Source organism: Mercurialis annua, linkage group LG5 (genome assembly GCF_937616625.2).
Source record: "Mercurialis annua linkage group LG5, ddMerAnnu1.2, whole genome shotgun sequence".
NCBI classification, from domain to species: Eukaryota; Viridiplantae; Streptophyta; class Magnoliopsida; order Malpighiales; family Euphorbiaceae; genus Mercurialis; species Mercurialis annua.
In genome coordinates, this window is record NC_065574.1 from 17958136 (window position 1) to 18019576 (window position 61441).

The 61441-nt window shown below is 33.4% G+C and overlaps 1 protein-coding gene across 1 annotated transcript; it reads left to right on the forward strand.

Moving 5' to 3' along the window:
• Window positions 1–17310: 17310 nt before the first annotated feature.
• LOC126682216 (nuclear-pore anchor) lies at window positions 17311–56343 on the forward strand. Its single transcript, XM_050377813.2, has 48 exons — window positions 17311–17751; window positions 18108–18254; window positions 18364–18462; window positions 19228–19356; window positions 19467–19559; window positions 19653–19718; window positions 22349–22438; window positions 22554–22631; window positions 24537–24646; window positions 25762–25882; window positions 25964–26056; window positions 26336–26384; window positions 27596–27699; window positions 27795–27863; window positions 28351–28494; window positions 29796–29900; window positions 30019–30132; window positions 30283–30361; window positions 32414–32457; window positions 32546–32619; window positions 34179–34281; window positions 38748–38882; window positions 38960–39058; window positions 39128–39169; window positions 39249–39302; window positions 39980–40159; window positions 40269–40316; window positions 41554–41601; window positions 42067–42150; window positions 43051–43125; window positions 43230–43414; window positions 43489–43591; window positions 44006–44122; window positions 45718–45810; window positions 47559–47720; window positions 47802–47855; window positions 48493–48603; window positions 49247–49324; window positions 49470–49619; window positions 49690–49761; window positions 51056–51211; window positions 51325–51378; window positions 51495–51582; window positions 51663–51730; window positions 51845–51976; window positions 52176–52280; window positions 54377–54551; window positions 54711–56343. The coding sequence occupies exons 1-48, from the start codon at window positions 17446–17448 to the stop codon at window positions 56048–56050; spliced, it is 6225 nt and encodes a 2074-aa protein (XP_050233770.1). The 5' UTR covers window positions 17311–17445; the 3' UTR covers window positions 56051–56343.
• The last annotated feature ends 5098 nt before the right edge of the window (window positions 56344–61441 follow it).

Below are 61441 nucleotides of genomic sequence, written 5' to 3' on the forward strand. Positions count from 1 at the left end.
AAACCCGGTTTGCCATACCCCGTAGGAAATTACAGTATTGAGTAGGATAATTACCAGAGGTTCAAGCTATTAAACCCCCCATCAAGACAGCTAAGGGGTATAGCTCCATTCCATGGGGTAATCAACGAGCAGTTTGGATCCAGCATTCGACCTTCAGGCCAGCTGAAAAATACTACTCTCGAACAGACGCTGTGTAATACCCCGTAAGTTCAGGTGCCGTTTAGTGCAACGTGTCCGGCAGAGAAGGACCGGAGTTGCAAAGATAAAGATATGGGATATTAAAGAAAAGGATAATATGGAGTAAGACGTATATGTTTGAGGATTGGAATAAGAAAATAAGGAAAAATGTCAAGAAAAGTCACAAACTAGAGTTCAGGGACTAAAGTGGTAATTTAACCAGTTAAGTCCGAAAATGGAATTATTTCGCCAAGGTCCGCGAAATGTTTTATAGTATTGGTGGTAAAAGTTTCAGGTCAATCGGAGACCTTTTAAAATTTGGACGCGGATTCATTTTGGGCTAAATTGTCAATTTTGAAGAGTTCAAGGACCAAAGTGCAAATTAGCCAATTTAGCCTCGAGAATAGAAATTGGAAGATTATCGACGGAAATAATTATTTTTGGAGTAGTATTATTTATTGGGATATAAATAATACGTAGATATTCGAGTTTAAATGAATAAATAACCGTTTAGTTAAAATTGAAAGTTTAAAAGAGAAATGGTTTGAGTAAAAGAAATGAGGGATCAAAGTGAACCTTTAGCCAATACATATATTAAGAAGAAGAAGAAGAAGATCAGAGAAGAAAGGAAATGAGCGAAGGAAAAATCGGCGATAACTTCGATCCGTCGCCGTTTCGCCGTTTCTCGTCCGAATCGAGTGATTCTCGCGCCGTTGGATTAAGAATTCAATTCTCTATCTACCACGAGCATCAAATCGAGGTAATTTGGTGATTTTTGAGATTGAAATGATTGAATTAGGGTTATATCGTTTTAACGAATTAAACGAATTGTAATCGCGTTTCTATAGTCGTATTTGGTGAGATTCGAATTGGGTTATATGTTAAAATGAAGCGGAAGCATGTCGGGAGTGCCGGAAAGCGGCGCAGCGCCCGGAAAATGACTTTTCCGGGGGCTGTCAAGGGTGTGCGTTCGCACACATTGAGTGTGCGATCGCACACTCCTTGAATTTTGGGGTGTGCGTTCGCACACTCATTGTGTGCGTTCGCACACTACCTAAATGTTGCCAGATTGAGAAATCCTACGGTCAGTTTATAGATTTGCCTCTTAGGAACGCGTCTGTCAAATTTCAGCTCGATCCAACGGTTCAATTGGGAGAGATCGTCGTTTTACTAAACAGTGTCAGTGCGCAGGCAGCACCTGTGCATTGTCCTGAAAACTACGATTATATTAACCTAAGTTTATAACTTAGAGTTTTGATATTAAGCCTACGTTTATGAATTAAACGTACGTATGATTTGAATAGGAAGTGGATACATCGACGAGGTACGAGATCGACGAGCTGGAATAGTTAAAAGAGTGAATGACGTGTGGAGCTTACGTTTGGATATAAGGAATAGCGATCGTTGTGAGTTAAACTTTACTTTGAGTATTATTACGCAATAGATAGTTTTTATATTATAAATATAATATTAAACTACATCGCATGCTATAGTATTTTATCGATATAAATGAATTTGTGCATCGTATTATCGAATATATATATAGATTGTGAAAACTAGTATATGATCCGGGGGAAACAAGCTACCTATTGGGTGTCAATAGGCTGTGTGATCACCAGCGTCCGGGTAAGTCATAGATAGAGATTTCATGGGTCGTCTATCATACTTGTTTGTGCATGCGATACAGAGCCTATCTGGTTGAACTATCCCGGGGCCTGTATCTGCGAGTCGGCTGGTTGAACTATCCCGGACTCATATCGATCGATCGTTAGATGTTGTGATAATGTTCATTATGCATACTAAGATATTAGGGTTTCGATCGGATCAAATGCTTGAAGTATAATATGTTTGTATATATGTGTTTTGTTTTAAATGCGATGTTATTTTCTATAATACCCTAGTAATGTGTTTTCTCACTCAGTATTTCCCCAAATACTGACCCCTCACATTGATGTTTTTCAGGTGTTTAGAGTCGGATCAGACAGACCGTCTTTGGTGTGCTGGGTACAAGACCCCTTGGTGCTGCAGTAGTATACGTGTGACGAGTCTTAGCCTAGTATAGTTAGGTCTTATAGGTTGTGTACGTGTTTAATGTTTGTTTGATGTGACGTCTTTTGGTTGTCAGTTTTGTATTGATCGATAGACGGGCTAGTACGTACAAGTTACGGAAGTGAGATGCCCACTATGGTTGTATCGATGATGTGATATATATGATGTACGTTATGATTGTAAACGTGTCTTCTTATTACATGTTTATAGGATAGTTGTGTTTGCGTTTCCGCGAAAAAGTTAGAGTGGTTTTAGGCTTGCTACGGGTTTCGGAGCTACCACTCCCATTCCCTAGCGCCGGTCTCGGCTCAATAATTTGGGTCGTGACAAAGTTGGTATCAGAGCAGTTGGTCCAGTTACCTCTGCTAATATATGATTTGAGTGCAGTTAGTCCATGATACCACTACGAGTCTGTGATTGATGTTTGTTTGTTCCTAGGTATTAGGTCATTAGACTAAGCTAGGAACTACTGCAGCTATAGAATTGAGCCATGTCTGATCCAAGTCGTTTGTATTATTTGTTTTAAGATCGAGCTGATTGATTGTGAATTTTTGATTGATTGAGAATTCTTGTTTGTTTCATTATGATAAGTATGATCGATGGATTGTGAAATTCTTGTTTGTTTCACTATGATAAGTATGATCGATGGATTGTGAAATTCTTGTTTGTTTCATTATGACAAGTATGATCGATGGATTGTGAAACCTTTGTTTGTTTCTTTGCGAAATACGTATATGACGTATAGATGGTATCGAAATCGAATTATTGAAATGTCGAGATGTGCATGAAGAAGAAGTATGAAGTTACAGAAGTGGAAGAACCTACCGTGTACAGAGTTTAAAGGTCTAGAGAACTTACAAAACTCGAAGTTTAAAACTTTTTGAAAGTTGTTTGTGTAAACGATTTTGAAAACATAGTTGTGCCTAGACCCGCGATAGTCATCGATAAGTGCCACGACATTGATAGAAGTGCATCACTACATATATCTGTACATACATCAATAGGACATGCATCATATGCATTATGTTCGGACGAAAAGGTGAGATGTGGCAACTCTTTGGGGATGAGAGACGTCATCACCCTAGTGCACAATTTTGTTAAAATGAAAATGAAATTTGATTTAAAGTTCAAGATGAATCGTTTTATCGAAAGAGTTTTGAAAGAGTTTTGTTTTCATGTAAGTATACCTAGACCAGAACTCTGTGACGGAAGTGAAGTGCTCGCGAGCAAGCTGCGATCAAGACCAAGAGGCGAATGAATACGTATAGTTGCGAAAAAATAGACGTTATGCTTCTAGGATATGAACTTAGTTTCGAAACAACGCGCTAGAATATAGCTAAGATCGTGAATACGTTGGACAGTGATATGTATCCGATTAGTGGTAAGTTAGAAAGTAAGTATCTCTTTGACGGGATGTCAAAGATATTAAATGGCGATATAAGAGAAGAAGTGAATATGATAAGATGAGGTGGATATTGTGTGATATTAGAAAAACGTTGGGTTTAATAAGAATATTGACGATAGACGTACAGGGATAGGAGCGATGAGTCAAGAAAGTGTGTGATGGAATACAAAGTATGTATTAAATATTAAGCAAGGAACAAATGAAAAGGTCAAGGGCTTAAGATAAGTAAAAAGGTTGTATGAAAATTCGAGGACGAATTTTTATAAGGGGGGAAGAATGTAATACCCCGTAAGTTCAGGTGCCGTTTAGTGCAACGTGTCCGGCAGAGAAGGACCGGAGTTGCAAAGATAAAGATATGGGATATTAAAGAAAAGGATAATATGGAGTAAGACGTATATGTTTGAGGATTGGAATAAGAAAATAAGGAAAAATGTCAAGAAAAGTCACAAACTAGAGTTCAGGGACTAAAGTGGTAATTTAACCAGTTAAGTCCGAAAATGGAATTATTTCGCCAAGGTCCGCGAAATGTTTTATAGTATTGGTGGTAAAAGTTTCAGGTCAATCGGAGACCTTTTAAAATTTGGACGCGGATTCATTTTGGGCTAAATTGTCAATTTTGAAGAGTTCAAGGACCAAAGTGCAAATTAGCCAATTTAGCCTCGAGAATAGAAATTGGAAGATTATCGACGGAAATAATTATTTTTGGAGTAGTATTATTTATTGGGATATAAATAATACGTAGATATTCGAGTTTAAATGAATAAATAACCGTTTAGTTAAAATTGAAAGTTTAAAAGAGAAATGGTTTGAGTAAAAGAAATGAGGGATCAAAGTGAACCTTTAGCCAATACATATATTAAGAAGAAGAAGAAGAAGATCAGAGAAGAAAGGAAATGAGCGAAGGAAAAATCGGCGATAACTTCGATCCGTCGCCGTTTCGCCGTTTCTCGTCCGAATCGAGTGATTCTCGCGCCGTTGGATTAAGAATTCAATTCTCTATCTACCACGAGCATCAAATCGAGGTAATTTGGTGATTTTTGAGATTGAAATGATTGAATTAGGGTTATATCGTTTTAACGAATTAAACGAATTGTAATCGCGTTTCTATAGTCGTATTTGGTGAGATTCGAATTGGGTTATATGTTAAAATGAAGCGGAAGCATGTCGGGAGTGCCGGAAAGCGGCGCAGCGCCCGGAAAATGACTTTTCCGGGGGCTGTCAAGGGTGTGCGTTCGCACACATTGAGTGTGCGATCGCACACTCCTTGAATTTTGGGGTGTGCGTTCGCACACTCATTGTGTGCGTTCGCACACTACCTAAATGTTGCCAGATTGAGAAATCCTACGGTCAGTTTATAGATTTGCCTCTTAGGAACGCGTCTGTCAAATTTCAGCTCGATCCAACGGTTCAATTGGGAGAGATCGTCGTTTTACTAAACAGTGTCAGTGCGCAGGCAGCACCTGTGCATTGTCCTGAAAACTACGATTATATTAACCTAAGTTTATAACTTAGAGTTTTGATATTAAGCCTACGTTTATGAATTAAACGTACGTATGATTTGAATAGGAAGTGGATACATCGACGAGGTACGAGATCGACGAGCTGGAATAGTTAAAAGAGTGAATGACGTGTGGAGCTTACGTTTGGATATAAGGAATAGCGATCGTTGTGAGTTAAACTTTACTTTGAGTATTATTACGCAATAGATAGTTTTTATATTATAAATATAATATTAAACTACATCGCATGCTATAGTATTTTATCGATATAAATGAATTTGTGCATCGTATTATCGAATATATATATAGATTGTGAAAACTAGTATATGATCCGGGGGAAACAAGCTACCTATTGGGTGTCAATAGGCTGTGTGATCACCAGCGTCCGGGTAAGTCATAGATAGAGATTTCATGGGTCGTCTATCATACTTGTTTGTGCATGCGATACAGAGCCTATCTGGTTGAACTATCCCGGGGCCTGTATCTGCGAGTCGGCTGGTTGAACTATCCCGGACTCATATCGATCGATCGTTAGATGTTGTGATAATGTTCATTATGCATACTAAGATATTAGGGTTTCGATCGGATCAAATGCTTGAAGTATAATATGTTTGTATATATGTGTTTTGTTTTAAATGCGATGTTATTTTCTATAATACCCTAGTAATGTGTTTTCTCACTCAGTATTTCCCCAAATACTGACCCCTCACATTGATGTTTTTCAGGTGTTTAGAGTCGGATCAGACAGACCGTCTTTGGTGTGCTGGGTACAAGACCCCTTGGTGCTGCAGTAGTATACGTGTGACGAGTCTTAGCCTAGTATAGTTAGGTCTTATAGGTTGTGTACGTGTTTAATGTTTGTTTGATGTGACGTCTTTTGGTTGTCAGTTTTGTATTGATCGATAGACGGGCTAGTACGTACAAGTTACGGAAGTGAGATGCCCACTATGGTTGTATCGATGATGTGATATATATGATGTACGTTATGATTGTAAACGTGTCTTCTTATTACATGTTTATAGGATAGTTGTGTTTGCGTTTCCGCGAAAAAGTTAGAGTGGTTTTAGGCTTGCTACGGGTTTCGGAGCTACCACTCCCATTCCCTAGCGCCGGTCTCGGCTCAATAATTTGGGTCGTGACACGCTGGGTAGACCCGAAGTCGGGGCATGGAATCATAATCGTGCACTTCAATCGTAATGTTCAGGCTAAGAAATTACTAAAATACCCACGAGCGAACACCTCTTATAGTGGACATTATCCTTGTCACTTGTTGAACGGAGAGTCTCATTCTTTAGTAAGAATTGACATACTTTGTCAATTCCTATGAAAGGGGGGGGGGAGTAACCTCTTTTCTGGACATGTAGAAAAATAATGAGGGACTGAAGTGACCAATTATGATTTCCAGAGACACCCATCAAAGTGACGAGCTAGCGATACGCATGTTATAATTCAAGCGGGCTAGATTAGTATGCAAAGGCAAACTTGAAGGATTGACACGTAATTTGCCGCAAATAACCCATAAAAATCCAAAGTGGTTATGATAAAAGTCTAAGAAATTGGAAGAGTTACAATTTCTTAGAATTTTATGGGCCAATTTATAGATTTGATAGACTAAATTGACCAAAACCAAGCCTTAGTGGCCCTAGAGGCCCTTTTTGACACTTTCAGGGACCAAAATAGCCTTTTTGCTGCCTTTTTCATGGCGCATACCACTAATTCCGAAATTATGATTAAATTACCTAAGATATAATTTTATTTAATCTAAACACCTAACCACATAGTTCTAAGCAGTATTTTAAAAACTTGACCAACCGGTCGAATCGGTCGAATCGAGATCCGGCCAGTTGTCTAGTTCAAATAAAACACAAAAACCCGAAAAATCTAGTTGAACTTGTTTGAACTGGTTTGGATCAGATTGAACCGGTTGGACCACTATCAAACCAAATGAGGAGAATTACCGATAGAAATATTCGTCGCTAATAATCTAAAATTTGTCGTTAAATTTTTATTTTTATTTTATTTTTCAAAATTTTCATTGAACCAATTGAACATGCAGTAAAATCGGGAACCGATGGCTTCACCAGTTCAGCCACCAGTTTGATTTTTAGAACACTAGTTTCAGGCTAACCTAGATTTTGGGATACCCTAACTCTAACCATGGTCACTATAAATATAACCTTAGAAACCCTAAAAATGAATGGTACGTATAATCAAATACTAGCCCTAAGTTGCACAAGAACCCTAATTCTACACCACTTTGGCTGAACCCTAGCACACACACAAAATTTCAGTCAATCACTCTGACCAAATCAAGCTTAAACGCTTCTAACAATCAAGAACAATATTACACTTCGATCAAAAGATGGATTCTACATCCGAATCGCCAAAAAATGACCACAGGACTCAAAACGGCACTTGTGAGGACCCAATTTTAATTCTTATCGCTTTACTGTCATTATTTATGCACGTTAATTCAATTCTGGTTGTTTAGATGCATGTTAGTGATTTTTATCATTTTTTCCATGATATTGCCATACCTGTATAAACTATAATATAAACTGACATGATTGCCATGCTTTTTCACTCCATGTCCATATTATGGGTATTTTTAACTGTTTTTACATGTTTATTTTAATTATTTTCAAATTCCAAACCTTTAATTTTGCATTTTGACTGTCTTGCACGTTTTTGAGCGAAATCCAAAATTCGGTTAGGTCTTGAGTTTGGTGGAGCCGCCGCCAATTCTTGTGGCGCCATTATTTTTCTCTGCCAAACCCGTCTAGATATTTCGATGTAATTCTAAATACTATATTTTGTGATTATGGACTCGTTTGAGCTCAGAATTAGGCCTCGTTGAAACCAATAGATTTGTAATTAGATGTGGGCCTTATATCTATAATTTCCCGGAACCATCCCAGTCAATATATTCTTATCGCGTGAGAAATAGTGAATCTGACATGTCGTCATGGGCTTCGAGGCCGAAATCGTTGGACCAACAACTTCCAAACCCTCTTCCCGCTTTTGTCTGACACAAAATCGACTCCGGTTTGGACCAATAGATTTATATTGACTAGAGGGACAACTTCTATGTTCTGAACGGATCTTGAATCCAGCTGTATCGATAGAAAATTGATAGATAATCGCCTGACACTCTACATTGAGGTTTTTTCACGACCCATTTTCAGAGATCGCGACCGGAACTAGGGTATGGGCATGGTAGTATTAAAACCCGTAGCAAGTCTTGCAGATAACAAACAATAATTATTTAAAACAATGTACCTGCATAAAACCACATGCTCGGGGCAACCGAGACTCCAGCCTAGTCTAGCAATATATAGAAATATCATATAAACAAAGTATACTTGTCTCAAAATATGATCTCCAAAAGTATGGCAATATATAAAGTACCATAAACAAGTAAACATGCCAATAACAACAAATAAACAGTTGGACCACTCCAACAAATATAAGTCTAGATCATAAACATAAGTCTGAAACATAAGACATCTAGTATTACTACTACTACTACTACTACTACTACTACTACTACTACTACTACTACTGCGATGTAAGAGTTTAAAACAGTTTAACCATTTATTCTGAAAAATAAAAGAACCTCCGAAAAAGAAGAAATGGAGATCAACCAAACGCTCAAATCATCAACCTGGAAAATTTGGGAAAACAACGGGGTCATATATACTGAGATGAGCTCATATAACCATTTACATTCATTAAGTTGAAAAACCTTTAAAACTTTTATTCATTATGAATAATCAACAAAATTCTAAGCCACAATTCTAAATTCATTTGTCGTGTCGGTGAGACGTATCTTCAAAACCGATCCCCGACTGTCACTTAAATAAATACGTAAATCCCAGGAGACGTATCTTCCACCGGCGCCCTCACTAAGGCGAGACGTATCTCTAACCTACCTCAATACTATAAGATCATTACCGGTGCGCACGCAGTCCCGATGATGCCCATCGAGTAGCCCGTTCCAAATCAAATCCATAACGTTGAAAAACAGTTCGAAAGCTGTTTATACAATATACATACAAAATATATAGTTTACTTAATAAAGCGGTAAATAGAGATATAAACTCATTGCTTTCTAATCCACATGATAACCTGGCAAGCAATATAATCTTGGTTCATCTCTAAAGCACGAACAGTCGACGAGCTTAGACATGGTATAAACAATAATTAAAAAAACTAACCTTAACTCTAAAGAGTACTAGACACCACATAGGACTAGCACGAACGACAAATCAATGTAAAACAAAATCAGAGTGATCACAAAACTAAAATAATATTAAAGCCATAAACAATCACGTCTATTGAGTTCCCGTTTTAAAATCCATTCGAAAAAATATTATTTAAATGAATATTAAATAACAAATCAATTTAAATTCCAAATAGTGGGTTAGCCGAGTTATCGATAATTAACAAGCTAACCTCACATGTTGGGCAACCCAAGTCTAACCCAACTCACATAATTAAACGAATTATAAACCATAGTTTATAATTAAAACAGTTTGATAAAATAATTATCAAAATTTAAAATGGAACCTAATAGCTTCAATTTCAAGTGACCCAAGTTACAACCAAATACTTAAATAAATTAGTTAAGAAAACATTTTAAAAGTTAAAACATAACTTTAGCCAAAATGGCACGTAAAACCAACATTTAAAATCAACTATAATTGCCCATGTAATTATATGAATCTAGGTTATACAATATCTATTGTTTTTCGATTAAAACGATTCAGATTATAATCAAAACAAATATCAAATTTCAATAATCAAAGTAGTTATCATTCTTAAAAAATAACCCGTTGTTAATTAAAATTAATTTGACATTCAAAAATTTGGTTTTAAAATTTATCCTAGCCAAAACACTAATCTCAACATAATTCCACCCACCCATAATCAAACATTGCCATTAAATTAATTTTCATAACCAAACAATATGAGATTACAAGTAAAGGATACGAACACTCACAACACAAGATGAATAACAAGCAATACAACCAACGAAGTGACTTTCAAGGCCAACAGTGACCATCCTCAACATTTAGACCTTAGATAATACAACAATCATTAACAACCTGTCACGACCCAATCTCATGGGCCGCGACCGATGCTAGGGAATGAGAGTGGTTGCTCCGAAACCCGTAGGAAGCCTAAAAACGTAAAGCAATTTTTTCGCAAATAATAAATATCATGCATGACATACTTAGACACGTGTCATGCTAAAAATATGCTAGGTATACATATCCTCTGGCAATCACAAACATTCAAAACGCAGCAAGCATAAAACATATATGTACTTTAAAAACATAAAGTTATATATACAGAAACTGTTTGGTATAAAATACATAACACCTATCTACTGCAGCTCTATGAGTAAAGTACTGTTTCTTTACATACTTTCAAAAATACAGACTTCTGGAAGTAGGATAGGAGTCCGTTTCTTCAAAAACGTCTTTCACCTGAAAGGAAATCTGTGAGGGGTCAATATATGAGAATATACTGAGTGAGTTCATACATTTACTAATAAGTATTCAAATAAAACATAAAACAATGCAATAACATTCGAAACATATGCAGCCAAGTACACGATCTAATTGAAACCCTAATCCTCAAACGTATCAATCGTATACACATAATCAAATCAAATTATCCAAATGGTCCGACCCGGAAGTGTTCACACTCTACCACGTCGATCGCGACCAAACTCTTAATCCCACAGTGTGAGTCCAACTCACTAGATACGGGGACTCCAGGTTACACCGTAATCGAGTGATCTCTCTTATCGAATTCGTTATCCAACTTCGAAATTCATATTCATAATCAAATTCATATTCATGATCAAAGTTACAGCTGTATCAAATCAAAACAGGTGATCACACAGTCCTATTGTCGCTCAATAGGTAGCACGTTCCATCGGATCGATACCAGTTTCAAATCAAACACATATGCAATTCAAATAAAGAATTCGCATTGCAATATTCAAATCAAACGTAAAGCAACATAAAATATTTTCTTGTGAAAATACTTTAAAAGTAAATCGTATAAACTCACAGAAAACGCTTATCAAAAATACGTCGGGGCTTAGAAACGTTAAGCTTTCCGAGCTCCTGGTCCAGCTACTTCTTGCCTCGCCGGATCTAAAACAAATTTTAAAACAGTTGACTTACATCAGAATCCTATTCTAAGATTAACTCTAGACTCGAGACAAGACATACTACTCTTATTAACAGTCGTGCCTCTCACGCGCATACTCCGATAAATGGTATCTAACTCGTTTACGGATCAAATATCATTTCGCGTTTAACCTCGTTAGGTTAACTATTCAAATTAATCGATAATCAATCGATTTCCAATCCCGATACGCGAATACAAAGCGGGTATTAAAACAACACGATCGGGGATACAAGGGTCCGGGTGCACGTTCGTGCCTTGGGGTGCATGATCGGGCACCTTTGGTGGTGCACGTTCGCGCACCTCGTGTGCACGATCCCCAGAATCGTTTTTCGGGGCATTCCGACGTGCTATTAGCGTAAAAATGCTCTAAACACGCTAATAACGCTTAATCTAAGCTCAAATCATCCAATTTCAATCCTATAATCGATAAAACGATAAAATCGTTTCATGGCCTAAAACTTTAACTCGATATATAATGAAATTAATCGATCCAAATGATAAAATGCCAAGCTTACCGTAATTCGCCATTGAATTACGATGAGTTATAGAACGTCGAAAACGGACGAGAAACGGAAACCGCGCGACGAATTGTAAGTTAGTGTCGTTGAGAATGAAAGAAAAAGAATCTGATGATAATGAAGGTCTGGATGATTCCTTCCTCCTTTAGGTTTATGTATATAATGGCTAAATTGCACTTTTGTCCTTGAAACTTTTCAAAAGTTTCAATTTAATCCAAAACCTATCTGCGTCCAAATTTTAAACAGTTTCCGATTGACTCGAGACTTTTATCACTAATATTATAAATTCGCACACTTTGGCGAAATAAATTCCGTCACGGGATTTATATTTTATTTTATATTAATTTTCGAAGTTATTTCCTTTAATCCCGCAAATACACTTAATAATTTTTTTCTAAATTCCCAATATAATTAAATTAAATTCTTCTTAATTTAATTTATCGGAATTCACGACACGTGGCACGACTTAATTATCTTAAAATATTTTGGGGTATTACACAATCACTAGTGAAAGAAGAATCAAAACCATGGCGGCAACAAAGGACAGTGTGGCAGCCAAGCATTCAATCTGAAAACTCAAGAAATCAACGTACCATTTGACACAACTGTTAGTGATATGCACTAGGTCAATCATGTTTGACCATGTTTTGACTTTATCATTTTATTATTTATTGATTGGCAGTTTTTATCATTTTATATTAATGATTAAAATACTTGAATGGTTAATTCTTTCTAAGGTCATCGAGTATGTGACTTGATAGTAGAACCCTTAGGTTTAATAAAAGAATTATATACCATCTATCCATAGTCTTAATAGAACATTGAGACTAGTATGATGTTGACTGATGATTATGTTTAACTAATCATGTATATGAGATATTAAGTCAAATCATAGGTGCTATTTGAGAAATAAGGCACTGGATGACCCACTGCGAGAATACTACATAGATCACTGTCATAAGTAATTCTCATTACAGTTCTATTAGTATAATCCTTTGACCTTGAAATCATCATGGATTTCTACATAGCTATTTCATATTTTGATACAGTCTTACATTATCTTTAACAGGATAATGGAATAGATTGTCATTGGATATGAAAGTAGCTATGTGAGAAATGTGAGTGACTGAGAAGGAATTTGTCCCTCATTTATTTGAGTAAGATATCTATGGGCCCCTTGAAGAAGATAGACTGAAGAAAATGCATGGCCATGCTAATTGATAAGAAGTTATCATTTTCAGTCTACTTAGAGTCAAGAAACTAATGATTGAATGTTATAAGGATGACATAACTATGCCTTATATTCAATCTGGATATCGAGAGACAAAGGGATTCAAATATTATTGTAAATGGTTAAATCAGATTATCGATATTCATATAACTTGGGTAGTCATAATGTCTTGCTAGAGGCCACTTATGACTTGTGGGCTGAAATAGGGATTTCGAGCCTACTGCCAACGTTATATGAACCTACAGGGTCGCACACTAAGAACAGGCCCAAAACAGTTATGGGTTGTACAAGCCCAATGTGATTAAGTAATTAATTATATATATATATATATATATATAATTCGTAATATATATATATATTAATAAATATATATATTAATTCAAAATTTAAGGATAAGTGTTTTCCTTAATTTATTATTTTTGGAAGATAATAAATATAGTAATTAATATATATGGATAATTATCAAAAAGGAGTTTTTGATAAACATAAACTTGTAGAATTGCAATGAGATTGAAATTCGAATTTGTCTCAAACCCTAGTGTTATTTATCACTATAAATACTCATTAAGCAATTGGTTTGAGAATCACGAAATTCATTATTCACTAAATCACTAAAATTCGAAATTGCTTGTGAAGCAATAGTGCTAGCACACAAGCACTAGTTTTGGCTAAGGTCTGTTCGTGTGGATACTCGTAGAGGACGCGTTCTTTTGGAGGCGTTTCTGATCCGAGGCCAGGTATCACCAAAGTGAACCACCTCCTTCCTTCCTACATTGCTGTTGAATTCGACATACAAGTAAGTAATTATTCTGTTAATTCGAATTACATGGATCTTGGTTTGGGTTTTTAGATAAATTTTTGAAATTCCGCTGCGTTATGAACCTATAAAACCCAACAACAACAAGGCTAGACGATTCAGCGATGGTGTGAACAAATTTAGACATAAGCTTAGGGCCTAAACACAAGAGTAATCACATTTGAAACGAATCAGAATTCGGCAGCCACAACACAACAACGGCGATAAACTGTGGCGACGTTAAAACGAATAAGATCCATGTACCGTTTTCAATTCCCAAGCATAGGGATGATCGAGAATGATAAAGGCAGATGAAATGAAGAGAATAACTTCAGCTTGATGCTAGCATAAAGAATAACACAAGTTACAAACGGCGAGAACGATATCGAATAAAGGAAACTAGGAAAGGTGACGTGAAGTAACTTACCAAGGTCAACGGGGATGGGAGGGATGAATGTTGTGTTGTTTCAGAGCGTCATAGAAGTCGGCGAGGGTTTGTTTCAGATTAAGAAAAGAAAATTACGTGTTGTAACATGTCTATTTATATACCTGACTGCCGGAAGGACCAAGTGTGGGGGCGCACACTTGGTGTGTACGGGCGCGCACATCAAATTTGATGTGTGTGGGCGCACACGTGATGCACAATGCGCGAAAAAGAGGAAAATTCAGAAAGTTGTGACAAGCTATAAATGCACTACCTCACAACACTATAAATACAAGAGAAAGAAAGAAGAAAACCACACGTAAAAGAGGAAGGCCAAAGATTGGAGTCTCCCTGAGCCTTTTCGTAGCTTGCTTAGTTGGGGTTAAACAAAACCAGTCAACCAAAATCAAGCTACGAAAAGCGTAGGAAGAACCCAAGAGTGAAAAGATAAGAAACAGACAAAGGCTGTTTCGGCCTACACAAAGCATGGAATCTCCCTGAGTTTTTTTGTAGCCTATTTTGATTAGGTTAAATGAAACCAAACAACCAAAACATACTACAAAAAGCACAGGCAGAATCCATAAGAAAAGAAGAGCCAAAAAACAAAAGTAGTACCGGTCGCCTCAGATGACCGGAAGAAAAACGAAAGCAGTACCGATACACGATAATCTCATCCATAAGTGCGTGAAGTTATCTAGATGATATATAAGTTATTTTCTAACTGAGCTAGATGGCGACTCCAATATTTCAAAACTAACTAAATCGAGGTCAACCATAAAACTTGGCGAGCGCCCTCAAAACCCGTTCCGCTCACAATATTAAATGAAGAAGATGACTATTATTAATGTGAATACAAGGGTTTATTCCTGGTGAACATCATTTGATCCACATTGATAAAAACAAACGGCTTCAATAATTTTTGGAAACAACGTTATGTTTGATGGGGTAAATGAGCGTTTTAAAAACCGTTAATGGTAATTACACATCTTTCCAAAATATTAATGAGTTAGTTAATCTTTGGGACAAATATTAGACAACATATATGAATCTTTTCTCTTTGTGAAATTTCGGGTTAAATATTTTGTAGGTTACCGAACTATCAATTTATTTCAAAAAGGATACTGAATTTTAATTTATTACAAAAAGGTTATTGAACTTTCAATTTATTACAAAAAGGATACCGAATTTTGATTTATGTTGAAAAGGTTATCAAACTATCAATTTATTACAAAAAAATACCCAACATTTTTTACTTTTAAAAAATCACCAAAAATTAATTTTTTTTAATCATCCGAATCACACGAGACAATTTTAAAGTAATTATTTGCCATATAAACAAGGCTTAATCACCAAAAAATGCCAAACCTATACGTTTTGTGTCAATTATAGCCAAACCTTTGAAAATCACCAGATTTAGCCAAACCTTATATGTTTTGTTTCTTTTTTAGCCATTTTTGAATCGAACCGGTTTTTTTGACACCGTGTCGTCCACGTCACCGCCAACTAATCAATTGGGTGGCATGGCAGCTGAAATATTTAAATAAGGTTTGGCTATAACTGACACAAAATGCACAGGTTTGGTATTTTTTGGTGAATAAAACTAATTTTAAAATTAAATAATTAAATGATTAATTATATTATAATAAAATTTATATATATTTAAAAAATAATATTTATATTTAACGCTGATTAAAATTAATTTTTTTTTTACTAAATTTAAATAATTCTAATAATTTTTTTTACATATTTGATGGATATATAATTAATTTAAATTCTATTAAAAACAAAAAATATCATATTCATCTGATTTTTTTTTTAAATTCTAGTCGTCGGTTCTTTGACGCCGCCGCCATTTGAGACCCAATTGTTCGTCTTCCGACGAACAATCTGAGAGTAATATACACAACAAACATACGACAATGTTCATAATTCAACTATACACACATAAACATAAAAATAATCACTGAATAGACTGCTTATTTAAAGGACGAATGTAATTATTTTCTCATTTTTTTCTTTATTGTGGTGTAATCAATATATGTCATGATGTTTATATGCATAAACGCATATCTCATTTTACTCGGAATAGTCAAAAACTTACCTTAATTTACACATAACTATTCTATTTATTACATAAACCCAGTCATAATAAGATTTCAACAACATTAAAAATAATAAATCAAGTTCAAAATCATCATGAACATTAAACCCTTTCACCAAATTTAATTCAACATTAATTTAAAAGTAATAAATTAATTTATTTTTTAATTATATATTCATTAAAATATATGATAATATAAATTTATTAGATTTAATTAGGTTTAATAAAAAAATAAAATTAATTTTAATTAGTATTAAATAGGAAATATTAATTATTTTTAAATATATATAAATTTCATAAATGATACAATTAATTTACTAATTATTAAATTTAAAAATTGTCTTGAATTTAAAATTAGGTTTATTCACCCAAAAAATACCAAACCTATTTTTTTTATCAGTTATAGTCAAACCTTATTTAAATATTTCAGCTGACATGCCAGCCAATTTCTTAGTTGGCGGTGACGTGGACGACACGGTGTCAGAAAAACCGGTTCGATTCAAAAATGGCTAAAAAAGAAATAGAACATATAAGGTTTGGCTAAATCTGGTGATTTTTAAAGATTTGGCTATAATTGACACAAAACGTATATGTTTGATATTTTTTGGTGATTAAACCTATAAACTATACTTGTATAAATCTTCAATTTAATTAAAAAATATTTTATTGATCAAAAAAATTAATATTTAATAACATTTTAGAAATAAACAAAAGTTCGGAATCCTTTTTGAAATAAATTAAAAATTCAGTAATTTTTTTTAAAATAAATCAAAGTTGATATCCTTTTTGAAATAAATTAAAAGTTCAGTAGTTGTTTTGAAATAAATCAAAGTTTAATAATCGTTTTGAAATAAATTGATTGTTCGGTGACCTATCAAGCATTTAACCCGTGAAATTTCCATATAATTATTGGCCGTGCTACTCGGTTACAATTTCAATACAAAGAACAAAACAGGGTTCTACACCATAGGAAATCCCTTTGAATTCCCTCACATTTCCCACCATAGTAGTGTTCCGTTTCTCAGTTAGGGCAGTACGATGCCCCTTTTTATCTCCGACGATGAGCTCTCGCGTCATTCGAACGACGCGTCCTTCATCGCCGCTAAAGCCGACGATTTCATTAAATCTTTACAAGCGGAGCTTGAGTCGGTTAAGGCAGCCGCTGATGCAGCGGCGATCACGGCGGAGCAGACTTGCTCGCTTCTAGAGCAGAAGTTCTTGTCTCTCTCGAGCGAATTCTCAAACCTAGAATCTCAAAACGCACAGCTTCAGTCTTCCCTCGATGATCGTCTTTCTGAGCTTGCTGAGGTTCAGGCTCAGAAGCATCAGCTTCATCTCCAATCTGTACTCACTTTTTCCTTATCTTCTTAACTATTCTTATTGTTATTTTTCGCTTTTGAAATGAATTTCTGTAGCTTTTTAGAAGTATTTTTGTTATGTCCTTTTAGAAATTGTTACTCAATTAGGGTTTCCGGTTTTAATGTACTAATGCTGTTGTTGTAATTGTCTGTTGTGTTTTTTTTTGCAACTGGTAAAGGACAAGTTTATATTTGTTTAGCAAAATGATTCTTACCATTTGCAGAAGTGGGCTGCTTCCATTTGTGAAAAATCTGTGTACCTGAAGCTTTTTTGTTTATGGTTTTTTGATTTAGTTTTCCAGCAATGATGCTGTTTCTTTCTGGTGGTGAATGGTTTTGCAGATTGGGAAGGATGGGGAGGTAGAGAGACTGACAATAGAGGTGTCAGAGGTTCAAAAGTCAAAAAGGCAGCTGATAGAGTTGGTTGGACAGAAGGATTCAGAAATTAGAGAAAAGAACATCACAATTAGTGGCTACCTTGATAAGATAGTAAGTTAATTGATGCGTGTTACTCTCATTTTCTTTGTGGCTGTGTTGGTTGGTTGCTAAAGCTATTAAGGCGTTAAATTCATACCATTTTTATGATATGGTTGTGAAGGTGGCTTTGACGGATAAAGCAGCACAGAAGGAAGCCAGATTTAGTGAAATTGAGGCAGAGTCGGCTCGACAACGTGCTGACTCTGCTCGCTTTTTACAGGTTTGTTTTCTGTCATTATCATATTCTGTTTTTGGATACATCATTAATTGGATAATCCACATGCTCACTCTCCTTTCTTTTATCGCTGCTGTAAATTTTATTTCTGTTATTATGTTTTTTTAACAACACAATGTCCTTTGTTTTTCCTTCAAAAAAGAAGTTCATTGTATTAGTTCTTGTAATTTCCTAAATAGAGTCTTTACAGTTTGTTTCAAGCAGTTCTTTTCCCTCTTTTATGTGGCAAGTGTTTCTATAGCTATATTAGTGCTCGAATCCTCTTAGTGCCTTTTCCGTTTCAGAGACGGTTTAAAATAAAATAAATAGAACCTGCATGCTAACTTAAACAAAGTTGTTTCAAGAATTAAAGTTTTGAATATGTTTCTCATTTTCTGTTGATCGGTATTTTATTGGTTGATTAAAAGTGCCATATATTTCTTTAAGGAAAGAGCATTCATAACGAAGTACGGAAGTAGGTAGATCACGATATCTTTGCATTAACAATTTGAGATGTAGAATAAACTATCACATTAAGTTATTGCCCTAAGGCCATGGCATTTCTCTATACAGTAATTGCTAACTGGAATTTCTTTTCTAGAAATAACACATTTACAGGGGCAAAAGGCCTTCTTCTTAAACTTTCTCCACTTCAAATATTGCCTTTAAGAGGACTTTTCAATGTCCTTTGTTACATTTTCTTTTTCCCTCCAATATCGTTCCTTGTGTCCATGTAGAGCTGTTTAATGTGTTGAATCTGAATGTGAGCAGGAGAAGGAACTCATTGAAAGGCACAATGCTTGGCTAAATGAGGAATTGACTATAAAAGTTGACAGTCTAATCAAGTTGCGTAGAAAACATGCTGATCTTGATGAAGAAATGTCTTCTAAGCTTGCAGATGTAAGTTTGTTCTGTAAATAATTTTCCATCCCTGCTCTTTTTGTTGTACGGAAAGTACAGGTAATTTGTAGTTCCATTTGGCATTGCTCAGTATTTTTCCTTTATTGCAGGTTGAAAGGCAATTCGATGAATGCTCTAGTTCTCTTAAGTGGAATAAAGAAAGAGTGAAGGAGCTAGAATTGAAGTTAACAACCATGCAGGAGGTGTGACAGATAATGTCAATTTTTTCTTTTGTTTGCTACCACTTCTTTGCTATTGGCTAACTTACGAGTACTTTTCTTTTATCACCTATGAAGGAACTACACTCACATCAAGATACCTCCGCTGCCAATGAAGAACAGTTTTCTGCTGAAATCTCAACGGTATGTCCTTTAAATATCTCCATTACCCTGTTGAGCTATTTAATTATGTGGGTTGGGGCGGGGAGGGAGGATAGGATCAATTGCAATTGAAGCGTATGAGAAGTGAGAACCTAGGAAGCACGGAAACGTTGATGTACCAACGTTTCCGCGTTTCCTAACGTTTCCGAAACGGGAACGTTAGGGAAACTCACCCAAAACGTTTCGGACCAATCTGCAATTAAGCAAAAAAAGAAATGGAAAAATCTCACATATTAAAAATCACCCCTCTGTTTCAGAAACTCAAATTAATTCTCTTGTCAATTATTTCTGATTGAATCTTCATCTGCTCGTCTGAAAATGTCCGCCGCACCGCTCATCGAAGGTTAGCTTGAAGGAATTGTAAATTCATAATTTTTTTTGGATCTGATTTTAGAATGGGTGGGATAAGATGAATGTAAATTTTTTATATTTTTGAGGAATTTTAATTTCAAAACAAGGAGCTGTGCATGTACAGAAAAGATACAGAGGTTTCAAGAAGAAGCAGCATATGGCGACGATGACCAAATTTTGTTGTTTGCTTGTGTTTATTATAGGCTAAACCCATGTAGAGGCCCTTGTACTATATCATTTTTGTTTAAAAAGCCCTTGTACTATTTTTTTGTTTTTCAGGTCCCTGTACTTGACAAAATTCCGATTTTCAGGTCCTTTTGATGGACTGAAGGAACAAAAAAATTGTAAGTAGAGGGACTGGAAAAAACTAAAAAAGGACTTGAAAATCAAAAATTATGTAAGTAGAGGGACTTGAAGAACAAAAAAATAGTACAGGGGCTTTTTGAACAAAAATGATATAGTATAAGGGCCTCTAAATGGGTTTATCCATTATTATAATTAGGTTTAGTTGACTATGGGCTTGGACTATCTATTTTAACAAACTAATTTATGTATAATTAGGGCTTGAATTTTGGTTATTTATTTTATTAACTTTTTTACAGTGAATACTAATAGTTTTAAAAATGAATATTAATAATTTTATTTATAATTATTTATTTATATGAAATATCACAAATTTTTTTTTTATATATAATTTTTATATAAATTATCTTGTATAATATTTATATATGTATATATGTGAAGTTTTAAAAATTGTAAAATACCCCTATATTTTTAATATTTACACGTTTCCCCCACGTTTCGTCTCCTTCATTTTTAAAAAATGCCGTTTCCCCGTGTCCGTTTCGTGTCGTGTCCGTTTCCCGTTTCCGTTTCCGTGCTACTTAGGTGAGAACAGTCACAAACATATGCTGTTGAGAGATTTGGATAATGGAATATTTTTCAAAGATCTGGATTGTGACTTTTTATCTCACCTTTTCAACTGTATGTGTGCTGTGCGCTTTCTGGAAGATGCAGGATGATCTGATTAGTAATGGTGAATTGATATCTGTTGAGTGTGCTGGTAGTTTTGAATTACTTATGTTATATACTTATGTCAGTTTAGGTGGCAAGTGCAAGCTGAATATGCTTGTCATCTTATTTTGTCATTGGAGATAATCATAGTTATCTGTATTAAATGCAGGAATAAAACATTTGACAATTTAATTTCAATATGGAATTTAATCTTGAAAACCAATTTTGTGAGCACAAATGCCTTTATGTTTCTCTCTCTCTCTCTCTCTCTGTCTTTTGGGGCTTCTGGGAGCCACTAGTTCTTTTTATAGCCTTTGATTGAGGTAGATGTTAATATCAAGTTCTCTTTGAATAAACCACTTTTCACAAACATGGACTGATCAGGTTAATTTGCACGCTCAAAAGGTTTGAGCTTCATATTACTATCAGATATGTGGGATTTGGTTAGTGATATGAGTTTTTTTATATAATAAAGGTTTAAGCTTCATCTTTTTCACTTATTTCTGTAATGCCCCTGCTATGAGGTATGCAACATGTTATTGTTGATTTTGGTGTTATGGGAGACTGGTGGTTAGTTCTCACTACCCATAAAGTTCCTTTTCATGCTTTCTCATAAATTGATACTTGTTCTTGGTTGGTATTTGTATTACTTTTTGATTCTGGGGTTGGATTGTCGATTTAACAGTATGATGAAGTGGACTTCTTTAGGTATTTGAAAAGTTCAGACTTTGTGGTTTTGCTGAAGAATGTGGTTTCAGTGTGATACTTTTTCCCCTCTATGGAAATCCATCATGTTCTCTTGGGCTGTGTCTTAAAGCTTCTTTGATTAGTCTCAATAGCTTGAAATATAGGTAATCCATGTATAAAGGCATAGACCATACTAGGATTTACTCAATTGTAGCCTTGGAATTTATATATGTAGCCTTGGAATTTATATATATCTAGACAACTCATTTGTGATGTCATACGGTTGGATATGTATTTTGGTAATCACGTTAGATGTTTCCATGAGTTATTTATTACGAGACTTACTTGCGAGTTGGTTGGGAGGAGAGTGGCTTTATGGAAAAAGCAGAAATGGTTCTAACTTCTAAGCTATCAGTTTTAGTTATTGCTGCCTTTTTGTTTTGAATCACAACTGCTTCAATGTTTCCGCATTGCTTTATGCTTCACTGACAAATGTGGTTATTTTTCTCGCAATTGGTGATAATTAAATATGTTTTTTGTATTAATTTTTTATTATGTAGACAAGTAAGCTTGTCGAACTATATAAAGAAAGCTCTGAGGAATGGTCAAAGAAGGCAGGGGAACTTGAGGGTGTAATCAAAGCTTTGGAAGTGAGTTTTATTTGTTTGTTCATCCCTTCTCTCTGTCTATCTACACACACCAATACGCTGGGTGTATTTTTTTTTTATTTTTTATGTTTGATATATTTTTGCCTATTACAAGCAGACTCATTTGAATCAAGTTGAAAATGATTATAAAGAGAGACTTGATAAGGAATTATCTGCAAGAAATCAGTTGGAGAAGGTGTTGTATTCTCTATTACTTTGTTCTCTATCTCTAAATTGACCTGTGCATTGTTTATCTTGCCTAGCATTAGTATATTGAGTAAATCACTTACTATGTTTGCTTTTAAATTTCCAGCATTTTGTTTAGTGCTTGGTGTTTCATCAAACTGTTCTTTTATTGTAAACCAGGAATTTGTGTTTTTTTTTCTTCTAAATTTTTCTGGAGAATAGCAGGAAAAGGTGTAAAAATGACAGCCTGAAAGTCACATATGAGTCTATAACCTTTATGTGTTCTTTTTCTAGAAGAAAATAGCCCTAAACTGTCTAAAACTGTGGTACTAGATCTTCAACTGAAATAATGATTAAGACGGTCATCCTATAAAAGCTTATGCTGCAGTGAATAGAGGCTCATCTAGCCCTCAATGCGGGATATGTTGATTTGGAAATATATGAGCCTGTGAATGCGACTAATTAGCATGTTTTCCATGTTATCACAAAAAAGATTTTTGGATTTGTCCTACACATAAAATTTGAACCTAGGGATGCAAAGAGCAGTCAACTTGCTTATCACTCAACCACTTAGTGACATATGGTGCTTTATATAAAATTTACATGTTAAATTTTAAGTTTATATACGTAATAGTTCACTGTGGCAAGTAGTTGAATAGAGTTATTAGCAACAACACTATTCCTCCCAACTTAAAAAAAATAGAGTGATTGATAATTTTGATAACCTTAAAAAATGCACAAGTGGTGACTAGAGGCTAATGAAATTCATGATTGTTGAATCAGTTTGCTCTTTCGATTGAGATTGCTCTTGTGAAGCTCTGAGGTGAAGTTTTTTTCTTTAGGAGTATTTAATCATATAAAGTCTACTATATAGTAACCTGGAGCACAAGATGGACTTGGTCGACAGCTAACAACTTTATGTTCAATGATCCAACAAGTATAAAGTACACCAATCAATGTAACTATGTAAGCTTAGGAAATTAATCAGAAATTCTATTTGGCATGTGGAATAATCTTTCTACCTCTTTATATATATTCACCATTTTCTCTCGAAGAACACTCTGGAAATCTTTATTTTTCCGTCCACTTGCAAATACAAATTTCTTTCTAATTGCATTTACAATTTTTTCAATTGCATCTATAAGTCCCAAACTGGTTTGAGTTCTTGAATTTTTCCCTCTCTTAAAAGTCTTATCTTATCTTTCTAGAAACTGAAGAAAATAACAACATACTATAACTCTCCGAAATTGCAATGAGGAGATGATGCAAAAGAGGACTTCAAAACTAAAAAGACCACAAACTGGAGAATATTAGCTGTACTGAACTTATACCTCCACATATGTGAAGTCAATTAATCACGTAATGATGTGATAGTTGCATGGTACTTATAAAAAGAGAATATAAATTAACAGTTCTGTTTCCATTGAGTTCAGTTTGGGAGGAACTCCACACATAGGTTAATTTCCATCTCATCGCAGCTTAATCTTGCTGAAGCTAAGCTATACATTGCTTCCTGCTTAAATAAGTGCTTGAGACCACCATTTTAGAAAGTTTGATTCCTCAAAATAAAAATAAAAAAATAAAAATCTAATGAACATTAGAATCACTTTCGTATTTTCCGAAGACTATCTCAGTGCTGCTTACTGCTGTTGTCCTTCAAGCATTTTCCTGAAGTTTCACGACTTGATTTACACTTAATCAAAGTCAAATTCTATAGCGTGCCAGAAGTGTTCATATATTTTGTAATTAAAATCTGCTCCAGTAATAAAATATTCATGATGTGAAGGAGACTCTTATTATTTTACATGTTGAACTGATAATGACAGCTAATGTTTGTAAGATTGTTTTTATGGCTTATCGGGTTATGAATGATGTTCTTACCTATATCATGTGGTTCTGTGTCTTATGGTTATAGGAGGCAGCGGATTTGAAAAGTAAACTTGCAAAGTGTGAAGCTGAGGTTGAAAGTTGTAGAAAAGAAAATGAACTGAACCTTCTTCCAGTTGGAAGTTTGCCTATAGAAAGGTATTCCTTTGACTCTTTCTAGTCTGTTTGTGGTCCCTTCACAAAAAGCAATAAAATAATTTCTCTGTGTTACATTAATGCATATTGATTAATGATACATGTATTTATTTGTTTACATATCCATTGTTGATTAGAGAATTTTATTTTGGTGAAGGGGAATAATGTATTCCTAGAAATCCTTGGAACTGAAATTATATAGAAAGGTATTCCTTTGGCTCTTGTAGTCATGTTTGTGATCCCTTCACAAAAAGCAATAAATTAATTCCTAGAAATCCTTGGAACTGAAATCTTATAGAAAGGTTTTCCTTTGCCTCTTCTAGTCATGTTTGTGGTCCCTTCACAAATAGCAATATAATAAGTTCTATGTGTTATATTTAATGCAAATATGATTAATGATACATGTCTCTATTTGTTTACATATCCATTGTTAATTAGAGGATTTTATTTTGGTAAAGGGGAATAATTTATTCTTAATTTTTTTTGGAACTGAATTAAAATCGTTTACAAATGTTAATTCCTGTTAAATTTTGAGTTTATTTCGAGACTCCCACTCTTAAGTTTGCTTACTCTGCTGCCATATCTATAGCTGGACTGCAGTTTTCTTAGCAACAGTGCTAAATGCTTGTGTAAATTGATAAATGAGATATTCTACGGAAATTGAAACAACAAAGTTGAGAAATTTTGTGTGCCTTTTGATACAACTTGTTTTGGATAGTCTGTATGTCCTTTGAGTAAGTTTGCAAGTTCTCTTCTAATTGATGTGCTTGCTGAAGTTTCTTAAGGCTGACGAGAGGAAAAACTTGAGAAGTTTTGAAGGAAGATTCAATGGTTATGAGGGGACTTGTGTGGCTTTTTTTTCCCGCACACTTTCCCATGCAGATAATTAGACCTAAACCTGACTGTTTTAACAATTTATGTGCTTGTTATGTTGTCGCAAACTATTTTATTTGTTTTAGCTCGTGCTATTTGAGCATTTTATCAGTCTTCTAGATTAGGCAATTCAGTTTGGTGATGTTTATAGTTTAATGATGAAAGACTTATGTGCTTGTTGATTTTATGGTTATTTTGCATTTGCACTTGGATAAGCCATTGTATTATTGTTACTGGTATTGCAGATGGAGGGTTTCACTTGATTCTAGTGAGATTGTGGAAGATGACAACATACTTGTGCCTAAGATACCGGTGGGTGTTTCAGGAACAGCACTAGCAGCTTCTCTGCTTCGTGATGGTTGGAGTGTAAGTTACTGAACTGTACTTATTACTGATCCATATTTCTCTCTGTGCTCTTTATAATTTCCTTTCTATTTTTGGTCCTAGCTGGCTAAAATGTATGCAAAATACCAAGAAGCAGTTGATGCTTTTCGCCATGAGCAGTTGGGCAGGAAAGAATCTGAAGCGATATTACAGCGGGTATTGCTGCATAATCTTTAGGCAGTAATTAGGCTTTTTTATTTTGCATGTACTCTAATATTGAAATTGTTTTGCTATTATCTCTCTTTTCTTGTAATCCATATCCATTTTTATAGTTTGGAAACACAATTGTACATGTTTTACCCCCTAACTTAACTTTTTCTTTTTGTTGTACATGGTTTAAGAACCATTGTTCTTACTGTTAGCTCTTAGTGACTAGTTGGTTATGAGTAATTGTTGAATTTAAGATCTTAAACAGGTTGGCTTCTATTGTTATAGGTTTTATATGAGTTAGAGGAGAAAGCTGGTATTATTCTGGATGAAAGAGGTATGTTTCAATTTAAATAAAGGACTGCATTTTTTTTTGGGTGTTGAAATTGGTTGATTATCTGCAGTTTTTATTTTGAATGTTAATCATATACAACAATTTACTTTAAAAAAGTGTTTTTTTTTGGGTTATACATGGATTGATGGAAAGTCACTTGGAATTTGTTTTCTGATGTTTGATGTATTGTAGAAAAATGTTATTTCATAATTAAAATGTATGATACCTTTGTATGTTTACTGTCCGTCTATATAAATGGAAATTACAATTTATTTTGTGACTGACATTTACCAGTTACTAGTAGCTACAAAACATTGGAAGCCATTAGTGAAAGTTATTTATACAAGCATTTTGTGTCAAAGTTTGTACATGTCAAAAAACTATTTTCTCTTTTTAAATTGGGAACTCATTGTTGGCTAAGCTTTTCTTCTATCATAATTTTGTTTTGTCGTATTTCTGTTAAATATACCAGGGGTAAGCATTCGGTCGCTTCAGTTTCATTACTAAACCAAATAAACTGACTCAATTCTTATAAAAACCAAACAAAATTAAAAATAAGCTTTAAACTAAACTGAACAAACCAAATATCTAAGCTTAAAAAAAACTGAAACTACAGAAATGTTCGGTTAATATGGTCAGTGCTGTTAAGTAAACCTAATTGGTATATTATTTAAACTAAGTTGGGTTCTATATATTATAAATTGATCTATTTGGTTAACCAAATTTTTTAGTACAAAATTGAATCGAACCAAACCAGAATTTTTTACTGATTAATCAACCTGAATACCATAGAAGTCAAATTTTCAACCCGAATTGAACTGGAATTGATTCAGCTGTTTTTATTAGCGTTGCCCTATATTTGCTCACGCTACCGAACACTATTAGTTGCAGAATATTTTTTATGTAGGATATTTTTTGGAAAGAAAAAAAGCTTCAGTCCACAATTCCACGTGAAGGATATTGTATAGATTATTAGAGAAAACTATTCAAGTTTTTTTCCCAATAAAGGAAGAATGAAAAAGTATCAGGATATACTGTTTACATACACTGTTTTTTTATTATTTAAATTGTATTTTTTTCTTTTTCTGTTCCCATCATGTAGTTATATCTCATGTGCAAGTTTGCATTTTGAAAATCTATTTTTACATTGAATGTTTGCTTTTCTTTTAACACTCGTGGGACATGTTAATGCTTACAAATCGTTGATTATATAGCTGAGTATGATAGAATAACAGAATCACACTCTGTTATCAACCAAAAGTTGCAGCTCTCAATCTCTGAACAAGAAAATCTTGAGAAAACAATCCGAGAACTAAAGGTTCATGCTTATTTCAATCTCTTTTTACATATCTCAATTTCTATAGTTACTACAGGCTGATGAGTACTCAAGTGCCTTGTTTTTTTGTTTCTTAGGTTGACTTGAGGAGATGTGAACGTGAGAACAGTATGGCTCAAAAGGAGATTGTGGATCTTCAGAAACAGGCAGGGATATTATTGGCCTTAATTGTTATGTTTAATTAATTAAGGTGTCTTATGTTGCTTAAAAACCTCTTTTTCTCTTCAATAAAATTATGGATATATATCACTGTATTTATGCCATCTTTTTTTCCTTTTATGGAAAGCAGCAAAAGACTCTTAACTTGATGTGTTATTATATCTCGGAATAGACAATGAGCTCGGTAATCGAATTTGAAGTAATACCTGGCATATGTCTTATGTGTACATTATGCATATTATTTATACAAGCTCTAGAATCACCTTGTATGTTGGCTGTTTGTCAAGGGATGTGTCTATGTGAGTATGTTTGGTTTGGATAAATTATTGTTATATTGTACGGGCTCTAGAATCACCTTGTATGTTGGGTGTTTGTTGAGGCATGAATCTATGTCCGGTTTCGAATTGTTGATGTAAATTATTCTCTGTGTTTCTTACTGGTGCTATTCTCTTAGTGCTGACAATGATATTGCAGGTAACCATTCTTCTCAAGGAGTGTCGTGATATACAGCTTCGTTGTGGAACTACTGGGCACGATGAGGCTGATGACTGCACAGCAATTGTTGCCGTTCAGATGGATGTGGAGCCTGACACTGAAAAAGTAATTTCAGAACGACTTGTAAGTCCACGTCCTCAAAGTTAATTATTTACTTTTTGGAAGATGCCATTTACACAGCCAGTATGACTCTCCCATAGCCTAATTGTTAGGCTAGATTATTTTTGACAAAAATACTCATTTCTCTTTCTTTATTCTACCCTATATATGTGGGCCTTTCTAAGTAATTAATTTTTTCATTTTCATTTTTTTTGTTTGCTCAAGAAAAGGGAACCCTATAATTTCTTTCTACATGTTTGATTTTGTTTTTTTTTTTAAAGTCAAAATAAGTATTGAATCCTTAGTTACTGGACTCAACATTAAATATACTATTCCTGGTATATTATTTTATCATGTCAAAAAAATCATTTACAGTTTATTTTAGAGAATATTGCAGCTGATTTGTGTAACCAAAATCTTGAGATAAAATGAACGATTTTAAAATTTTAAAGATTTTTAATTAATTTGTTTTAATTTGATGGACCTATACTTTCTTTTCTCGTTCATTTTATATGTGCATCTAATCTACATAAGATCTACAAAAAATCTTTATGAAGTTTCCATGTTAATTTAAATACTATTAGTTATATATTTTGTATCTGTAAAAGCTAGAAACATGCATTTCAATACTACAATGATTTCAACGGAAGAAATCCAATTTAATCTGTGCATAAAATTTAGATTAACTATAGGTATCTTTCTGTTTGGTGGTCGTTATATTATATATCACTCGATATAAATTTCAAAAAAGAAAGTAAAAGAAATTAGAAAGATATGGAAAGTAATTTTAATCTCTAATACTAAGAACTAATGTAGTTTGAAATTAATTAAAATGTACAGTATGTTCTGCTTTCTCTGATAATCTAGGTGTTTTTGGACTTTTAAAAAATCTAAATTTTATCTTGAATTGTTTGTAAATTTTTTAAATAAAAAGAAATAAAAAATAGTTAAAATATACAAATAGTGAATCAATGGTAAAATGACTGAATAAGTGTTATTGGTAAGATAAAAAGTACATGCCTAAAATATTGTATGCATGTCCCAGATGAAATGAAGAATAAAAGGTAGGGAGAGTACGAAGGTATGAAAAGTCAAATTAAGGAAACTAACAGGTCTATTAATAATTTGAACGAGCAGGGTCATGTTTGTGAAAACAAGTCATATTAAGGAAACTGATAGGTCTCCTAATAATTTAAATGCGCAGGAATATTTTTGTGAAAACAATAATTTACTGTTAAATAGGCTATGGGAAAAGCCCCTTAAGCTATGCATATAAGCTGACTGATAGAGTACTAATGTGCAATTTGGCTGGAACATTGTCACAGTTGACCTTCAAGGACATAAATGGATTAGTTGAGCAAAATGTTCAGCTCCGAAGCCTTGTGCGCAATCTGTCTGATCAGATTGAAAAGAAAGAGATGGAGTTCAAGGTATTTATAGAGAAGTACATAAGCTGTATCTGTTTACTTAGGCTATGCTTGAAGAGTATGCAACTTGAAGTTTAGCAGGTTTATTTTGATGGCAAGTTTTGATGACATGAAATTGTAGGAAAATCATGAAATGGAGATCAAACAACACATGGATGAAGCAGCTTGCAAAGTGGCTGCTGTGATGCAACGTGCGGAAGAGCAGGGACGTATGATTGAATCACTTCATACTTCTGTAAGTTTTGATGCTGTGTCTCTCTTAGTATCTGTTTCAGCTTTTTGTGGTGTATATACGTAGATTATCATGTAGAATAATGTAGGTTGATCTTCATGCTTTGTAATTTACATTTGATGAGTTATTATATTTTTTTCTTCCTGTGGACAGGTTTCTATGTACAAAAGATTATATGAAGAGGAGCATAAACTTCATTCATCATATTCACATTCTTCAGATGCACCGTCAGGTAGTATATCTTATCTACCAACTTTGTGCATGATCGACTCATCTTTATTGGAATTAATGTTTGGGTGTTGGAAAAATAGGGCTGTGCTGTGTCTTTGTTGAACTTGGCTCATTCAAATTTTTATGTTTATGGTTCAACATGAGATAGTATATTGGTGTAGAATCTAGTGCTCAAAATTACCTTATGTACTTATTACTAAAATACTAGTAATAACGTTGTTGCACTTAAAATAATAACTTGAGAAATCATGAATTTTGCCTCTAGCCGGCACTTTATAATGAATTTTTCGGGTACTAATGTATAATTAAATCATATTGATATTTCTTTGAAAACAACATTTGGCTTAGGAGCTACTTGAAGTATATTATTGTACTGGAACTTGGCTTGACTTTTTACTCATGCTTGTCAAGTTTGAGTTTTAGTTGCACTGAGTTGGAATACTTTTCCAGATGATTTTGGGATTTTTCGTAGATTATCATTTAATTTTCTGGCTGAATACATGTATGACCTAAAAATTTAGTTTTAGTTGAACAATTTTGCAAGATAAAAAGATTGAAAGCAATGCTTGGAAGTTGTTGATATCTCTGTCTTTATGAAGAATGAAAAAGATTTAGTTTTCTGGATTTGCTGTATATACCTCTAGTATTCTGGAATTTAATGGTTAATTTGTTTTAATTTTTCTGCTGTTAAAGTGTCTCATTATAATTTTTAGTCCAAATACCCAGCAAGATCTATTGTATGCTTCTGTTTGCAACCAAAATATTTTGTTTGTGCGGCGGTAAAAAAAATGCTTTTTAGGAAAGAGATGCTATTTCATGGTCTTGATTTTATTTTTTATTGAAAAAGCAGTCAGTTTATCTACTTTTTAATAATCATGGGAAATATTTTCTCGCTTCCTTTTGGGAATTTTATCCGCCAAAGTAACAAAGTAGATTCTATGAGTATGACTGATATGATAACTTTTAGAACACTGGGCACAATAATGCCCCCTCGTAAGATGTAACCAGTGGCGGAGCCACTAGGGCCCTGCCGTCATCGTAGATGCAAGTTTTTTAAGAAAAAAGTCTCGATTCTGAGCTCCGCCCTGGTTGGTATGAAAAATTTGTCGATTAGTGTTCCCCCTTTACAGTTTTCCCTGACTAAATTTTCTGGCTACACCACTAGATGTAACAGTTTCAAATGGCCGGTTTGCTTAAGAACCAGTCAATTTAACCAAAATTGAATTAGTTAAATTACTTTGTAACCGAATTGACCGAATTAATCATTGTAACCAAAACCGATTTAACTTAATTAACCAATATTTGAAAAATACAAAATCAAACTGACCAAATAAGTAAGTTAATTTGGCTAATATGGTTAAAAACCGATAAATAAATAAAGAATCATTTAGCCAAAATTTTAAAATTATTAACCATAATTTAAACCGGATTTTTTATTAACCGAACCAAACAGACTGGAGTAACCAAAATTGTAGCTGAACTTAATTGGTTAGTTTGATTTAACCGAGCGTTTGTGTAAACCTAGTTTCAGTTATAGGTAAAAGGCGTTTTCAATTGCAAGAGATTGCACCTTGAGCTGCAAAAGCTGCAGAGTGTTCATTTGGGCACATTTTAATGCCAATGCCTCAATAGTTTTTTCTGTTATTCTGTTCTTACGTTCGTAGAAACGTTATCGCACCAACAGATTTCTGCCACCAATTTCTCATGCTGTCAGCTTACATGCATTTCTTTCTTTCTTGTCTCTTTTTGTTAACTTAAATTTATTTATCTAAAACTTTTGAATCCTGATGTAATTGCATAGGATGCCGCTTTCTTCATTTGATACAGTTTCTAATGTAATTACATCATGAATGTTTGGAGTGAAACTTTATTCTTTATAGAATTACCTCGCAAGAATGATGTTTGCATTTATTCACTAGCTTCCATTAGAGATTCATTTATTATTGTTAATGCTGTTCAAAAGGAGGCAAAAAAATGCTATGCTGCTGGTCATATTCGAGTTGGATATATGGAATCTTTTAATAATGATTGTGCATAACAATGTTTGTTACAGATGACGGGAGAAAAAACCTCTTGCTTCTTCTTGAAGGCTCTAAGGTATGATTTAGTTTCGCAATTTTTGGAGTAGACATCGTAATTATGGTTTTTGCTCTTACAAACTTTGTTAATGCTACTTTCATCATAGGAATCTGTTAAGGCTGCCCAGGAAAAGGCTGCTGAGCGAATAAGGTCTCTTGAAGAGGAATTGACAAAATCTAGGTGACAAATATGCTCTTCTATTTTCAGTCATTTCTTTCTATCAGATGAAAGTTATTCTCTAGTTTTACTTTCTTTGTAGACACTTACATTGTTTGAATGTTTATGTGCTTCATTCAGAATTGCTATGGCCCTAGTAGTGGTTGTCTAACTGTATCTTTTCTGTTAGTTGATAGTCATTACCTATCCACCTCGTGTCATTTTTCCGTAACCGAGTCTATTGCGGAGTCTCGATTGCAAGTCATGAATGTTTCTATGCATGAGTGTTTTTTTTTGTTATTTTTTCCTAGTATTTGGAGGATTACTCCGAGCTACAAATTTTTGATTGGAATTCTTCGATTCTGCCTTGACGGGCTTTCTAATGAAATACAGAAATAGGCTAAATATTTGGTGATATTTTGTTATTTTTATTTTATATTACCATAGTTATTAATGGTGCACTGAGGTGAGAATGCTAGAGGCACTAGCCTTGGTGCCTCACCTGCTGAAAGGCGGGCGTCTTCCCAAAGGTGCTCGCCTCTAGCGCCGCCTCTCCCCTGGTGAAAGTGCCCATTTGTGAATCTTTTGGGGCATTTTGACTTTTTTTGAAAATTTATGTATTTTTCTATTATTGTTTTTAACTATTTACTCCATTTGTATTCTATTCCCACTCTTTTTTAAATTTTAATTTCTTCTATTGTTATTTTTTTAAATTTTCACTCTTTTGATGCTTTATTCGTATTGTTTGCTGGGCTGATTATTTTTTTTCGGGTTTGAGATTGATTTACTGTATTTATTTTTTATTTTATTGAGTTTGTTTTTACCATTATTTTTCGGCCTATCTTTTGTCGACAAAGGGAGTATATTCTTTTATAATAATACAACAATAAGCTTATCTTAATGTATAGGTGTGAGTTAGATTTAAAATTTTAGTAATAGGTATTTTACATTGATGATTGAATTGCTTATCTATTTATTTTCAGATGATTTTGCTGGTCTTAAGATTGATGAGTAGTTTTCTAGATTAGATTATATGTTGATACTCTTTAGTTTTTAAGTTAGGTTTAGAAAAGTTTCTAAACTATTCAAGTTCTTTGGGTTGTACATTTTTTTAATTTAAAATATACGTATGCATGGTTTATTATTTATTTTAATACTTCTATAAATTTTATCGTATGGAACATTTTTTATTTCGGCGCCTTTCGGTGCGCCTCACCTTTGGCCTTGCGCCTCGGGAACTAGGACCCCTTTGTGCCTTGGAGCTCGTTTCACCTTTATTAACTCTGATTCTGACTTTATGTTCTGCTCTTTCATTTCCAATATAATCTTTACTTCTAACTCTTTACAGCAATATATTGTGCTCTTTCATTTCCAATATAATATCTACTAACACTTTATAACAATTATTTGCTCTTTATCTCTCTTTCTCTAAGTGCTACTGGTTCTGAATTGGCCAACTTTAAATTTTTCTTGTCAGAACTTAAGATGTCATTCATGCTGTGTTTGTGTGTGTACTTTGCTATCTATTTTTCATATTTTCAATTTTCTCATCTCATAATGCTATTGTTCTTTCTTGAGATCAGGGGAGATATATTTTTACTACGATCAGAACGTGACAAGCTGGCTCTGGATGCAAAATATACAAGAGAGCGGCTTGACAGTTATATGAAAAACAATGAGCAACTGGTTAGTTTCCTGTCAGAACATGTCTACAATCTTTTCATCATATCTCCACCATTATATGTTTTCTCAGTTTACAATTTGTTTCTCAAGTTTTAGCAGATTGTGCAAATATTTGAATGTCAGAATGTCTTATGCATGTCTGAGGGATGTAATAGATTAAAAACGGGCTAGGCGAGAGATTTAGAACTTGAATTGATATTTAAAAAAAAACTAGAACTTTCTTTTGAATAGTTTTAAATTGGTAATAGCAATGTGAGTAATTGAAAAAATTACATTAACGATGTCTATTTAGAATTAAATCTTCTGATGTTCTTATAACTCCTGCATTAATTTAGTTACTTGCTCTAAATAGGTCTTAAACTGAGTAGAAAATATAAAAAAGAAAGATCACCAATGAGAAGTAAATAGTAAGTAAGAGTGCTGAAAACCTTTTACATAGGGGCAATGATATATCACTATCCTTTAAATCATTCTTTTAATCTCTGATCAGTCTAGGATCAGTATATAAGAGCTGACTGCCACCAGATGAAAACTGTATAAAATAATTCCCTCATTTCTCACCTATAAAGTAACACAACTATTTTTAACTTTCAATCTAAGGAAAATAAGTTTCAAGTGAAATGCTAATCTAACTTGGATTTGGATCTGGTTCACCTTTACCTTGACTTGTCTCTACAAACTGTGGAAATGAGATTGCGCAAGGTTTTCTTCAATGAACTGAATGGTTGTTAGTTAGTATGAGAATGTGATTTGCTACTCCAGCTTGATAAGCATGTTGTGTTCATTTTGGAAGTTTTAGACTTTTCTCCTCCATACAACTGAATAATCATCTTAACAATAACTTGGTGATGCTGTATGCATTAGAAGCGAAATTTGCCTTTCTTTTAACAACAAAACGAAAAGATAAATCCCTTTGTACCTTTGTTTTAAGGAAACTAAGGATGAGGTTCATACAGAAATCTGCAAATATGAATAGCAACATGAGGAATGAGAATTGACAAGACAGTGTTTGTGCCTGACTTCTAGTAGTTTGATAAAATCTTGCACATAACTTCTGTTCAAACGAGGCACAAAAATCTTTTTCTGAACTTCTTGATTGTTGCCCTATATAACCAGCAAGACCCCTCAATAAAAAAATCAAGAGTCTGCTTTTCTCTAAAAAAGATGCACAATGTTTAGTTTCTCACATTAAGTAATCATGGGAGATGTGGTCTTTCAAAGCTGGATTATAATTATCAGTTTGTTTTCTAGTGTCACATAGTCATGAAAATCCTCATTTATTAGGTTCCCTTCTAACCCTAAGTGGCGCGATCCCATTTGCAGTTGTTATTTGAGTTCAGTAAAGTTGCATTGGGATTCTAATCAACGTGATGCTAATATCCTGATTGGTAGCAACCAACTCTGATGCACGAATTTTCTTGAACCCATTCAACAATTTTAAGTTGCCTTCTATATAGTCCTTGCTACTTTGTGTCAATGTTGAGTTTTTGTAGAATATAAGCATGTGTCTCTTTGATTACTTGAAATTGAGACTACCTTGTCCTCAACATATGTTGGAGTAAAGAAAGTTTTCCTCCTAGTTAGAAGTTGGGGTAATCTACAGTAGTTAGTCCTTGAACTATTGTCTTTCCTCGTACCGTCCCTAAATTTTAATTTGTATCCAAATTTTCTCTAAACTTTTATTTAATAAGATGCTTGTTCTTGTTGTTTCTCATGTGCCGTTTTCGTCAGTTTTAATGAAGTGGCGTGTCAAATAGAGTATGGACGTCTAAAATTGCCACATAGCACCGCATGGAGAAAAACTAAAATTTTAGTCATCCATATGGAACTCCAAGTATAAGGACAATTGAATCTATAATAGGAAAATACAATCAAAGGAATTTCATGTAATCAAGCTAATCAATTAATCTCTTTTTCCTAATATATTATTTAAAGCTGTTAGAGCATGGAGAAAAACTAAAATTTTAGTCATCCATATGGAACTCCAAGTATAAGGACAATTGAATCTATAATAGGAAAATACAATCAAAGGAATTTCATGTAATCAAGCTAATCAATTAATCTCTTTTTCCTAATATATTATTTAAAGCTGTTAGAGCATGGATATCAATCATGCTCAGCTTGTTATAAAGATAATTGGTATGGATTTCATATCTTTTGGGACATAAACTAGTCTTTCATTAATATCAAGTAGTTAGAAGTGTGAGAATTTTGAAAGGGTATTAACCATTCCTAATAACCTAACACAAACCAAGATGCAAAGCCTGTTTGCAGATTGTCTTACAAAATTAAAATCAATTATATAACTGTTCTATCATAATAAAAATCAAATTCTTAACTTTCTCACAGAAGACTTACCAGCTCTTCATAAAAAATGACAAACAAACCTTTTATGAAGAAAGAACAAATAAAACTTTTATAAAGAAAGACAACTATCATAATATTTTTTTTTAAAAAGCTAATATAACCTCTAAATGGTTTCATCTTTAGTCTTGAAAGGTCTTGATCTATCTTTGATCTTGATTCGCATATAAATTGAAATTGATATGTTTCGTCGACAAATTTTAACCAACAAAAATAAAAAAAGATGGAAAGGGTTGGTTATTTATTTTATTTTATTTAAAGTAATGTAAAAAAAGAATGGCATTGTCAACGGCAAGAATAAACCATTGATGGCAGCTGAAGAGAACTAAAAAAAACTGTAGACGGCTGGGGTCTTTTATTTGAGAGAAAAAGAGATATGTAAAAATATCCCCCAACTGCTCTCTAGTCTTCATATATTTTATGGAAATTAAGCCTTCTATATTCTCACGAGTAAAGCAAATCAGTTTCAATGTGTTTAGCATGTTTAGTTTGTTCATGAAATAAATACATGATTAGATGCAATATGGAGAGCAGGCTGATTACCACACAATATGGAGAGCAGGCTCATTATCTACATTATTTTACAACCAGATTGTGCCACAACTCAATATTTTGATTTTGCGCGAACGAGAGACAACAACTAAGCTCACTGGCATAAATCAAATTGAAAGGCAATTAAAGTGAATTAGTACGGATGTTGAGGACACAAAAAAGTAGGATTAATTGTGTTAGAACCAAAAACACAAACAGTCCTATCTACTACAGTAATAGTAGAGGTGGATGTATAATTTTTGAAAAGAGAGAAGAGTTACCTGTCATGTGATCTATGGCACCAGAATCAATGACTCACTTTAAGGAAGAGATAAGACATGTATTTGGGTTATTCGATCCAGTAAGGGCAGTAACAGACTTTATTTTTTAACAGTTTGATCCTTTTAACTCATAACCGACAGAGGGAGTATTAGTAAATTTGACCAAACCTTAGAGGGAAAATTTTATATTTTAAATGTGAGGGGGACTTAGTTAATTAGACCTTACTGTTGTTTTTTGTGTCATTATTCCTTAAAAAATTTAACTACCACTGCTACTGTAGACAGAACAAGGAATGTTTATCTTAAGGTTTTTTAGGCTTTGATACCAGAGAGAAAAGAAATATTTCGTATATATTATTGAATAATTATACACCTATTTATATTTAAGGCCTAATCACTCAAAAACCCCTCACTTTTAAACTTTTTTTCAATTCCACCCCGACGTTGAAAATTTGTCAATTTTACCCACTTTTAAATTTTCCGTTTTCAATTGTACCCCAATATTTTAATTTTTGTTAATTTTTTTACATAAATGATGAAATCATTCAATTAATTAAGTGTAAACATGAAATTAAATTCTTTTTTATTCAAAAAAGTACAAATAAGTCCTTTATTTTTAAAAACTAACTAAAAACCATAATCAAATTAACGCTAATTTAAATTCTTAATTAATTTAACTAAATTTAAAAAAAATTAAAAATATACAATTAATATATGCGAGACATGGAGAATGTTTTAAACAAATTTCCAAACGCAAAATATGTTAATTTAATTTTTCAGGGTACAATTGAAACACAAAAATGTAAAATAGGGTAAATTTGACAACTTTTCAACGTCAGGGTATGATTGAAAAGGGGCTAAAAGGTCGGGGTTTTTTAAGACATTAGGCCTATATTTAAATATACATGATTGAATCTATTCTATGAAAGATTTGAATCTATACTAGTAAATATAATTAATGATTTTTCTGTAATCAAATTTATTTTCTAATATGTTTTTTTACAATTACAGCTGTAACAGATAGGAAGAATGTAATGCTAAAGAAATTGAAAATGAAAATTGTGAAGTAAATAAGGCAGAGAAAAGTCAAACTGAAAATGATTTTAATTCTTTTTATCTCTACTTAATTTAAAAGATTTAAAGGATTTCACTCCCACTCATGATGAATTGAATCCAAGACCTATTGGTTTTAGGTGGGACGTTCTTACCACTTGAGCTAACCTGCCTCATCTATTTTATCTTTGTAAGCACAACTAGATACTGAATTCTGTTATTGGCTTTGATAAATGACAGCAAAATGAATTAATTAGCGTCAGATCAAGGAATGTGGAGTTCACACAACTCATAGTTGATTACCAAAGAAAAGTCCGAGAAAGTTCAGAAGCAATGCATGCATTTGAGGAGCAATCTCGGAAGTTAAATATGGAGGTAAAAATCTTTTTCATTGAGACATCAAATTTTGTGTTTTCTTAAACTTTTGAACTATACATCATATTTCTCGACAGTTATCTGTTCTCAAGCATGAAAAGGAGATGTTGGCAAATGCTGAAAAAAGGGCTTCTGATGAAGTTCGTAGTTTGTCAGAGAGAGTCTATCGCTTGCAGGTTGGAAAAATAATTCTATCTGTGAAGTATAATTTTCTAGATGTATTTAATTTCTTGTTCTATATGCAGGCTAGCTTGGACGCTATACATAGTGCTGAGGAGGTTCGCGAGGTATGATCTGATTTTACTTTTATGGCTCTAAACTCTTTGGTTATAATTTTTGATTTGGTGATTTCTTTGGGTACTTTAGGAAGCAAGAGCTGCTGAGAGGAGAAAACAAGAGGATTCTATAAAACAAATTGAGGTTTGATTCAATTTGTTAAAAATATTTTCTTTGTTGTTTTTCCTATCTTCCATATAATGTGTGATCTGGTGAGTTTAGTTTCCTTAATATAAGTGAAATTCATTTAGTAGTGTTTATTCCATTGCATAACAGTCTATTGAAGATGCTAATTTACTGTTCAAGGCTCTACCTGGAAATGACAGATATTGTGTGGTCATTCATTTTTCTAAACCTTTTTGTATCTATTAATTTTCTTGGGAAGCTGTTAGAAATGTTAACTGTAGCTCACTGAAATGGAACTTTATTCGGATACATTATTTTAGCCGTGTAGCTACTATTTAGTTGATATATTGAAGACATGGGGAATCTCAATAAAGATAGTTTTGTGGAATTCGCTAGTTTTGTATTAGTAGTGGCTTTACTGACAAATTCCATTCGCCTAATCACCATTATACCCTTAACTTTTTTTTATACCCTTACTTACTGCAAACAATTAGGATAAATTAACTAGATCTATTGTTATGTATCTATATTCAAATTTGATTGGAATTTAGTACCTGTACTGTAAATGTATTTCAAATTATGAATTACTGGGTCAATTGAACTAGATACTCTGACATTACCCTAATGAGAACTTGACGTAAGCTTATGTCAATCTTTATTTGCACATTATCTCCTAAGAAGATTTTTGTGTGCAGAGAGAATGGGCCGAGGCAAAGAAAGAGCTGGAACAGGAGCGAAGTAATGTCAGATGTCTGACATCCGACCGTGGAGAAACTATGAAAAATTCCATGAGGCAACTTGAGGAAATGCAGAAACTTTTAGCTAATGGACATCATGCTGTTTCTGCTGCTGAGATCAGGGCTGCTGTTGCTGAGGTATTCTTGCTTCATTAATTAATGTAGTAAGTTATGTTTTATTTTTAGAAGATTCAGATTCTTTTATCTGATGAGTATGTATAATTCCCGTTTGTCAATGATTTGGCAGGCCAAATTGGCTGACTTGGAGAAAAAGGTGCAAACTTCTTATGCAAAGGTGCAGCTTCCAATAGATGTCTAGCTATCAATTTATTGGACGAAATGTGCTATTTTAAAACACAACTATCTGTTTATCCTGTGGTCGTTAAATGTTAATGTTATTCACTAAATTATAGAGTTTTCAACTATTTTGTAGGGTAAATTGCTGTTGCGTACTTGTAGCCATCTTTTCAATATATTGGAAATTCCATCAAAAAAATTTACAGTCGAATTCATATTTATTGGATATGTTGGCGAAATTATTTTTTCTAAGACAAGTAGTTTTTTAGTATAATGATAATGAAAATAAACGAGTGATTAAATTCATGATGTGAAATACTAAATAAGTTAATACAGTAGCATCAGAATTTTTGTGAAAAGATATACAGATTTTAGTAAATCTTTAAATGTAATCTTTAATTTAAATTCTTCTAACTCTCCGTTTCTCTTTATGTTATTTGGAATTTTATAGTTTTTTAAGTGTTACCGGCTATCAAATTAAAAATATCTTATAAATAAAGTTCTAAAATTATCCCTTTTTCGTTTTTTTAACATTTATTCATTAGATTCAGTAGTGATCGTAAATTTCATATTTGGCTTCTATAAGTGGTACTTCAAATATTTGTGCTGGAGCCTGGAGGTGATCGGTTTGAAGAATTGTTTGATTATTATTTGATTTAAAGTGTTAGATCTTCAAGGTCATTGCATATCTATATGGGAATGTTTTTCAAAATTATTTCGAGTCATTTTATGAAATTGAAAAAATTCATTGTAACACCAGTTTTGACGATCCAAGATGGTCTATCGCAAGCTGATAGCAATCTTTTTATTTCTCTTTTATGCTACTAGGCTGTACATATATTTGTTTTATTGTCTACATGATGATCGTTTCTATGTCTGTTTTTTTTTGGAATGTTAGCACGTTTTCAATCATGTTCTTTTTTCCTTGTTTATATCTAAAGCTGCCATGTTAAGTGTAAGGGAAGTGATTTGAACCGTGGTTAGTCCTTAAATTTATGAAGAATTATGGAATTGTGGACTATAGACGTGTATTGCTGTGTTCCTGCATCATTTTTAGTTGTATATAAGAGCCATTTTTTATTATCCTAATTTTTTTTAATGTTATTGATATTATTTTCTTATACAAGATTGTTCTTTTATTATGTTCCTATTTTTTTCAATCATTTATATTGTTTGTTTGGTTTCATGTTATTTAAATCCAACTTTCATTTTGTACTCTGGCCCTACTGATGCAGGAATCTGTGGAAAACGGCGGCATTCCCTCCTCTAATTTAACTACTGAGGTTAGAGCTTTTGATTCTGTGAGACTTTATTGGTGTTTGTGCTTAAATTAGTTTCATGGCCTTTGGGTGCATTTTTTGTTCCACTCATAATGTATTTCTGATTAAACAATCTATCGTCAATAGCTTTGTGGAATAACTCTTTCCTCTTGTAGGCTCATGAACATCATCAAAAAACTTAATATCTATTCCCTTTTATTTTTTGCTTTATTTTGTAATAGAGAACCACACTTAGAAACTCTCTCAACGAACTCCCTATTTTTACTCCCTTCTTTTTCTAAAATATTTTAAGGAGCCATTTTCTCACTCCTTGTGTTTATAAGGTGGAACATGCACATATTCTGAGGCAAGTTAAATAAAGAGTTGAATTATATATAATATAGCAGGGAATAAAATAGTGTTTTTGGGATACTCCAAAAGCATTGTAATCTAAGATTTATCTCTCTTTTTTTGTTAAATCTGTTCCAGGACGTCACAGAGCTGTCTAGGGCAGAAAAAGAAATTGAAAAACTAAAACAGGAAACGAAAGATAACAAGGAGCATATGGAGCAGGTGCTTACTTTGGTCATGATGTAATTATTTAATACAATGCCTACATACACTCAGTGTAGTTAAAGGTGCTCGCCTGGTGCGCCTAGGCGCTCAGACGAGGCGCCAAAGCCTGATGGCGCCTCTAGACCATCCAGTTGAGGTGCCTTCAGTCAGGCGAGCGCTCTCCTTGGCTCGCCTGAAAGTATGAAAAAGGCGTGCTTTTTTGATTTTTTTTTTCTTTTACGTTTTTTAGGTGATTTTTACTCTAATTTCGACATTTCTATTTGATGCCTTAATTAGTGGGTTTTATTTGAAAGTTACGAGACTTTTTATACAAATTCCTATATTTTTGCTCTTTCAGGAAGTTTAAAAGTCTCAAGTTTCTATTTAAGTGTTAGGTTTAAGTAAAACTTAACTTTAAATTAAAATACACGATAAGTAAAAAAAAAGAGCAGAGCTTTGGAAATTAAGAGTTTTAGCTTTATGTTTTATGACTTTTTATTAAATATCTGTATAAATATATATATTTAATATTTTTTAGATATATGCGCCTTACTTGGCTCGGGCGGGCGCTTTTTTTGCACTTTCCGCCTTGGGCGATATATGGCTATCTCACCTTTAACCACACTGCTTACACTAAATCAATCCAAAAGTTTAAGTTTTCAGGTGAGACTTCAACCATTATTTTGTTCAAGTACAGCCCGCACACAAATGACCATTGAGCTCAAGCATGAACAAGCACAAACCCTTCTTACCTCGTGTTCAAATTTTTTAGTAACCAACTGGGGTTGCTTAGACTTTTTGATTAGAAGCTCTGATACCATGTGAAATAATCAATCTAACTCAAAAGTTTAAACCTTGTGAGACTTTAACAATGATTTTATTACCTTTTACACACTAAAAGTTGCACATTTTTTGCAGTATAAGAGCATAGCGCAGGTAAATGAATCTGCACTAAAGCAGATGGAAGTTGCTCATGAAAACTTCAAAATTGAGGTATTTCCCAGTTTCAATCAAGGTTTAAGAGCTGAATTTTACTAATGGCATGTATTTACACGTGCACATTGATACCCACATCTGAATGTGTTAAATATTTATAGTCTGAAAGGTTGAAGGAATCATTAGAAGCTGAAGTTCGCTCACTCAGAGAGAGAACTTCAGAGCTTGAAAATGAATTAAAATTGAAGTCTGAAGAATTAGCCTCTGCTACTGCGGGAAATGATGATGCTCTTACTTCTGCCTATACTGAAATAGCTGCTCTGAAGGAAGAAAGCTTAAGTAAAATGTGAGACGCTGTTTTCATATTGTAATTTTAGTTTCTATTTCTATCGGTTTGTCATTATAGTCTCTTGGATATAGCTCTCAAATTAGGGACTTGGAAAGTCAAGTTTCTGCTCTAAAAGAAGATCTAGCGAAGGAACATCAGCGCTGGCGTGTTGCTCAAGATAACTACGAAAGACAGGTCTTTTGTTGTTTATTCTTTAGATGATTGTCGGAAACTTTTCGTTCTGATCTTAAATGTGAACAAATGGCTATAACTATTGCATTTCTAAGCAACAATTATGATGTAATTGTTTCTTTGTAGCATTTGTCTTGACGCTGCTGTACCTTGTTTGTGCCACTTGATTTTGGACTTTGTTAGTCACATAGGGACTTGCAAGTTTCATGCATGTATTAATCAGTCTTATCAATTCTTCACGAGGTCTCCATCTGGAGGATAGGAATGTGTTTAATTTTGTATATATTTTATTGTGATTAAATGTTAATGCTGAAAAATGTATTTAATATCTTCATAACATAATTTGGTATCTTTCATGCTTGAGGTGAATTCATTCTGCTCTATTTTTGCTTGATTTTAGATCTGTCTGTTTATTAGGTTCTTCTGCAATCTGAAACAATTAAGGAGTTGACGAGAACCTCACAGGCTTTGGCCAAGCTCCAACAGGAATCATCTGATCTGCGTAAATTGGCAGATGAACAGAAAATTGAAAATGTAACGTTCCTTGACTTCCCCTTTCCTTTTCAATTAGCATGGTTTTCATGCATTGTTTTGTTTCTTTTGTCCAGTTATTTTGAAAGTTTCCATCTTGTTGCCTGTTGTGGTATCATCGTTAAAGAATTGGACAAGAAGCTTTAGCGTGTATTTAAAAAATTGATGTTGGATAATTTCTGCATTATTATGCAGCTCTAGCATTCATATGATTCTCAGGATAAATCCCAATGCTTTATTGAAAACTAACCCAATATAAGTAAAAGACATTAAATTAGATTTCATAATATAGATTAAAAAGAAACCTAAATAAATCCATTTAGCAATTTTGGCTTTGTTGCTGCTACATTACTTAGTCTCCTGGCCTATGATGTTTTAAAGATTTTCCTGATACCTGACATTTTTTGGGTGGGTAGTGGTGATTAATTCTCTTGTAAACAGTGGTTCAGGTGATGTTGGATAGCTTAGGGTAAACTATCCTACGGTATAGTCATGGAAGCTAATGAATTTGACAGGTTAAAATCTTCAAGACATGAGATTCCAGATATGAATAGTAAGGAAAATGTAGAAAAAATAAACTCCCCCTGTCCCATTTTAGAAGTTCCACTTTATTCTACACAAAGATTAAGAACCCGTTAATTATTAATGTTTTTCTTCCTGTTTTAGCCTTACTAATGGCAGTATAGTTCTCTTTAATTTTTTTAAAAGATGACTATAAAAAGGGTAAAAAGAGAAGTTTAATGTAAAATTACTCTAGAAATAGAAATGAGACGCTTACATCTAAATTATCTGTTAGCTCTCAAAATTCTCCATAAAATCTAACCATACAACATAAAAGTATATATATACTGAAAAGAAACCTGAAACTACTAGTCTAGAATAAATTTTCCTTAAAGTAGGAAAATTAAACTAAAACTAATTAAAGTTCTATTTACAAATCCATAATTAAGAATTCCTAATCCTAAGTAATCTAAAAGGAAATGCTTTATTCTCTAATTAAGAATTTCAGATGTGTTAATTCAAGGTACTTAACGTGAGCAAGAAACCTTTATGTTGTTTGACAGTATGGCAGCTTTGTAGGCGGATGAACTATTTGTTATGTTAGCTCAACTGTCTAATTCTTTGTACTGCAAACTAGAGAGTAATATGGGTTAAGTAATAGTTACATACACATGCCTTCTTAACATTACCTGTTATTTGTGTAGACCAAGGTTGAACTGTTATAAACATTCTTTTCATAAGGGAAGATATGAATTGTGTGCATGTATAATAGTTCAGAGATAGATGAGGCAGGTTAATGTAGAAACATTGGATTTCAACATAACGGTTATCATTTTTCAAAAGGTTATTGATTGTAATCCTCTTAGATTTCAAACATGCTGTGAATCTGTGATGGTCAGTATTTATGTCTAATTTTAGAAGTATTTCTCTTCTTTGTGCTCTTTCGACCCTTTCATAGTACATCAATTCATGAATCAAATATGCTCTATTTGTTTTAGACTATGTGAAACCTTCCAATAGAATTTTTTTTAATGTTTTCTATTTATGGAGACTTCATAAATGTGGTTATGATGATATACTGTGCTTCTGAATTGCAGAATGAATTAAAGGCTAAATGGGAAGTGGATAAATCATTACTAGAGGAATCAAAAAACAAAGCTGAGAAAAAGGCTAATGAACTCGACGAACAGGTCTTTGCTTAATATGCTCTTTTATTCTAATTTACTGCCAGTCTCTTTTAATTCTTCATTTTTCTAGACTGCTTATGATTGTTTGTTTACATGCAATGGCGGACTGACTCAAATTTATGTACTATAGAATAAGATGTCCCAGATAAGTGCATTCGTAATAGCGATATGTTTGAGAGATATTAAACATACAATTAAAGGATATTAAGCAATGAATACACCTATAGCTCCATACTGTCAAAATTGGACTCGATGAAGTTAGTAGTTCAGAATATATGTTTGCTCGAAAAGACATTTTATTAAGAGTACAAAAATCACATTGCATTGAATAAAACACCAAAATATAGCACCATTATATCTTGTTGCGCGCCTTAAACCAAACATGATAGGATCAGGAGTTTTTGTTTCAAATGTGCAGTTTTTCCGCTTTATCTAGTGCTCGAATATTTAATTAACCGAATGGGGATTGCCAAGTAAATTCTAGACCTTCTGATCATAAAAGTTTGAGTTATAAGGTGGGGCTCCAACGATGGCGACTTTATCTAACAACAAGCAACTTTTGGAAGTTGGAGCTGTTTTCGATCCGGTTGCATCTCTAAGGCATACATCTCCCCCATCAAGGGGGATCAACATCTACACTTATAATTACCCCAAACAATAGACTACCATGGTGACCCCTGCAAACAAAATAATTATATGCATGCTGAAAACAACTGAGTTCATCTTGAGCACTCCTAGCATGACTAATATTTCAAGTTGTTATGAGCTCTCCTAATTTATCAGCAGGATCAATTCTCTTGGCTTGAAAACACTTATCACATTACCACTTTTTAAATTGTTATGAGCTCTCCAAATAGTATCGGCAGGATCTCTTAGCTTGAAACACATGAATTATTGATGAACTGAAGTTTGATAAAATTGCTCTGCATGGGTGAAACTGCAGTTTCAAACTTAAGAAACTGTGTAAAATGTGCAACATACACAATGCATATATAAAAAAAGATCAAAGCTTATCTAAGACTAAGTTGTGATTTTCAGCACTAGCTTTATTATATTCCATATTATTTGACATCAGGTGAACAAATCAAACTGAGCACTGTCAGATACAGTATTGTGTTTATCTTGTTGGTTATCAAGTGCTTGACACCTATGTAGCACGGACATGGGAAAACAGGACACTTGGATACGGCGAAACAGTGTTATTTTAAGATTTCTTATGTGAAAATGATGTTTTGAATCCGAAACGTCAAGTGTCTGGCACGTTTTCAAAACGGGACAGTTTATTGAATGAAGTGTTCGTGCTACTTAGCTTGACACAATTCTTTGAAAAAATTATGTGAAGTAAACACTATTGAAAACTCACAAATGGCCGTGGTTTTGTGTTGCTGATAGATCTGGGAGTATATCTCCATGAACCTTGTGCTTCATTGCAGCTGAAACACATAAGAAGAAATATTCCAAATTCTTTAGGTGGAAATTAAATGGCGATGGCTCCATCTATATTTAAAAAAAGATGGTCGGTATTTCTGGGAAACATCTTTTACTTTGCTTACTGATGATATGAAAGAATAACTGATAGTCTTTGTGCATCTATGTGATATTCAGTGTGTCCTTAATAGAAGGCTTTGTTTTATTATTGCAGAACAAAATATTTGCTATATATTCAATGTGATAGGAATAAATGTTTTATATATGTGTGGTTGCATGTTATTTGGTCCTGGATATAAACATCTCTTTGTTTTATATTGCAGAATAAGACATTGCACAATAAACTCGAGGCTTTACACTTTCAGTTGGCTGAGAAAGATCGTAGTGCTGCAGGTATTTCTTCTGGGAGAAGCACTATTGCAGATTCCCAGAGTGATACAGGGTTGCAAAATGTAATCAACTATCTTAGAAGGTCAAAGGAAATAGTAAGTATATTTCATTGCACGTGACTTGTTTTGTTCTTCAAAGAGTATGAATTTCTCTAATTTCTCCATTCCTTTCAACAGGCAGAAACTGAGATTTCTTTGCTAAAGCAGGAAAAGCTTCGGTTGCAATCCCAAGTATGAGGACATTTTACTGGCCAAATAAATTAATGTTGCCTGTTCTTCTTTCAAGTTTGGCCTAATGTTTTATTATTGTAACAAGTTCCAGTCATTTTGATACGTTGATGATGTCTACAGCTACTGTAGCTTATTTTGTTGAAAATGCTAAGATGGGTGTTTTTTTTATTACAAACAAGGAAATACACCTAATTAACAATAACACATTCAAGGAATAGAAACACCCAGCATATCTTCATCCATGCACTTTCTGACTTCATCTAGAACTGCTTTGAGAGTATTCCTACCACTAGCAAGTCTATGACCAATATTGGCCAAAAGATCTTCACATCTACTCCCCTATCTTAAAACATAAACAGTTCTAATTTCCCAAGAGTGGTCTTTATGATCTCTGGAATGCTCAATTGGTTATCTTGAGAAGGCATTTATTGTTATTTGATACTGAATTTCAGATGTCCTTTTGCTTTTGTATTCTTGTAGCACATGTGATATATTTAACATTTGTTAATGGATTGTGATTAGGATTGTGGTATTATGAAGTTTGATCGTGTTTATTAAAATTTTATCTAGCTGGTTTTGCCTTTATTCAGTTTCTCCACAAAATATTGACAATTCCTGTTATATGTGACCTGTGTAGCTTGAGAATGCTCTGAAGGCAGCAGAAACTGCTCAGGCTTCACTTCATGATAAACGTTTAAATTCGAGGACATTGTTATCAGCAGAAGAGATCAATTTGCTTCAACTTCAGGTAGTGCTTTGTTTTCTTTTGAGTTGTTAAACAAAGCTAGATACAATGGATGGACTTTTAAGTTTTTATCTATTATAATAAAAGTTTACTTTGATGCTAAAACTTGTATAGTTTGTTTAACCTAAAATTTTGTTTTTACTTTTGCATTTGAAACCATCAATGCTCTTATTTGAAATGTTAATTTCTAATATTAATGTTTTTACTTCTTATTTCTTTTGTGTTATGGTCCCGCGAATAGGATCTCCTCACGGGTCTATTCACCGGGAAATTTGCTAGATTTCCTTTGCTTCCTACTTTCTTCAAGCGACCTATTCTTTTCAAACTTTAATTGAATTTATTCATGATTTATTATTCCAAATTCCATCTCTTTAAATAGAGAAGAAACTTTCCTGATTACAATAGGTAATTTAAAATAGTCCTAATTAGAATAGGTATCTAGAAGAATCCCATTCTAATTATAAAACATAAACTATCACTCAATAAGAAATAAATAAAACTACTTCCTAAATAAGTCAGAGACTTATATTTATTTGCTAATTAGTAGAATAACTAAATACTTAAGCTAAAATGTAGGAATTTATTATGATAGCTTACAGCTATCATAACATTTTGCCTGACATATATCTTGAAAATTCTCTTGCAGGTTGGCGAACTGAACTTACTGCGTGAAAGCAATATGCAAATGAGAGAGGAGAACAAGCAAAATTTTGAAGAATGCCAGGTATCATATACGATGGTTTAGAACTTATGTTTCTTTCTCATCTCTATATTTCCTTTTTTGAAACATCTCCGTCTCTATGTTTGTTTGACAATCTTTTGACAGTATTTTGTGTGCATTTACTAATTTGAATACATTAATTTGTTAGAAATTGCGAGAAGTAGTGCAAAAGGCTAGGGCCGAGTATGATAGTCTAGAATCTCTATTGAGGGAGAGAGAAGTTGAGATAGAAGCTTCCAAGAAGAAGATTGAAATGGAAAGGATGGAGAAAGATCACCTGGAAAAGAGGCTTTCTGAGGTATTTCACCTATTGTTTAATTTGGCTTGAAAATATTTTCATTGTACTACTCTTACACATATTTTTGCAGGTGCTTAAGAGGTCAGGTAATATTGATTTTGAGGATTATAATCGAATGAAGAATGACATTCAAGAGATTCAGGTAACCTTTTTTCTTGTTTGATTTTGTTTCCCTAAACATTGGTTGATTCCTATCTTTCGCTTACAACGATAATTCAGATGAATTTTGGGTAGTTTTAATTATTTAAGTTAAGCAATAGATACAATCAATAACAATCTATACATTAATTAATTTGATCTTCTGTTTTATCAAATTTAAATTTTTCATAATCGGCTACTTGGATCCATATCAAAGTCGACTTATCAGCTAACTCTTAGGATCTTTTGGTAAAGTGGCTTAACAATGGATACTTTTAAAAAAATGTTGAAATTCAAATGGAGAATCAAATTTGTGTTTTGTAAATTGTAAATATGAATCGTAAGATTCAGTATAGATTTTCAAAAGTAATTAATTTTAAACAAAATATGCTAATATATGAGAAAATTGAACATTTCACATTGTGATTGAGGAATGTAATTTTAAATAAAAAATATAGATTTAAGAACTTATTGTGATCAATTCTTTAATACCATACATGCTTATATACTGTCAAATAACCAATCAATTCAAAAGTTTACGCTGTTAGGCAAGGTTCTGGTTCCGGTTATGATTATATTATCTGTAATATTACCGCCAACATAAAAGTTCATTGGAAGTTGAAGCATAAATAAGTAAAGGCTATTCAACTTACCAAATAAGTACTGCTAAGAATCAAACTTTAGACCTTTTGATCAAAGAGACTCTGATGTTTTTTCAAATTATTAATTAACCGAAAAACTTTAAGCTGTTTTGTGAGGCTTCAATGATATTATGTTTTATTTCTAAATGCGCATCTGACTTTAGATTGATATAATATATTAGAATATGCTATGTGTGTTTATTATTTGGGATATGAGAAAAGACTGTAAATCGATGCACTAAGGGGTTAATGGAATGTGAGTAGAAGATACAAGTGCTTATGCAATAGGGTTTGCTCATTTCCTTTTACTGTTTAGGTGTACGTAATTTTCCGCTTTCAAGTGATTATCCTAGTTCAAATATAGTTCAAAGTGATTAGCAGCCCTTCTAATCTTGGTATTCTTACCAAAAAAAAGAAATATGGAAGAAAGGAAATATCGAAACCATTTATACAATTGACATTTGCGATACGCCAACTAATACATTGCATTGTTTGTGCATTTATCAGTAAATCTATTCTTAAATAATGCCATAAATAATGCATCTTAGTTTTTTTGAATGTTGTGCTATACTGTTTGTTATGATTGGTAGTTACTTTTTTCTCCATAAATAATGCCACATGTTCTTACTTTTTGCAAATTTTGGCGAACTCCTTCAGGAGAAAATGAAAGAGAAGGAATCCGAGATAGATGAAGCCAAGAACCTCGTGTTAAAACAAGAGGAGACTGTGTTAAAACTGCAGCAAGATCTTTCCAAGAGCGAATTAGATTTGAGTCAGAGAGAGAAAAGGATACATGAGATTTTGCAAACTGAGGTACATTCATGTACATGTGTATGCGCGCATGCCAGTGCACGTGCACGTACATGCTACACCGTGTTGTCTTTTCAAGATTTTAATTTGTTCTGTTTTTATGGCTTCACTTTCAGGCTGGTAATAAATCAGACTTGGAAAGGCAGAAGAAGTTGGTCATTCAGTTGAAGGTGCACGTTACATATTGCTTTGACGTTTTTGCTTCCATATCAATTATCAACTAGCAAGAGCGAATTAGATGTTATGATCATTAAATTGGATTCTACTATTTGTTTCTATTTGGTAGAAAAAATCTGAAAGTTTATTAAGGGAGAAGGATGAATTCAGCAAGGAAAAACAGGCACTTTCCAAGCAGATTGAGGACCTGAAACAAGGTGCTGCTTTTAACATAAAATAGAAGATAAATATTTTCTAGCTATCATCTTCTCATTTGATCTTCAATTCTACATTCTAGGTAAGAGGTCACTTGGAAATGCCAGTGGCGAGCAGGTCATGAAAGAGGAGAAAGAACATAGAATACAGGTTAGTTTGTTTGTTTTTTTTGCCAAAGGTACAAGTTTGTTTGATAATGGATTTGTTTCTATCTAGCGCTTTTCTGTTATAAACTTTACACTCTGACTTGCATCATGCTCTCAGATTCTGGAAAAAATTCTTGAGAGGCAGAGAGATGAATTGAAAAAGGAGAAAGAGGATCGTCGGGCAGAAAAAGAGAAGAATCTTAAAGCTGTAGAAAACTTGATTGTGGAGAAAGTCAAACAGGTTGAACAGGTAGGCCGTGTCGTTCACAGAAAAATTGACTTGCATATTATGATTCATGTGAGAATCTGATGGTGTTTCAGCTTTCTTTTTAAATGTATGCATTTTTTCTTTGGTTTTATGCTAAGAAAATTGAACCCTAGTCCTAATTGTTTAACTTAAACATGATGAATTTCATGTTGTATTTGCTGCTTTCTTATCAATATCTTAGGAGAAGTCAAAGTTCACAAATAGACTTGAGGAACATAAGGAGGCATTGAGGCGTCTGTCTGATGAACTAGAAAAGCTTAAGCATGCTGAAGGAAATCTTCCAGAGGTGAATTCTTTTATTTGATAAGTGGGCTTTCTGTTCCTTTTTGTGTAATTACAATCTTTTTGGTATATTTTTATTGCCAGTTGTGTATGCTTCATGCGTTTATATGGTATTGTGTTTTCAAGTCTTACATGCGACTCTATGACTGTTTGGTTATAGAAATTGAAATAGCGTTTTGAGGAAAAAAAACTCTCAAACCACTTCTTGAGGAAGCATGTGCTTCCTGCTTTGACAGAAATAACTTGTAGTAACCACAAACAAAGTTGTCCAACTGAATTCTAAACTCATTGTATGTCGATGAATGTGGTAAGGTGCTATAGCTAGACTACAATTGTCATCAGTTGAAACTACAAAACCCGTATAAGTTGGAAATTGCCTTCCAAATAAGATCATACAGTTCCTATAGAACTTATCACTGAGATACTTCCTCTTAGATGTTTTAACCAAAGAGCATGCGGATCCCAAAATCACATAGTTTCGCATTTTAAAAATAAATTCTCAGGTAATTGAACTTGTTAAATATTTATTCAAGGCTTAACCCTCTATTAGGTCCTTAAACTGTATTTTGTCTCTTTCTAGTCCTGAACTCAGGAAAAACGTGTCTTCAAGTCCTTCGATTAATCTTTGTTACAAATTCCATTAGTTATGTGGCATTTTTTTAACAACTCGCCATTTTAGGAGCGTGAATCGCACACTCTTAGCGGAAGGACTTAAAGATACATTTTTTTATAAGGTAAGGGATCAGAAAGAGAAAGACCAGTTATTCAAAAGACGTATAGTTTAAGGACCTAATAATGGGTTTATCCTTCATTCAATTCATTGCATTGGGATGGAGAGAAGTTTGGTTATCCATTTAATATATTTTCTTGGGCATTTGTACCATATTGCATATGGATGAAGGAAACCCCTATGAATGTTCAGCTGCTCTAGGAGGTTTTTTTTCCACCAGCAGGTTTTTAAAAATTAACTCCATTTATTGTGGTGTAGATGGCAGACATGCCTTTATTCTTGGGTTTGATAGGATTCCTTATGAGGGTTATCTTTTAATTAGAATAACTCTCCTGCAAGCTACTGATAATATTAATATTTCTAAAATCTCTGATTTACTTATTAACTTTGTATTACTTATTAATTAATACTATTTTAGTTATTCCTGTCCTATTTTCTTTTTTCATTAAAGGGGTGCCATTAATAGATTGCTGACTTTTTAGCCTAAAGTTTAGTCTTCTTGTGGCCTAGTAAATCTGATTGTTGTAGTATGGCATTTGATGTGTGCTAATATTCATATCTCAATTTAGTAGGCTTACATTTATTTTTTTGCTAGATTAACATATGCATTAAAGTGTAAAGAAACATAAATTGTTGTGTCGAAGCCATACTCTCAGTGACATTAAATGCAATATTTGCAAGGGTGTCAGCAGTGTTTTCTTATTTCATGACTGTAATTTCATATAGACAGTGCTGTGATCATAAGTTTCTTCAATATGCTTTTGAACAATTTGTGTGGTTTTAATATGGATCACTAGTTATTTTCAAAGTTGAGATGGAAAAACTTGTGAAAAATTCTGCCTTTTAACCTGATCCCAACAAATTCTGCTGTATTCAGTATTTCAAACTCAAATCTTAAAAACATTAGAGAATTTAGGTAGGCTGTGGATGCCAATTGAAATTAAAATGGTACTGTGTTCTTTTGTCAGATGGCCAGGAAAATACATAAAATTGCATAAATACTGTAATTTGCCACATGTTTATTTGACACATAACAATCTAATGTACATGTCACACTGGTTTGCATTGTTATATTGTATTCGAAAAGAAACCGGAAGATACAAGTCTGCTAAATCATTCTTCTTGCGTGACAACAAAAAATTTAAAAAATCATTAAAGTCATGTTTGTTGTCATGTTATATGGTGTTTTTCACATCATGAACGTGAAAACATGTCTTTCATTATTTATAATTATCCCCTTGTCGTCTATTTATGTTGTGTCAAGTTTGGAAGCTCCCTTTGCTTCATAACCATGCATCATAGACTGAAATAACATGGAGTACTGATACAATGTCTATTATCATCATTGTACTGATACAACTGCATCTCAGGGTACCTCTGTGGTGCAGCTTCTATCTGGGGCTGTCTTGGATGATCTCGCTACTGCGTATGTTTTGGCTGTTGAAAGCTTTGAGAAGTCTGCTAATTCTGTTTCAGTCCAGCTTGGAGCTACTTCTCCTCCTGCACATACGTCTATTTCAGACGCTACTGGTGCACTTTCTGCAGGTAAAATCTTCATTTTCTTAATTTGTGAAAAAAGACAAAAAGAAACCAATAGAATGGGGGGAGAGAAAAAGAACATCTTGAAATTACTTACTCATGGAGATGACAGTCTTCTATTTGAACTGATAGCCACTGCCAATGTCATCTTTACTATCTGTGTAGGCCAGTTGGTTCCTTCTCAGCCCATTACAAGCTCAACTGCCAGCCCTACAAGAAGCCACTTGACTGCCAATGCAACAGAAGGAAACGAGAGAAGGATATCTGTACCTAAACCCAATAATGAAACTCGTAAGACAGGTAGAAAGTTGGTCAGGCCCCGTCTTGTTAAACCTGCTGAACCTCAGGCTAATATAGGGATGTCAGAGGTTGAAGGTTCCAACACTCGGGGGAAGGTTGCACCAGCTAACGAGTCTGAAACTCAACGTAATCTCTCTTCGTTACCTCAACCACCAGCTCGTAAGCGCCTTGCTTCAACTGCTTCGGAGCTGAATGAGCAGCCGGGTAATTCTGCGGACACCAGTACTGATATGGCACCTATGTTTAAAAAACCCAAAACTCCTGTTTCTTTACATGAGGGTGCTGAAGGTCAATCAGCCGCTCCATCGGAATGTTTGATGTCTGTGCCACCTGTTGATGAAGCTTTAGATGCAGCTGCTAGTAATATAGCTCCAGGAGCAAAAGAGGAAAGTATGGCTGAGAAAGAAGAGGCAGACAGTAGTGGGGAGAAAGATGAGCTGCCCAAAGAGTCGGAATCTGAGCTAGATGATCTGACGGAATTCCAGAATGAGAAAGATGATGGAGAAATGATTTTAGATAAGCCAAGTGGACACGGAATGGACTTGGACAGTAGTAGTTCAAAGGATCTGGCCGTGGATGACTACCAACAAACTGGGATGGAATTTGAGAGTGAGAGGGAAGAGGGAGAGCTAGGTCCTGATGGCACTGAAGTCGATGAAGGCGCCAATACGTGTAATGTAATAGGGAGCCCAGAAATTGGTGAGGGACTACCAGATGTTGACATTACTCCTGTGACTTCACCTTCTAGGATTGATGAGGATGCAGTTGCTGCTGGAATGGAGGTGGGCGAGATTAATCAATCTGAGGTTGTTAATGAAGAAAAAAATGACGAAGGTGAGGAATGTTCTGAGAAATCAATTGATGGTAATGATCAGATTGAAGTTGAGAATGATCAGAATCCTGAAATTACCTCACCAGTTGTTGAGAGTGGAGTGGTAAATACAGCAACAGAAGTTGACAGCTCAAAACATGCAATAGGATCTGAAGAAGTTAAACAGGTGTCACCTGCAACTAGTTCTTCAACTGTTGTTGATTTAGCAAAGAGAGCCAGGGAGAGGGCTATGTTGAGACAGTCCGGAGCTACAGTGCTTTCTTCTCCAGGCAACAGGGGCCGTGGGCAACCAATACGTGGCGGGCGCGGTGGGCGTAGTGCACGTGGTGGGCGTGGCGGTGGACGACCTCAGCCTCCCGGTCAACAGGGTTAATCACGTTGATTTTTAAATGCATTATTGATTAGGCTTTTTGATAGAACTAGGCCTTTTTGTTTCTCTGTAGTGGAAGAGTGTGTACATGGAAACATAGTGTAAATTGCAGGATTAGAATATAATGTTTTTTCAGGGTAGGACGATAATGATTTTTAATCATGCTTCACGTTACACCATCATCCCTTGTCCCAGCAATGTCCACTTCAAATGCTTATCTATATGTAATGGAGAACAAAAAATCACATTTTTCCTCAGTTTGCAATGAAAGTTCAAATGACTCATTTAAATACTAATGAATTCACGGTATTTTTTGTTTCTTTCATTTTCCTAAAAATTATAATATGGGAGCTGTAATTGGACATCCCCTCCAAATCCAATTGTCACAGCCATCGTTTTTTGAATTTCTAAATGGTTGTCTCACGCTCACCAGGTACAGTAGCCTCCACTGCCATTCCTAATTGATTGTAACAAATTTTAGCTAGAAAGCTGTTCGCAGAATGCATGGGTGTGAAGTCTAGAAAAACAAGAGTTATTGTTTTCTTGACAATTCTATCTTTCTATTAGTTAAGCATTTAAATTCATTTTGTTGAAATTTTAAGTTGCATAGAGGAACGGTTCAGGGTTTTAGCTACGATTACAAATAAATTTCGGCAAATGAGGCTCAAACTTTAATTTTTAGACATGTTGCCCTGTCCTGGGTACTACCTTTGCCAGCAGGTTAAAAGATTTGCCAAGTAAAACAACTCTTCGTCTCCGATTTTGGATTGGATCACTGATCAGTGATGTGCATCAGGCCATGTCTGGATCAGATTTCGCCTTGTTTGTAATCATTCTTTGGTAGACGTGGTACGCTCAAATATTCTTCTTTTCAAACAGAAAACTGAAGAGGTGCCTAGCATTATACAACGGTGTATAAGCATTCTTGAGAGCTGCAACAAGGTTGTTCCATTGATTGATTTAAATCAATAAACAGTTGCAGGTCGTTGGATCCCTCTGCTGCCTGAATTGGTTGAGCTTGACTCCAATGATGGATGGAGATCGAGCTGGTGATGTTCTTACTTCTCCAGGTTGGCTGTTGACGATGGTGCGAGATGTGCTATGGAAGCGCTGGCATTTTTATATAGGCTTCATATTGCTCGGGAGTGCTGTGTCATAATTGTAAGTAGAGGTGGCAAATGGGTGGATTTGGGCAGACTTATTTGGATTGGGCAATTTTAGTTGAGAAAATAACAAAACTATATAAAAAAACGGAAGGAAATAACTAAAACACGTAATGAGCTGAAATATTACATCACCACTTATAAAAGCTGCCAGTTTACAAAAAGTACGAAGTCAGCCTAAGGCTGACACATCGCGCGTCACATCACTTTAATACAGAAAGAGAAAGTCACCTAAGATTCTTTTATCCAATCTATTTATTTGTGCCACGTATATAAAAAAATCACGTGTCTTGGGGAAGGTAAAAGGAAAGCTTTTTTAACATGCTTTTGTTTTTATCTTTACCATGGATCCCACTACCCACTTCTTGTAGTTGATGGTTATTTGATATATGCCTATTAATTTTAATCAAACATCATTTTTAAACCAAAACGAAAAGCTTTTAAATAATGAAAGTATGAAACCTTAATATCATCACATCACATTCTTCTCGTCACTATATTATCAACTAGTTAAGGGTCAGGTTTAGTATGAATGCTCTAACATTGTCATTTTTTTTTTTGAATTAGCATATTAGTTTTTTTTTAAAAAAAAATTATAAGAATAAAAATTAAATAGTTAATTAACTTTAATAAAAACAAGTCTTAATGTGAAAAAAATACAAACCATTACGACTTATTATAATTTAAACCAAAATTTTTAATTTTTATAATAATAAACAAATTGTATTGTTTTGTTGCAATAATAGCCAAAGTTGCACTTTTTTTGCAAATTTGACCACCAATTTGATTATTATTACCACAAAAAAATACAAAAGTATATGAAAGATGTATCTAATAAATACATCTAAAAAACACACACACATATATATATATTCTTTGAGCTGTTTGTGATATGTATTGATGATGTATTCAAGATGTATCAAAAATGTATAAGAGATATATCGAAAATGTATCTCGAAAGCATTGAGGTACCAGCATTGACAAGATGACGCGTATCAAGGATATATCTATCATGTATAAATTATATATCAAAAATTTATGTAATAAATACAACTAAGAATCATGTCAAACACATTTAATGAATTAATAAATATTTAAAAATATATGTATCTGAGCTATTTGTGACATGTATCTTAGATGTATAACATATGTATTAGATATGTATCAAAGATGTATTATTGATGTATTTATTATGTATCAGTAATGTATCTGCAATGTACCGGTGGTACATCTGTGACGTATCAGATGATGTATCTATAATGTATCATTAATGTATTCAGTATGTATATACATGATATATAAATAAAAAGATGAACTAATAACAATATAATGGTGTCATAAAATTTATTACAAACTGAAGTTAATATTTGAGTTTATATAAAAAATATAAACATTTTACAATTTTATATTTTTCAGTTATTTAGCGTTTATTTTTTGTATACTAAAAGATTCAATAAAATTTAATGATAAATAGTTTTACTTTATTCAATGATTATTTAAATATTTTTTTTTAGTTTTAAGTGATATATATTTTAATTATATATTTACATTTTTTTCCTTTTGTAAGTTCCATTTTTTTCAAATGTACCTCATTTGCTATTTTACACAAGAAATAAGAAAAGAGAAATGTTGAATTTACTAAAAATTTATATAATTATAGATATATGATTAAATTTGACTTATTCTATTATTTATTATAAAATTAATATGGCATGTAATATTTGTGTAAAATAATTATTCAATTTTATAAACATTATTTCCACTTCCTTTTTTTTTAACTAATTTACGCTTTATAATTTTATAATTTTTATTTTTTCTCTATCAACTATTGCGGTTAATCTTGTAGAGAAAACCATTGTGCTATTTATCTAGTGATATATTCTATTTATAAAAAGCAAATTTAACAGTTAACAGTAAGAAAATGATAAAGAAAAAAACTACCAAAATTGTGAGTAGAGTTAGGAAATAGCTAATGACCAACAATGATAATTAGTGAAAAATTGAAAAGAATTTGAAAAAAAAAATGGCGAAAGATAGAAATAAATTGTGGAGAAAAAATTAAAATGGTAAGAAAAACCAACAATGGTAGTCTGTGAAAAAATTTAAAAAGAATTTAAAATAGAAAGAAAATAATGAAGGATATATATAGAATGTGAAAAATAAATTAAAATGAAGAAAGAGAAGAGGGGACCACGTGTAAGTAAGAGGGAGGGAGAGAGAGAAAAAAAAAGGAGGGACCACATGTGAAAGAGAGAGGGAAAAGAGGGGACCACATGTGAGAGAGAAAAAGGAGAGGACCATTTGTAGGGCTAGGATTAAGTATGTATTTAGTGTAAATTATTTCTCTTTTAAACTATTAAATGTAAATGGCAACTTAGCATTGAGTGAAAAAAATTAGACAAGTTAGCATTTTTGTAAACATTTCCCTTTTTAAGTATTTTTATGTAATTTTTCCATTTTAGTTTGGGTCACCAAAGTCCAAAAAAATTTAAAATAGAAGGTGAGATACTTGAAATCCATATCTGGATAAAAATTCGAAATCAAACTGAAAAATTCAAAAACATTCTGAAATTTTCTTTTTTTCAAAAAAAAAATTCCGAAAAAAATTCCAAAAAGAATATTTAAAAAAATATTTTGATTTTTTTTGGTTTGTACAACTTATGAATATTATTTTTGAAACAGAGTAAAATCATAATTATTTTAAATATCGAGAGAAAAGATAAATCTGAAATAACGTGAGGTATTTTTTATAACTTTTCCGCATTGAGATAAAACGTGTAAATATTTTTATTTTTTAAATAAATATGTAAATTTTTCTATGTTTTTATAATGAATAAGACCATTTATCATAGGGATTCTTACAATAGGAGTTCTAAATAAAAAAAATTATACGAATAAGCGAAAGGGTAAAAGAAAGAGAGAACAAAATATCAATGATCTATGATTCCCATATGTAAGGTTTATAAATCATCAGATAAAAGCTAATATACTAAAGCATCAATCCCAATTGATCTATATCTATAAAAAAAAAGTAATTCATTCATAAAACAAAAAATTAATAGCCTCGAGACAATAAAAACTGAGAAGATTGACTCAAGAACAAATTTAATTAGAGACTCCATTGTAAAATTAAGACCTACCATTAATGGAAAAGCAACGGGAACGACGGACCTCTAAACACATAAGATTTTATTGAAAATTTTTGAACAAAAAATATATCTTTTTTTCTTTGCATTAAATTAAAATAACAGATAAAAAAATGATATGATCCAATCTCAGACCCGTTTGAATGTAGCGGATAACAGCGGAGCCCGAGAATTGATGTGTATTCGAATCATAGGGACTAGCAATCGCCGATATGCTCATATTAGTGACGTTATTGTTGCTGTGATCAAGGAAGCAGCACCAAATTCACCTCTATAAAGATCAGAAGTAATCAGAGCTGTAATTGTACGTACTTGTAAAGAACTGAAACGTGATAACGGTATAGTAATACGATATGATGGCAATGCTGCGGTTGTCATTGATCAAGAAGGAAATTCAAAAGGAACTCGAATTTTTGCTGCAATCGCCCGAGAATTGAGACAGTTAAATTTTACTAAAATAATTTCATTAGTGTCTGAAGTATTATATGATAAAAAAAATGAAAAATAGAAATATCATTTAAGATTTAAGATTAAGATGAGACCGTGATTTTGAATAAAAATGAAATAGAATTTCATTAATAAATAATAAATTATGTTTCACGCATATACCTTTAATAAAATAAGTAATTCATAAAAAAAAGAATATGTTAATTATATTACCATTTCCAAAGGAACTGGAGTTACATCTCTTTTCCATTTCCGTTCAAGAGTTCTTATGTGTTTGCACACCCCCTTGAGACCCCGAAAAATGGACAAATTCCTTTTTTTCGGAACACATCCAAGATTCGTCACTATAAACAGATAAGGGTAACCCCACCGTTAACTATTTCATTTATTAACTACTTCATTTATGAATTTCATAATAATAGAAAGAAAATATATAAGAAAAAAAAATAGCTATTCTATCTCGCATAATAAATAAAAAGTGAACGAGAAGAGATAAAGAATAAAATAATAAGAAAACGATAATGGGACAATCGTAGGGGCATTGTTTGTGCATGCATACGGCTCCACAATAGAATTCACTTTTACTTACCTTTTACTTACTTCTTATCGAAGAAAGACATAGAGTTTATCAGGCTTCA

Coding starts and splice junctions, on each gene's coding strand:
- LOC126682216 (XM_050377813.2), top strand. CDS start 17,446: ATGCCCCTTTTTATCTCCGACGATGAGCTCTCGCGTCATTCGAACGAC. Junction 39,303..39,979: donor ATTCTATAAAACAAATTGAG/GTTTGATTCAAT, acceptor TTTTGTGTGCAG/AGAGAATGGGCCGAGGCAAA. Junction 49,325..49,469: donor AAAATTTTGAAGAATGCCAG/GTATCATATACG, acceptor TTAATTTGTTAG/AAATTGCGAGAAGTAGTGCA.